This window comes from Juglans microcarpa x Juglans regia, chromosome 7D (assembly GCF_004785595.1).
Source record: "Juglans microcarpa x Juglans regia isolate MS1-56 chromosome 7D, Jm3101_v1.0, whole genome shotgun sequence".
Classification (NCBI taxonomy): Eukaryota; Viridiplantae; Streptophyta; class Magnoliopsida; order Fagales; family Juglandaceae; genus Juglans; species Juglans microcarpa x Juglans regia.
In genome coordinates this window covers 11,535,041-11,607,129 of record NC_054606.1, presented here as the reverse complement: position 1 = coordinate 11,607,129, position 72,089 = coordinate 11,535,041, and the positions used below count along the sequence as shown (strand labels likewise).

Sequence of the window (72,089 nt, the reverse complement as noted above, 5' to 3'; positions counted from 1 at the left end):
TAACTGAAAATGCAATACCTGGTCATGTACAATTTGCAAGATACATCAAAGCACTAATTGCACTTAGATATGGTACTTTATGATTAATAATTTATTCTTCTTGTTGATTGATGGACAAGAACTCCATTTGAAAAATATTCAATTTTCAAACCAATAAAAAATTCTATTTTTCTAAAGTCTTTCATTTCAAGCTCATTTTTTAAATAATTTACAACTTTCATGAGCTCTTCTAGCGTTACAACAAGATTTAAATCATCTGCATATATCACAATAATAAAAAATCTAAAATCTGACTTTATGAAAATACATGGGCAAATTAGATTATTTTCAAATCTTTCATTTATTAAATATTCACTAAGATGATTGTACCATATGTGTGCGGATTGTTTTAATCCATTTAATGATTTTTGTAACTTGTTAGAAAAAATATTTCGAGATTTTGAGTTACATGTTTCATGCGTTTTATATCCTTCAGGGATTTATATATATAATTATCTAGTGATCCATATAAATATATTGTAACAATATCCATTAAATGCATATCCACACTTTCTATAACTACTAAGATAATAAAAAATCTGAATGTAATTTCTTCCACTACAGGGGAATATACTTCTTTATAATCAATATCAAGTTTCTGCGAGAAATCTTGTGCAAGTAGGTCTTTGTATCGCACTATTTCATTTTTCTCGTTACATTCACGTATAAATACCCACTTATATTCAATAGGCATCACACTTTTCAGGTGTTTAGACCAATGTTTTGAATACCATACCGAAAGTCGTACCGCTCAAGGTACTGAAACGAAATATTTCGGTACTGGTACCATTTCGTGTACCGTTTCGGGATAGTCGATATATGAATAAATTATATATATAAATTATATTCCAAAATAATAGTCTATATATGAATAAATTATATATAAATACATATATATAAATTATAAATAGACTAGTCTGAATTGGGGGTCAAAAAATAAACTTGTAGTTTGAAAAAATGAAAAAAAACAAAAATTGAAGGCCGAAATATAGGCCGGTACAGGCTGAAATTGAGACCGGTACAACTGGTATTTGGGCCGGTACAAAACGTATGGGGTACCTGTACCGGCCCAGCGCCCGATACGAAAAATTTTGACCGTACCAGCCGGTACGGTACGAAATTGAAAACAGTGGTTTAGACTGCAAGTCCAAGCACTTCACATTTTGCTAATAATATCAATTTTGTAGGAATTGCTTCTTCCTATTTTAGCCAATTATTTCTACATCGACATTCATCAACAGTTTTTTACTCATTTTCATCATATCATCACTTCTAGTGATATCTATAGTAACTTTAAATAAAAATATGATGTCGACATTGAGTTTATTTCAATCAAATAATTCTCCAATACTTATACAATGTATCGAGATCTTTTTATTTTATAAATATTTTTCTCTTCAAGAGATTACTTTTCAGTAGATTCTATTATGGAAGAATTTTGTACAGAAAGTTTGAATGGATCTATAATTCTTATTGTATGTTTTGTGGGTATGGCCTCTTCAAGAACACCCATTTATTTTATTTGTACTTATCTCTTTCATGGAGTCTTATCCTTTACATCATTAGGTCTTTCTCGCTTCAGGCATATCTTAAATTCATTTATTGTTAGATTTCTTGATTGTCCTAGAGGTACTTCAATCCTCGCAGGGATATTAGTAGCTAAAATATGATATTTCACTATTTTCTTATTGCCAATAAAGACATCCAGTAGTTGGTTTGCAATAGCTTATAAATAAATGATCTTTTGAACTTTCAATTCACATTGATTTGTACGAGAATCAAGCTAAAATAGCGTCAAAGTGTTCAATGCTATTTGCTTTTGTGCTTTTCTCAACTTTTCTCCCCCTAATGGTGGGAAGAAATTTTCATCAAAATGACAATATTCAAAATGAATCTTAAAAATATCTCCAGTTAAAGGTTCGATATATCTAATGATGAAGGAAGAATCAAAACCAGCATAAATCTCAAGTTTATGTTGAGGACTCATTTTAGTGCATTGGGGAGGTGCAATTGGAACATACACCATACAACCAAAAGTATGAAAATGAAAAATATTTAGTGGTTGGCTAAATGAAAGTTTCAATGGATAATATTTATTATAGGGAGTGGGTGTTATTCGAGTCAATGATGCAGCATGCAATATTGTATGTCAAAGAAGAGAGGGGAAGTTATGTTTTCAAAAGTAATCGTCGAGCAATTAGTTGCAGACATTTAATAAATGACTAAGCTAAACAATTATGAGTATGTATATGGGCAACCAGATGTTCGGCATTAATCCCAATTGACATGCAATAATCATCAAAAGTTGTAGATATAACTTCACCTGCATTAACCAATCTAATAGATTGAATTGGATAATCAGGAAATTGAGATTGTAATCTAATAATTTGTGGAAGAAGTCTAGCAAATACAATATTTTGAGTAGAGAGTAAACAAACATCTGATTATCTAGTTGATGTATCTATTAAAACTATCATAAAATATCTAAATAGCCCACATGATAGATGTATAGGTCCACATATATCTCCATGGATTCTTTGTAAAAATGATGGAGATTCAATAATTACCTTAAAAGGTGATGGTTTGACAATTAATTTTCCTTTGAAACATGCTACACATGGATAATCATTTGGTAAAAGAATCTTCTGGTTTTTTAAGGGATGTCTATATGAATTCTCAATTATTCGATGCATCATGATTGACCCCGGATGACCAAGACGATCATGCCAAAGTATAAAGATCTTTGAAACAGAGCACTTTTGATGCATTACAACATGTGATTCAATTATTTTCAATGTTGTATAATATAAAGTAGAAGAGAAAGCTGACAATGTTTCTAATATGAGTTTCTAGCCCAAATTTATTGTTGTAATGTAAATATATCCATCGCTGTCTTCATTAATGGTTTCAACATGATAACCATTATGAAAAATATTTTTAAAATTGAGTAAAATTCTTCTAGACTTTAAAGAATACAAAGTATCGTCTATACAAGATTTTGTTCCTTTTGGTAACATGATATCGGCTCTTCTGGAGCCTTCAATTAGGTTCGATGACTCAGAAATTGTATTGATGTTAGCTCTATATAATGTTAAACATTGAAAATATTTATTATCCTTAAGATTTGTGTGTGCTATATAACTGTTTGCCAGACATTTATCTTCACCAATCATCTTGGAATTGGTCAATACATCAATAAAATTCATGTCTCCTTATAAACAAAAATATATATAGAACTTTATTAATGCAAAATAAAATTTAACAGGATGTATTAAAAAAAATGATTCAAACATAATGTAATTATAATAAAAAAATAAAATTAATTGTATAGTCATATGCATCACTTATCAAAATATCATTGTCTTTGTTTGGACCCATAAAGAAACTAGAAATATCGAGAGATGAGTTAGGACCATCATATTTGGATTATCAAAATAAGTTAGATAATCTTCTAGATCATTGTAGTTGATAAAATTCATTTCGACCTATTTTTCTTTTTCTTTGATAAATGCTTGATATAAGTCCACCAAATGTTTGCATGTACGATAGCTACGTGACCAATGTCCTTTCATATCACACTTGTGACATTTATATTCATATTTCTTTATAGGCTTATTCTGCTAGCCTTTGTTTTTATCTTACTTTATCTAAGTGTGGTTTCACTTCTGGTGGTATATGGCATTTCTCTTTAAAAACCTTTGAGTACACTTTCCTTGATTTCAATAGTTTTTTTTATACCACGTCTACATCTATGACCACAGTTTCCTTTATTACGATGAAATAAGATTTCATTAGCTTCAGGGAATGGAGTAGAACCGGTTGTACGAGACATGTAATTTTTCACTAATAACTCGTTGTTTTGTTCAGCCACTAGTAAACAAGATATTAGTTCAGAATACTTAGTCAACTTTCACACTCGATATTGCTGCTGCAGGAACATATTCGAGACATAAATATTTTATATATTTTATTTTAAAAATATCCTAGTGGTTTTTCTTTTCTCTCCACACAACTTTAATTGTGCAACTTCAGATGCATCCAATCATAACGAGTTTTTGAGAGGATTACGGTCTTCTGATACAAGTATCACTCCCTTAAACTAGAAGTGTGCATCTAGATTAGATTTTTTTTCAATCTGGTCCGGAACCCAAAAATCTGGGCGAATTCAAGCAATTATCCGTCCAGATTTAGTTATGGATCCGGTTATTTGTAACCGAGTCTTTTTATAATAAAATCATTTCAGTTACAAAAAAACATAAAGGAAGCGATACTGTTTTGTAATACTGATTACTTCTTACCCTACCGATACACTCATTCTGCAGTCACGCACATGCATAGCCGCTTCAGTTTCTCTCTCTCTCTCTCTCAAGTTGTCCCCGAAACTATAGCTAGTAGATCCCTATCAATCCATGGCTGCCGGTGAGGTCGCCGTCCATTAATATAAGAGAATCCATATCCACATCAGTCTCTCTCTCTCTCTCTCTCTCAAGTCCCCGAGCAAGTAGATACCTATCGATCCATCGTTATCAGTGAGAGGTTGTTGTTCATTAACATTAGAGAATCCCTAGTTTTTCTCGCTACTATCGATATGTTTCTTTCTCTCTCTTTCTCACTACCCTATCTTCGTTTTGAATGCGAATGTTAGTTTGTATAGTCTTTGTGTTTCTGTGTTTAAAACTTGATTATGAGTTCTGGTTTTTGTATACAAATGATAGGTGTATAGGGGATTTTTGTGTTTCAAGGTTTAGTTGTGATTCTGTGCTGGGTTCTACTATCGGTATGCCTATGGGTTTATTATCCAGAAATGGGCTATTGAGCTGCGAGGATGAGTGGAAGATGCATTGTTGTTGGAAATATATAGTCAGATGAACAGATCTTTGAATGAGTTTCGTGCCATGTTCCTTTTGTTTTCTAATAGTAGAGTAGCATTAATAGGCACACATGCGTCTGTGGTGGAAGCTAAAAAAGTGGAAAAGAAAAAAGAATTCAATACCAAGCATATGCCCACATGATACATAAATGCATTACATAAATAAAGAGATATTAATTAAGTACAAGTAAGCGTTTAGTCCAATTTTGAAAACACCCCCTTATGGCCCCTCACATCTCAGTTACTGTGTGTTGGATATATTTCAATAATTTTTCAGTTTTGAAATGGAAAGACTAGAGGAGAAAAAAAAAAAAAAAAGGGTAAACCAATCCAGTGGATTTGGTCCAGTACCTAGTATGGTTCGGTTCGGTTCGGTATCAATTTTATTTTTCTCAAAATCGGTCCATTTTCAATTTTCATTTTTCTAACACCGGACTGGTTCATATATATATTTTTAATTTTTTATATTGTATAAAATATTTTTTATATGATTTTTTAAATAATAAATGATTTTGTATTATATGATAAATTACTAATTAATATAATATTAAATTTTAAAATCTTATATAAATAAACTATATATTATCACTATAGTATATTGTATTAATAGTTATATTAATATTATATCACTATATATAGTCTATAATACAATTATAATATATATTATAATATACTACAATATATTATCACTATATTATCTATACTATATAATATATTGGAAAAACCGAACTGGAACCTGTAAAATCGGAAGTACTGGTTTAGGAGTGTAACTGGTGCGATATTAATTTTTCAAATCTCAAAACCGATATATACCAGTTCGGTTTTAAAATATGTCTAAAATCGGACCCGTTAGATCCCTCGGAAAGACATCCATTGGAATTCCTGCAGGGAGATAAAGAAATTAGAATATTGTCACCAAGGTTTTCTTCAGTGACCCTTGTTTTGTTTGTACCCTGGATGCTTCTTTTCCAGTCAAGGTGCATGTCGTTGTCATTTGTAATCAACACCATTGGCTCTTTGGATTTTGAACGAGTCTGAATTTTGTTCTGAAACTGCCAACCATATGCTAATTGGCTAGCTGTCTGTATAACTTACGAGTCTTTGACTAATTCTCTTAACATAGGATTTATGTAAATTATAATCATGGATAAAAGGTATTGGAAAAGAGTGATTTAAGTAAAAATTCTATCACCCAAGCATGATTGAAGTCCAGTTTCTGAACTTCACAAAAAGATAAAAATAAAAAATAAAAAGGAGCAAAAATTACAGTCCATGATCAAGAAATTAGAATGTAAAAGAACTGAAGTTACTGTGAGTCTGTTTGGGAAGGAGAAAAAATGCACTAAACTCAGCTTTAAAAGCCCCAAAAGTGAATAGAGAATTTAGATTTGATGTAGGATTTGTTTAATATACCTATGAATTGTGACATTTTTTTGCAATGTGATGCCTAAAATACCACTTATAAAACATTATACTCTCAAATTAATGAACAGTTGGAATGTGATATTTGATAACTTGATTATATGATTTCTAAAGTGTGGCAGTTTGGATATTAAATCAAATGAGTCACAATTTACGAGCCAAAAAAAATGGTCTTCCTTATAATATTCTCAAAAAATTAAAACTAGATATTATGTTATACTTTTTCTTTACTCTTCTGTTGTGTTTTCTTGATTTCAAGATTATGCCAGCACATGTTCGTGCTGCTGGAAATGGGTTTGTTTATTTTGTTGTTTCAAATATATCACTTGTCATGTATGTTAACTTGGTGTTTTATGGTTAATTCATCTCCTTTTGTGTAAAATTAAGATCGTTGCCTATTACGTTGTTCTTTTGTGTATTGGATGTGTGTGTGTGTGTATATATATATATATATATATATATATATATTTGTTTTATTGTTGATTTGATTTTTATTATATTTCTCTTTCTATTTTTAATGTTTAAAATAGATGAAAGATAGTTTCAGTGGTAGTGTTAGTGGTTCGGCTCATATTTCATTGGACATGGAGAAAAACACTAGTCCTTTTGTGTCTTGCTTCATGAATACCATAAACCCCACACTCTCTCTCCCCCCAAAGGCAAAAAGAGCCAAGAAAGCTACCAACCAATCTATGGTATGAGATCATTTTACAATAGATGAACCTGTTGATCTCATTAAACCTAAAGACTGATGCAGTTATTGCTCGAGACTATATGGATGCCTTTATAAAAATGGAACTTAATCAATGTCGCACCACTTAAGATTTTCTTGTCAAACCTCTCCCATTAGAGAGAAAAAAAAAAAAACTTGAGAATGATAAATTATCATCACAATCAGGAGTTAGAGTGGATGGTAAATGATCTAGTCATTAAAGGTTAGGAAAATATGATCCTTAAAAAACAAGGGTGGTGATTGCCAACTATTTTATCCAGTGTGAATTTCCATTCAAGATTATAGAGCATTTGAAATTTGTTGAACTACTGGGTACTTTAGAGTCTAGATACACCTTGCTATCCCGAACCACCTTGCAAAAAGAGTGTATTAGTTTATACAATGAGGAGAAGCAAAAGTTGAAGGTTTTGTTGTAGTCAAAACATTTGTTTGACCACCGATATATAAACATCGATGCAAAACAAGAATTATGTATGAGTTATGTATCATTTTATTGATTGAATTTAGGTCTTGAACAAGAAAATCATAATGTTTTGCCATATAACTAATCATATGGGTGAGACTGTTATTTGTAGATGTTAGAGTCTAACATGATGGATTGGGAGATTGACCACCTTTGTACATCTGTAGATAGTGCCTCATCTAATGATATCGCTATTGATCATGTAAGGAGGAACATAAGAGATAAGGAGTTTACAATTTGGGAGAGGGGGGGAGGGGGGGAGTTTATACACATTCGATGTGCTACACATATTTTTAATCTCATTGTATGTGATAGTTTAAAAAATATACATGATGTAGTAAATAATATTAGAGAGATAATAAGATTTGTGAAGTCTTCATCGTCAAGGCTTGATATATTTAAAATATGTGCAAACTAACTGAACATTGAGTGTGGAAAAATAGTGTATTCAGATGTTCCTACTAGATGGAACTTAATATACCTAATGCTCAGTGTTGCTGAAAAATATGAAAAAGGTTTTGTACTTATGGGAGTGAGGGATTTAACAACTTTTGGCGCCTACATATGAGGATTGGTAAAGTTCTCGGATTTTTATAAAATTTCTAAAAGTTTTTTTATGATGCCACCTGGAAAATTTTTGGCTCATTGTACGTGATCTAAAATATGTTATTTTAGCAACTTTGTACAATTAAGCACACTTTGAACAAAATGCGTTAGAGTGAGAATGGTGTGTTGATGAGCATGCCGTCTAGTATGAAACTTAAGTTTGATAAATATTGTGGAAACACGAATAGGACGAACATGATTGTTTATGTAACTTTTGTCCTTGACCCTTGATATAAGATTACGTCATGGCATATTGGTTGAAAAAGTGCAAAGGGAATGCATATATAGATAGAATTGAGGCTAAAGTGAGATTGCTCATACTGAATATATGAAGTTATAAGAGAATTGAAGAACCAGAATATATATGAAACTAGTTCTCCAGAAACTCAATATTATTGTTCTCCATTTTCTTGTTGTGCGCCCACCACAAATGCTTTTCAAAACTCCCTTTTTATAGGCATGAAAGGATACATGATATTAAATGGATAGATAAACTTAGAGAATGACAATACATGAATCAGGGGATACATGAACTTAAGAATCACAATACATGAACCAATGAGATACATGAATGAGTAAGAATTCTAATGGTCATCCATCAAATACATGAAATGTATTTTACTATATTTATGTATTTACAATAAAATATTTTTAATCTCTTTTGTTGTGATCGAAATGCAAATGTGAAGTAAAAATTGATATAGTTCTATATGATAGTTTATATTTATTTTAAAATAGAATTAATTTTACAATCTAACGTATTGTGTCAAGTCATATCAATTTGTAAATTTATTTTAAGAAATATATTTGTTACTAAAATATTTCTATTTGTATTGTTAAACATATGAAATAACGGGTCGTGCATGAGAATTTCAAGAAATTAAGATCTACCAAGTTGGAGTAAATAAAAATAAAAAGTTTTGGAAATATACAAGAGAGTTCGCTTTAACAATCTTTTGGGCCAAATTAGAAAAAGGATGACACATGTATAATCATTTTTCATACAATTTTATTTTAAATTATGGGTATATTTATAAAATAATTTATTAAATTAATATCGTTTTAAAGAAATACTCTCCATTTAAAACATATTTATAAAGCTCTCTCAATAATTTATGTATATCTTTATGTATAATATCTCATGAAAATCCTTTTCTTTTTTTTTTTATATTAACTAATGACTTTTACAATAGATCATATATTAGGCAATTTACTTTTTTACATAATATTTAAATAATCTTATTTTATTAATTTTAAATATTTTATCTAACTATTAATGAGTTTGCAATATTCTTGTATCTTGTAAGAGAAGTATTATAACTACAAAGAAATTTTAGAAAAATCAATTAACAAACTGACGTAATTTTATATGATATGTTATATCTATTTTATAATAAAAATAATTTTATAATCTATATGATACATTAGATCTAAATTTAAAATATGTTAATTTATAAATTTATTTTTATAAATTTTTTATGGTTAAAGTATTTATCATCTTTTAATATTTACAATATCTTAAATTTCGACGTAGTCATGCAAAAATACTAAAAGAATTTTCCCGTTTTGACCAGGTAGGTGATTTCTATGGCAGGCTCAGCCCATTGTATGTACGGTATAGTCCAATGCCAGCCCAATTGCCGCTAGAAAACAGAAGTCAGATTGAAATGGGGCTCGTAACTCCCCTAATGAACGAAAACCATGAGTATTCTCGAATCACAACGCCGACTACAACTCTTATCTGCTAGAAAAGGATACCCCATTGGACCAGATATGTACGAGGCACATCAAGGCCAACCCACATGGTAATAATTAGTTCTGGCTCATATTCTTTACTTGAACGAAGAAGCTGGGACCATCAAAATAATCGATTTTCTTGGTCCGACTGATGATGGAGTACGGAGTTATGATTTGAAGCCGATTACTGCCATGGGTTCCGAATTCGAAATTTAAAAAGTGTCTCGAATAATATATATTTTTTTTATTTTTTTATATATTTTTTTAATTATTATAAATATTTAAAAAAAATAAAAAATTCATAACATCATTAAAAAATATTTTTTTAATCATTCAGTTAAAAAAAAAAAAAAAAAAAAAAAGTCCCATTCGGGACATTTTTTGAGTCCCGAATTGGGGACCAAAGCATTTCTCTTTAAAGCCACGTTTGTGAATTGGGCATTGTAGTAAGCTGTTTGGTAATGTTTAATGGAGAGATAGGCAGCCGTCCCTCGTGCCCAATGCATTAAGGAGGGAAACGTCGATCAGGATCCTATTCTTTGCAGGATCGGTTGTATTAAATGTGATGTCGGATGGTCGGCATCGAAGTCGGGTCCTAGTTGCTGACAGGAACGACCACGTTAAATGTGATACCATGCGATTGATTGAGGTGAATTATTACATATTTTATATATTTAGAACCAATATATTTTATTTATTTCATTACATTATTATTAATTTTAGATGAAAAAATAGTTAAGAGAAATAAATCTGAGTTGTGATTTAAATTGGTTAATAGCATGATTTATGTTTAATTTTATAACTTATGATTTAATTGGACAATGTTCATTCACATGCATAACATATTTTTGATATTCTATTATTTATTTTATTTTATTTCTAATTTCTATTATTTTATTTCTAATTTCAAATTCAAAAGACTTTCAAGTGGGCAAGACGTTGGAATAACCTAAGAACTTTCAATGAGTATAGGACTCTTCAAATAAGGATAATGATGGGGTTTGAGAGTAATTCAGATCAGAGTCCAAAATGTGTTAGGAGACAGAATTGACACACTTTAGTATTTTAATCATAACTTTCCGCGCAAATATCGGATTGATACAATTCTTGATGTGTTGGAAAGCTATCTTAAGGGCTACAAAGTTGTATCTAATAAGAATTTCTGAATTCGAATTCCTGAAGTGCATACGTGGCTGCCAAGTTGAGTTCTAAAATTTAAGCGATTTTGTGTGCGGGAATATGAAGACATTAAAGGTTTTTTTTTTAACCCTATTTAAGCATATCATTTGCACGAAATTGTAAAATTTTTGCAGAGCAGCACCTCACATTTGATGAACTCTTCCAGAGTCCAATTGCTGCTCTAGCCGCCTCCTCCATTGCCTACCACCTTCATCTCCATTCATTTGGCTTGCTCTTTTCACTCTCTACTATTTATTTAATTTTAGTTTAAATTTTATGGAGTAATTTTGAGATTTTTGGCTTAGAAATTTGGGAAATTTATTTGCTATTTATTTTACTTAATGTCGCTATTTTTCTTGCTCTTTTAAGATTTCATTGAACAATGATTACAATTGCTATGGATTAATTTTGAGAATTTATGATTTGAATACAAGAATGACTCTAGAATCTTAATTTTTGGGCTTTTCAATTTTCAGTTCGTATTTTGTCAATTACTTTCTAATCTAGTTTAATTCTTAGCTTAGTTTTATTAATCTCTTAGTTCCATTGCATATTAGATTGATTAAAGTTTAATTACGACTTAAATAATTTCAGTTTTATTATTTAATTTTTAGATTAATTAAGATTGTTCAGTTTAGTTGATTCTTTGATTGTTAATTTCAATTTGTTAGTCTTTTACATTTTATTTCGACACTTAAAAAGCCAAAAATATGAATCTAGTCCATGACTAGTTCCTTTTTCATTCTTGTTGCACTCTTCCATCTATTGCACATACCATCATTTTTATTTTCTCTTTGTGAATACTTTCACCATTTTAAACGAGTTTAATTTTAAGTAACTTTTCCTGAGGAGACGATTTATGAATTTATTCCTAATTATTACGCGACATCCTTCTGCACTTGGGATAGCCTTTGTGCTACTCATTTTTGAGTGAGTCAAGTTTTTAGCGCCGTTGCCGGGGACTAGTTGCTTGACGTAAATTTAGACTCGTTATTTTTTATTTTTATTTTTATCTCAAATGATTACACATTTCACTTGTCATCTACTACTCAGTCACTTGAACCTTACTTTTGCTATTTGGACTGATGTTTTATGTTATGGCTGAGAGACAATTCAAATAGGTTGGTTAGAGTTACATCGAGCACTGAGAGTAGTATACACAGTCCATAGATAGATAGCTCTTATGTTTTTTCTACAGACGAGGACATTGAAATTGAACAAACTATGGCTGCACCTGCACCACACACTCTTAGGGATTATTTGCAGTCCACTCGCACCACTACACCATCATGGCTTATTTTACCTGATGATGCACCTAATTTTTCTATTAAGCATGGCATGATGTCAGTAATACCTCAGTTCCACGGGATGGATTCTAAGAGTCCTTATCAGCACTTGACAGATTTTGAGTTGGCATGTACTACTTTTATCAATAGAACCGCTATCGATGAATTTATTAGATTTCATTTATTTCCTTTTTCTTTAAAGGATAAAGCGAAGATTTGGTTTAATTCTTTGAGGCCTAATTCTATCTCTAGTTGGTCTGATATGCAACGTGAGTTCTTACAAAAAAATTTTCCTTTTTAGAGAACTCAGTATTTACAAGAGCAGATCAGTTAGTTCAATTAGAAATCTGAAGAGACTTTCCAGGACAGTTGGGAAAGGTTTAAGGATTTGGTGAACATCTGTCCACATCACGGTTTTAAATCTTGGAGGTTGGTGAATTATTTTTACACTAGTCTCACTCCACAATGCAAGCAGTTTGTTTAGACTATGTGCAATGGAGAATTCTTTAGCAAGGAACCTGATGAAGCATTGCCATTTTTTGACTATCTGGCTGAGAGCGCACAACAATGGAACACTCACACTGATCGAGTTTCATTGACAGCACAGCCACTGAGGGCTATTGCTGTTGAGGGTAGATATGAGCTTAAGGAGGACACTGACGTTCAAGCCCGAATAGCTACATTGACTAGAAGATTAGAGGTCATGGAGATGGAAAAGATGAAGGCCATGAAAACAGTAGAGACATGCTCTATATGCGCTGATTCAAACCACAAGACCCAAGATTGCTCGATTATGCCAGTATTTCAGGAGAGTGGCTCTGAGCATATGCAATTAGCGAACTGGGTAAACAGAGCACAAAATCAGCATTTCTCCAATACATAAAATCCGGGGTGGAGGAATCACCCAAATTTCTCATGGAGGAATGATCAGCCTAGCCGGTCTCCACCACCTTCTTAGCAACCACTTCATCAGGCTGCTCCTCAGCACCAGTATCAGCCATATCAGAGTTCTCATAGCTATCCTTTTGTAGCACCTCCAGGATTTCAGCCTCATGTAGCTGCACATAGTTCTCAGCCTCAATCATCTGCGAAGAAGTTTCTAGATGACAGTATGGTACAAATGGCCAATACACTTCAGCAATTCATTCAGATTCAGGGCACCACAACACAATCAGAACACTCTGACCATAAATGACTTGCGGGACACCATCAATAAAATAAACACAACATTGAGCACTCAAGCGAAAGGGAAATTTTCAGCACAACCTCAGTCTAATCCTCAAGTATATCGACAACAACAACAACAATAAGTGCATAATGTCTCAGGGGAGGTTTTTGAAACAGCGAAGACCGTTCTTACTTTGAGAAGTGGAAAGGAAGTTTCCCAACCAAAGATGACTATGGACACACAGGTAGTTGCTCCTACACCTGAAGATGCAACAGAGACTGGTGAAGCTGAAAAAGAACCAGAGGTAGTGAGACCAGAGCTGAAGAAGCCTATGAGTGCAGATGTTAAAACTAGTAGGGGGTACCAACCTGTGGTTCATTATCCTTAGAGATTGGTAGCTGGCCAAAAGAATAAATACCACACTGAGATTTAGGAGATCTTCAAGTAAGTAAAGATTAATATTCAACTCTTGGATGCCATACAACAAGTTCCTTCATATGCAAAATTTATAAAGAACTTGTGCACAGTGAAGAGGAAGCTGAATGTAAAGAAGAAATATTTCCTAACGGAGCAAGTCAGTGCATTGATATTGAGTGAGACTCCTCAGAAGTTCGGAGATCCCGGCTCTCCCAACATTTCTGTTATGATCGGTGAGTCACGCATTGGGAGAGCTTTACTTGATTTGGAGAGTAGTGTGAACTTGCTACCATTCTCAGTGTATGAGCAGTTGGGATTGGGTGAGCTGAAAAAGACCTCCATCATGCTACAGTTGGTTGATAGATCAGTTAAGGTGCCGAGGGGTATTGTTGAGAATGTGCTGGTCCAGGTGGACAAATTTTACTATCCAGTGGATTTTGTAGTTCTTGATATGCAGTAGCCAGCCACTACTATTTACCAGGCGCCTGTCATCCTTGGTTTACCATTCCTTGCTACCTCTAATGCACTGATAAATTGTCGAAATGGAGTACTGAAACTCACATTCGGGAATATGACATTGGAAATGAATGTGTTCAATACTTGCAAGATGCCTGGTGATTGCAATGAGTCAGAGGTGCATGCTGTTGATGTGATTTCAGAGCTTGATGAAATAAAGAGAGAGGCCTACGACAATTTTCGCTTGGCGAAGGAGCGAATGAAGGCCTTGCATGACAAGAAGATCCATGACAAACATCTTGTCCATGATTATAAAGTGCTCCTCTACAATTCAAAATTGCATCTTTTTCCTAGGAAGCAGAAATCTCGATGGAAGGGGTTGTACATTGTAAAAGAGGTTCATCCTCACAGCGCGGTAGACATTAGGTAGACATTATCAATCCGAAGAATGGCAATTGTTTCACTATCAACGGACAACGTCTAAAGCCGTTTCCGAAGGTCTTTGATCCACACGAAGAGATCTTGTTTGTGCAAGATTCCAGGGAAGTGTTTTGATCTTTTCACCCTTTACACCTTTCTTTACTTGCATTTTGTTTTTTTTTTTATTTGTTGTTTTGCTTTGATTTTATATTTCATATTGATTTTTTTTGTTTTGCTTGCTTATTCCTGTGCACTTTGTTTTCTTTCATTCGATTCATTGAGGACCATGTTTCTCACTACTTGGGGGTAGCGTGTGTGCACAGAATTAATTAAAAAAAAGGGGCAAAAATTTGCATTAATGTGATGTGCATTGATACACATATGATTGACACATACTCTATTTCTAGTATTTTGTGAAATCTGAGTATCTTGGTGGAGTAGTTGAGTGGAATCATTTTGTGAAGATTTATTTTCAAGCTTAAGCATAGAGCATGATTTTTGATGTATCATATTTTGTTGATGTGTAGCTTGAAATACCGGGATGCCATACTTATTGAGATGAGACTTGATAAGATTTTTGTAGAATGAAGGGTAAATTTTGAAGGACATTTTGCACATGCTTACGCTTGTAGTGTTCCTTATTTACTGTTCATTGATTTAACACAGGAGAAGTAAACTGCAGGACTACCGAGCCATGCTTCAAAAAGGAAAAAAAAAAGGAAAAAAAAAAGAAAGAAAAAAAAGAAAAGGAAAAGAATGAAAAAAAAAAGGAGATTTGAAAAGAATAGAAAAAAAAATAGATAAAGGCAGCTTAGTGAGATTTCTTAAGTAAAGGGCTAGAAACAGTTACCCAAGACTTTGGGGATTGGGTGTTCGACCTTTAAAAACAGAGATGGCGTGAAAACTGCTAGTCCCTTAGGTTTTGAGGTAGTTAGAATCAGCAATGATTAATAGTAAGGTTGAAAAAGCCTATGACAAATCATGGCTAGTAATGAGAAACACACAACCAGCTCCACATACACATTTGAGTTCTAGGACATTTGCCTCAATTCTATATGAAAGATTGTTGAGATAGTCTTGGTGGGTATAGCTCTTGGGGTTGAGTAGTAACGTCACTTTTGTGAGAATTCAGAATTGTGTTTGATTGTTTTTGTTTGGATTTCGATCTTGATGCAATATTCATCTCAATTAATTTTCACTATTTTGCTCAAGGATTAGCAAAATGCTAGTTATGGGTGTGATTGAGCTGAATTATTGCATATTTTATACATTTAGAACCAATATATTTTATTTATTTCATTACATTATTATTGGTTTTAGATGAAAAAATGGTTAAGATGAATAAATCCGAGTTGTGATTTAAATTGGTTAATAGCATGATTATGCTTAATTTTATAACTTGTGATTTAATTGGACAATGTTCATTCACATGCACAACATATTTTTGATATTCTATTATTCTTATTTTATTTTATTTCTAATTTCTATTATTTTATTTCTAATTTCAAATTCAAAAGACTTTCAAGTGGGCAAGACGTTGGAATAACTTAAGAATTTTCAACGAGTATAGGACTCTTCAAATAAGGATAATGATGGGGTTTAAGAGTAATTCGGATCAGAGTCCAAAATGCGTTGGAGACAGAATGGACACACTTTAGTATTGTAATCATAACTTTCTGCACAAATATTGAATTGATACAATTCTTGATTTGTTGGAAAGCTATCTTAATGGGCTACAAAGTTGTATCTAATAAAAATTTCGGAATTCGAACTCCTGAAGTGCATACGTGGCTGCCAAGTTGAGTCCTAAAATTTAAGCGATTTTTGTGTGTGGGAAAATGAAGACATTAGGGTTTCTTTCCTACTTTATTTAAGCATATCATTAGCACAAAATTGGAGATTTTTTACAGAGCAGCACTGTACATTTGAAGAACTCTTCGAGGGTCCAATTGCTACTCCAGCCTCCTCCTCCATTACCTACCACCTCCATCTTCATTCATTTGACTTGCTATTTTCACTCTCTACTATTTATTTAATTTTAGTTTAAAGGTTATGAAGTAATTTTGAGATTTTTGGCTTAGAAATTTGGACAATTTATTTTCTATTTATTTTACTTAATGTCGCTATTTTTCTTGCTCTTTTAAGATTTCATTAAACAATGATTACAATTGCTATGGATTAATTTTGAGAATTTGTGATTTGAATACAAGGATGAACCCTAGAATCTTGATTTTGGGGCTTTTCAATTTGCAGTTCATATTTTGTCAATTACTTTCTAATCTAGTTTAATTCTTAACTTAGTTTTATTAATCTCTTACTTCCATTGCATATTATATTGATTAAAGTTTAATTAGGACTTAAACAATTTCAATTTTATTGTTTAATTTTTAGATTAATTAAGATTGTTCCGTTTAGTTGATTCTTTGATTGTTAATTTCAATTTGTTAGTCTTTTACATTTTATTTCGACACTTAAAAAGCCAAAAATATGAATCTAGTTCATGACTAGTGCCCTTTTAATTCTTGTTGCACTCTTCCATCCATTGCACATACCATCATTTTTATTTTTTCTTTGTGAATATTTTCACAATTTTAAACGAGTTTGAATTTAAGGAACTTTCCATGAGGAGACGATCTAGGAATTTATTCCTAATTATTACGCGACATCCTCCTGCACTTGGGATAGCCTTTGTGCTACTCATTTTTTAGTGAGTCAGCGATCCAAAACAGAGGATGATCATTACAATGACGATGATGTCTGGGATTCCTCAAGGGACTTGGTATAAATAGGAAAAAGTTGGCAAGAGAATGAGGTTGATCACATGCCGGACATTCCCCCTAATGTTGAAAGGCTCCGCCTGAGCATGGTTCGGAGCCCTCCAGCTGGGTACCATTCACAACTTTGAGGACTTAGGACGGTAGTTCCTAACGCAGTTCATGGCTAGCCGAAAGAGGAGACAATCGACTACTTACCTCACTATAAAGCAGAGGGAAGGGAAAAGTTTACAGGCGTACTTATACCGCTTCAATAAAGAGCGGATGACCACAAACGAACAGGGTGAAAAGATCACCTTGGCAGCACTCATGGGTGGCATCTGGCTCTTAAGCCTCTTCATGGTGGAGATAGCACGAAAGACACCGGCAACCCTACGAGATTTCATGGATCGGGCTCTTCGTCAACGCAGAAGATACCCTTTGACTGTCTCGAGATACGCAGGTGCCAAGTAGGCACTGAACGAGTCCAAGCGTGGCATCATCACAAAGACCCACGAGAAGGAAACCAAGACAAGGAAGGGACAAAATGAGAAAAGGAGAGACGGCGGCACCTCTTTGAGAAAAGCGCACATGAGCATACACGTATAGATTCGAGGAGAATGACACCTGGGAGAGGGCAACGATGGAACTAGAGAGCTCGTAGGTACTGTGCCTACCATGAGGAGGAGGGCCATAGGACCAAAGATTGCCAACTCCTGAGGATGAAGATCATGTCGGAGATTTGAAAAGATGTCCGAGAAAAGGTTCGAGGAGAGATGTTTGGGTGCTTGCCTCCTGTGGCCTGTGGCCCCCCAAGTGAGCAGACACTGCAGCAAGAGCCAAGACAGAGAGGTTGCAGAAGCGAAAGCCCGAGGAGGGGAAATGTGAGGAGAAGAAAGGGAAGTCTGCCAGGATGGATCCAAAACAATGTCCTGCTGGGGGAAATTCACACTATAGCTGGGGGGGCTCACTAGAGGAGGTGCATCTGCACTCGGCAAAAATACTTATGCCCAAAGGGTGAAATACAAGGAAATCGCCAGTGTCGAGAGATCGCCCAAGCAAGCCCAAACCCAAAAGACCCTGGCAATTTCCTTTGATGAAGCGAACTGTGAGGGACTGATCTACCCACACGATGAGGCATTAGTGGTAACGATGCTAGTGGCCAATTGCACAACTAGAAGGATACTAGTAGACAATGGCAGTTCAGTCGACATCTTCTTCTAGAAGGCATTTGTCAAGATGGGGGATTAGTCAAGAAGGGTTGCGACCATCTCCAACGTCGATGAGTGGAGTTTCTGGCAAAACTGTACAACCTCTAGGATCCATAACGATGCCTGTTAGTGTAGGAGCGGAAGGCACATGAAAACCACCATGGTGGACTTCCTCATGTCAAGGCCCACTCCTTATACAACACCATCATTGGGCAGCCAACGCTGAAAGTTTAAAACTTGTGATCTCAACATACCACTTGAAGATGAAGTTCCTAATAGAGGAAGGCATATGAGTGGTATGCGGTGAGCAGGTGGTGGAGCGAGAATGGTAATTGTAGGAATTACGAGGAAAAGAACGCAATGAGCCGAAGCCTGAGTAATTGATAAACGAAAAGGCAGCCCCTTCCCACCCAAACCGCCCAAAAGATTAGCCAAGCCAAAGCTAGAGGAACCAGCAGACCAAAAAGCTTTAGAACAATGAAATTTTCCCTTCCCTTTTGTACTCAATGTCTCACTAGGTAAAGAATCTGTGATGAGATTAATAAGAAATGAGTTTTGCGTGTACGAGTATATGTATGTGATTGGGCAATATGGTGACCTCCTTGCCACCCAGTGCAAATGATTTTAGGTCCTACTTAGTTCCTTAGGTCGATGCATCACGCTCGAACCTCGGCAATTGAAGGAGAGAACACCTTTCGTAAGTGCCCCAGTCCCTCATCACCACCATTCCAAATCCTGCCTGGTTCCTTAGGGATATGCTCCATGCTAGCATCTCGGTGACCAATCGCCACCAAGTGAGGTCGATTTTAGATCCCTCCTGGCTCCTTAAGACTATGCTCCACTCTAGTACCACTCGACCAATCGCCACCCAACGCGGTCAATTTTAGATTCGACCTAATTCCTTAGCTCGATGATCCACACTTGAACCTCAAGCCTTAACGATCAAAGGAGGGAACACCTTTCCTAAGTGTGCCAATCCTTCCTTGCCACCCAGCGCAGTCGATTTTCGATCCTGCCTGGTTTCTTAGGGCTATGCTCCATGCTACTACCTTGGCGATCAATCGCCACCCAGTGCAGTCAATTTCAGATCCTGCTGAGTTCCTTAGGGCTATACTCTGCGCTAGTGCCTCGATGACCAAATGCCACCTAGCACGGTCGATTTTAGATCCCACTTGGTTATCTAGGTTGATGCTCCGTGCTTGGACCTCAAAGGTCAGGCAATACTCAATGCAATCGAGTTTAGCTCCTACCTGGCTCGCTAGGTCGGTATCCTGTAGAGACACTCACACATTGTGAGCATACTGTGATGAAGAAGACTCAATTGAGCCTTAAGACGGAGTAGGATGAGGGATACATGCAAAGAAAAAGGGAGAGGAAAATATTGACCCATAATCACACATAGGAATAGTGCCAAAATCACATTTATTATTTGTTTGGACGTTACAAAATACAAAGTCCCCCGATCTCAGGTGGGGTGAAAACTAATATTTATACAGTCAAGGGTGGGAAATCTGGTCTGGAAAGGCATTAGGCATCAAGTCACCACCCAAAAAGTGAAGGGAGTTGTGATCCTCTCGAGTAGGTTCGAACTGGGCTAGATCCAGAGAGCTAGGGTTGTCACGAGGATTTGCTTCCAAGTGTCCCCTCACCCTCTCTAACCCTCGGGAGTACCCGTGGTCCCAAGCTTGGTTACGGAGCCTCTTGGCTGCAGCTAGCTCAGTGGTGATCCTGGTGAGTTTGCCGCTAGCTGCGGCGAGCTCAACCTCTAACTTCTTCACCCGCTTCTCACAGGACCTCATCTCATCCTTGAGCCATAGATGAGACTCCCCTAGCTCTACGTACACGTTCTCCACAGCCATCACGTCCTTTCCAGACTAGAACTCCTTGACGCGCGCTACCAATCCACAACAAACCTTTTAAACTTCGGCCAACGAGGAGACATGGGCCTCCCTCATCTCCTCCTCCAAGAGGAGTGCCCTTGCCCACTCAAAAGCTCGCTCTTTCATGGCTACCATGGTGGCGAACTCATTGCGAGATGCCTCATTCCTTAGTGCCTCCTTGTCTGCTCAGAGGCTGGACTTCTCTTTATAATGGTCCTTGATGATTTACTACAAATATCCATTCTCAGCCTTGAACTTGTCGAAAGCCCTCTCTGCATGTTCTAGCAAGGAGAGGATGTTGCCAAGGTGGTCAACCATCTCCCAAATCACCTTGGCCCTAGCCCTGTCGGCACTGGTTCCAGGGGTGAATGAAGAAGTGCCATCCCTACTCCGAGGCACCAAGCCATTAGGAGGCTCGAGAGCGAATGCCCGAAGAGCGTTCCACACGTGCATTGTTGGAGGCTCCTCTGCCCTTGCATCATTGGCTGGCCCTTCTTTCGATCGCGAGAAAGGAACACCACTTGCAAAACTAGCTAGCTGGGAAGCCTCATCGGAAGTGGCGGACGAGGAGACTTCCTACTTGACGGACTGGCCGATCGAGGTTGAGGATGCCAAAGACCCATCCTTACATAGCATCACACGATTCTTACACAAAATGTCCTTAAGAATGGTAGGGCTGAGAGACATCCCGACAATGAAAGTTAAAGCAGAGCCGGTTGATAAGTGTTATTTTTATGTGATTTTTATCACTTTTTTATTTATGAAAAATATCACTTTCCTTTCAATACTATTGATTTTATTTTATATCTACATATATTTATTTATTTTTTTAGATTTGAAGGAATGAGAAGATTTAGTGCGAAATGAGAGCGTTTTGGTACAAAAGAAGAGATTGCGGATCTAGACCGATGAGATGCATCAAGATCTGAAGTAGACGAGAAGAGGGTCATGTGGTCTTTGTGACCTCCATGCCCGTTCATTTGTGACCTTCACGCCCACCAGTTTTATTCAGCGCACACAACATCTACCCGATGGGATTTTTTCGAGTTTCGTAATCAATTTACTGACTACCAAATCCTCCTGATCTCTGCAAATCAAACCGCATATCACCGAATCTTCCATTTTAGATAATTCTGATATCTTGCGATAATTTCCTTTTATGTTAACATCTATCTTTAGAAACTATTTTCAAGATTTTTAGGCTAGATTGTACATGCATTTATTTTATTTTCGGGTTTGAGTCTTGACATCTATTTAATCCCGTCTTATGGGATGAATAGGGAGTTTTGGTTCGTGATCTTAGTTTTAGTTTTGAGTTTTAGAGAGTCTGAGTTTAGGTTTCAATAGTTCAGAGTTTATTATTTGAGTTTCTTTCAAGGAGGCAGAATTAGGGGAGCAGAGGCGAGAGCTGCATGTTTTATGAACTGACTTCAACGAAGAATATCAGTTTTATTCTTTTTCTTTTTAATTTCAATGTGAACTAATTTTATTTTCTAGAGCTTTGATGTAGCCTAGCGTTGAACACACAGTTTATATTCCAAGTTATTTTATTTTCAATATTTCCATGATTGAGTGTTTATTTCTTGTTCTTAATGCTTACAATTTTCTAGCTAACTATTGTTCGATCTTTTGGATTGTAATGACACCGAGAGGTGATTTGTAATTAAAGGTCTAAGATTAAACACCATTAGTTGAGCGAAAGTAGAAAAGCTTTACAACGACTACTGTGATTTTCAAGAAAAATCCAAAGAACTTAATGAGTCTCTAATTAGTTAAATTCACATATTGATATAGAGTAATTAGTTGGAGATATTTTTGATATTGTTCGAGAGAAAATATTGAATAGTTAAGGAATTTTTATCATTAACTTGGGATAATTGAGATTCTATAAGAAGGAAGAATAAATTATGTGAGATTTACTAGGTGAAGTCAAATGCTCTAGATTTATTTCTTATTATTTTTAAAATCTTAATTTTAATATTCTTTTCTTTAGTTTAATTTAGATAAACCCTTATTCAACTTTCGGTTTTCCAAATAGTAATTGATTTAGTCAATTTCAATATTTAATATCATGATTATTACCTGTGGATTCGATAACTGTTTCCTTTAAAATACTTTACTACTTGTTACGATTCTGTGCACTTACAGGTTATATTTTTATGCGAACACCAGTGAGTGACGTGCCTCAAGGCGAGTGGGATAGAAATTGGGGACTGATCAGAAACTGCAAATATTCCCTTTTACCACCAGGTCAAGGTACTGCTCCCTAATAGGCGTTGGGATATAACTGGGTTGGGGCCAAGCCCAGGAAGTCTAGAACATCACGGACCTGGCGGCAAAAGGGAGGCATCAAATCGTGCAAAAACATGCTCATGTACTAAGCAACCTTCTTGACGTTGCCCCTAGAATTGACGACCCCCCAACTGGCCTCTGGAACCTCCAAGACAACAGAATTTGGAATTCCATGCGAACTATGTAGAGCGCCAAGGGCCGCTGGGTCAACAATGGTGGACCATTTATGAGCAGGTCTAACCAACGACGAAACAAGGAGGGTTAAAGTTAAGGAAAAAGGCATCAAGTAAGTGAATCAAAAGGTAGAATAGAAACAAGGGCCGCCCCAGGAACAATGAATAATATAAATAGGGGAAAGCAAGCGGTTCCAGAGCCCGGACCAAGAGCTAACGGGAGTGGGGAAGTGACGGTTGGGCTCGATTCCCGAGGCGTGGGAAGGTGCAGCGACAAAATAATTTACGAGGGGAGTTGAAACATGCGGAAAACTGAAATTTCTGCCACTCTCGTGTGGGGGAAATTTGCGGAGTCGTTGGAAGGGGGTCTTTGTACCCATTTGAGCTGGGCTCAAGACACTACCCCAAAGTCCTTGATCCATGACTTAGCAGGCTAGGGAATGACAGGAATAAAGCCCAAGCCAGCCCATGGAGAAAGAGATCGGTAGCCCTTCCTCAAGCCCAATGCATTAATGAGGGAAAGACTGATCAATATCCTGTCCCTTACAAGATCGGCTACATTAAATGCGACGTTGGATGGCCGACATCAAACTCAGGTCCCAGTTACTAACAGGAACGACAACATTAAATGCAACACCATTCTATCTACAATGGAGGATGATCATTGCATCAACAGTAAGGTCTGGGATCCCTCAAAGGACTTATTATAAATAGGAAAAGGCTGGCAAGAGAAGGAGGTTGATCACTCTCTAAAATCCCTAATCTCTCGTCTTTGGGTTCATTGTAGAAAATATATTCTGACTTTGGCATCAAACGTGTCATGGACACAACCGACCACCGCATCTTGCTCATTTGTAAGCTCTCAGGACACTGTTGCAGTTAGAGGTTACAAAACACGCCTTAAGAGGTGTAGTCTAATAGATTTGAGGAAGGAGATCATTACAATGGTGCCATGCACGTGGCCATAGAACCAACAATATTGAGGTGGCATAATAAGAAAACTGTTTATTTGTGACAAGTTATTTCCTGCTAAAATGATTATTTCCTGTCAAAATGGCTCAAATTGGTATATTCTCATCAGAAATAGTCATTCTTGTCGTAAATAACTCATTATAAATGCTCATTAATTTTTTGTAATTTGGCAAGTGAAGCTTTCATGCAGATTAAACAAATCCCAAGACTCATGTGTTGGTATGCTTGTAGTGTTAGGGGTAAAAGTACTAAGCCCAAAATAACATTGCAGGCCTAGTCCATTAGATAGCCTTTATCAAAAGTAGGAGAGAAAAGAAAGGAAAAAGGGACAAGGCAGGGCAAAGCGTCAGGGCTCAAGAAATGAAGTCAGGCACGTAGAGGGAGATGGTGATGTGACGTAAAGCTGACATTCCACGCCAACCAATGCCTCAATAAGGCGGGCTTTCCTACCCAAAGAAAAGGGAGGGATGAGCTAGGATCTGAGAGCTAATCTGATGTGTGAGAGAGCGAGAGAGAGAGAGAGGCTCCTAGGGGACTCTGGCTGGATCACTAAGAGGGTTTCTTCAACCTCACCACGAGAGACCTCAAAGATATTATCTACTCTAGGCTAAAGGGGTCATCGACCCCCATTTTACAGAGAGATGTGAGAGACTGTAAAATACACTCATTATAGTAGATTTACCCTCCAAACGACCCATGTAAGTAGGCTCTATGCCTAACCATCTAAATCCGTGCGTCATTCTTTCTTTATATTTCCTGTATTCATTTATCATTTACTGTAATAAATGTACGTACGGGCACATTATTGACACCCAAACTACGATCATGGGCTTCAAACTACACCTTGAGGCCCAAATCACCACCGTGGGCCGGGGATGATTATTTCTCCCTTTCTAGTCTGTTGAGTGATTTTTGTCTCTAACATTTGGTGCTGTTCGTGGAATCAACTTATTCTCTACACCGAGAATGGGAGAAGGATGATTTTTGGGTTTATGAAATAATCTCTGAAGAAAAATATCCTCACAGATAAGTGTTCTCAACTTTTCACCTCTTACTTTTATTTCGTTAATATTGATGCGAAAAAAAAAATAGAGAGGCGAGAACCGAGTTCTCATCATGCACAGTACCGAGTTCTCGTCATCCACTGTGCATGATGAGAACCGAGTTCATGCATGACATTGTGCACAGGCATGCACTGTACACTTACGTGTACTGTGCGCGTAAGACATGCACCTATTGTCCATGACGTGAGAACCAAGTACATGGGCGTGCATTATGCACGTAAAGCATGCACCAACTGTGCATGGCATGCACAGTGGCATGATGGGTGCACATAACCGTGCACCCAAGAGGCTTGTTGTAGCAGATGCCACCAGTCATGAGCGGCACCGTCTGTGTCTGGCCACTCCTTTGTGCAGTCGAACATAGCCGATGGAGGTTGTTTCGCCTAGATCACACCGTACAACATCTTGAGGCCAACAGAGACCATCTCACCCATCAACCATGACCCATGTTAGGGCGCTCGCGGCCACCACACAGATAGTCGGCACTTTCTGTCGCCGGTAGTGATCCTCGACCAAGGAAGGTGTGCACACTACATGCAAAGGAGATGCACGTAGCCGGAGACCCACACACCCATCGTTCATGAGTAGGACACGACCACTGGCCACCGGCCACCGCTAGATACATTAGAGTTTTCTACCGCCGGTACGGCGACCCCCGTCGATGAAAGCTCCATGTTGGAAGAAGACCGATGCACTTGACATGCACTTAGCCGTTTCACACGAAAAAGAGCCACCATTGGAAGACTTCGTCTAAGCGTTCGTGAGAAAGTGTGGCCATCAACAGCTGCCTCTGACACACCAGCATTCTTTGTCGCTAACAAGAAAGCCATGAAGATCCCGACATCTCAGTCACGCTATGAGAGTCTCAACCGTGAGCTCGTGGAGCCACCAACGGCCACCACTGATTTTCTCAATGTTCTTGCCTCGCTGTGGGCAACAGATTTCTTGCCAACATTTATGGCAGGATCTCGCCCCAATGTGGCAGGCAAGAGGTCTCTTGCTGGCCAGCCTCACAGCAGGTCGCAGGCATCTCACCACCCTTGTGGCGGGTAACGAACACACAACACCCTTGGTGGGAAGTATCTTCAAGGCCTGAATCACCACCGTGAATTAGGGATGATTCTTTCCCTTATTCCTTATTCCGGCCTATTAGGCCATTTTTATCCCTAACAGGCAAAGTTGTTAATTAGTGGCAAACGATTTCAACAGCTTGTAACGCGCGTGAACTTTTGATGGCCGGAAAAGAGCCTATTCCAACTAAGATAATAAAAGAAAAACATGAAAATACCTTAGCAAAGCAAACCTTTTGAGTTGTTTTGATGTTGTGGGTAGGAGAAAGGGAAAGGAGCATAGAGAAGAGGACCAATGACTTGGTTTGGAGTGGTTAATTTGGTAGGTTTATGGAAAGAAATGATAAATGTTTTGTTATAATTTTTGCAAGGTGTTGTTATTCTATACAGTACCATATTTTACTATTAGACTCTCATAATTTTGATATTTAAAAAAATTATGAGAAGAATTTTAAACATTTAATAAGAGTATCGAGATAAACCGATATATACTATACTCGTATCTCACTACAACATTATGTGTCTTTTGCGGCCTTTTTTTTACTGGGGATAAAATTCTGTCGCAAACACATGGAATTTAAGATGGAAACTAGATTTGTAGCGGGGGCTAAATGATTCACAGTCAAAAACTTATATTTGCGGTGACTAAATTTCGCCGCAAATATCTACCGCAGCAACAAGCATCCATATGCGGCAGTTTCTTTAGCCGTAGAGATAAGATGCTAATTCAGAGAGGCTAACTCACCTCTATAAGTTATTAAGTGTGCTGCAATATGCGGCAACCTTTGAATCATGGTAAACCAAGCTTTTTGCGGCGATAATGTATCACCGCAAAAAGTATATCTCACATTTTATATGGATGTTTCATCTGTCGTTAAATGTTTGATATATATTTCTCAAATCTCCCCAAATTTGCATGAGCCCCCGTTGGAATTAGGAATCTCATTTCTGCGAACCCCTCACCACGCCGCAACTGCCTCTAAGAATCTGATCTCTTCTCGGTGAAATATAAGCTGTTGATCGCCACCGTGAGTCTGCTGTCTGCTGGCGTACTTCGAGCTCTCTCTCTCTCTCTCTCTCTCTCTCTCCTTCGAGCTCTCTCTTACTCCAGCCTCTCTCTCTCCGTCCGTTATTAGGCTGCCCCACTGCCTCGCTGTACCAGTCCATGGCAGTGCGCCACCAACTACGGTAAGCTCTCTCCTTCTACATTTTCCATACTTTCTTCTACGGTAGCTTCCCTGACTTGGGTAATTGACATCTAAGTTTTTTACCCACACTTTTAATCTATCCAAATTTGTGCTTGTACTTTGATATTTTCCCTAATTTAATCCTACCCACATGATGAATTGTATGTTATAACTTAGGACAACATGATTGAGATAAGGACAGATTTTGGTTCCCATTGTTCTTGAGGTTGAAGGCGTTAACCAACTAATGTGGGTAATTTGATTTTTTTTTTCTGTCTTCAAGATGGACTGAAAAGAAACAAATCTAATTATCTCAATTTGCCTTAGGGTGCACGAAGAACCTATATTTATGGCCAATTTTGAACTCAGTAGTGATGGTTATATAAAGGGTGAAATAAGTGGTAGTAATATTTATCTGTTCTCAATTTACATTACTCTGTTTCCCTATTTTATCAATAAATAAACTTAAGTATTCAGCATGCTTCTCTACTTAGTGGCCTATTATAGTATTTTATACTTTTCCATGAACATTCGAGAAATTCCATCTTTGACACTTTAACGTAAATATGCTGGTATAGCAAACTGTGCAAAACATTTCCCAAATACAATTATCCATTGAGAATTGACATGTCCAGTGAATGTACCTTACTAAGTCATTACTATCTTTTGTAACAGTACTAAATCATTTCCTCACAATGGTGGGGTTGTTTGATGCCATTTCCTTATTTTTATCTTTGTTAATTATTCATTTTAATCAAAGCCCAAAATGATATAATTTTAGATGTTAAGGTTCAAATATCCGAATATCGATTGAGGCTCAAATGGACAAGACTTGGATGCATGTGCCAAACAGATTCTTGTCACATGAATATGGTGAAGGGATTAATAAACTTCTCACAATGGAAAAAATCCATGCACCTGGAAGAACTACCTTCAGGTGTCCATGTCGGAGAGGCCATAATAACCTTTTCCTGCCAATAAATGAAGTCGAAGATATCTATTCACGATAGGTATTGATCCAACTAATACCCATTGGATATTTCTTGGGGAGGGCGAAAATTGGAGTGTGAATGCATCATACAGTGATGAAGATGGGATTAATGAAAGTGAGAATTATGTCGATGATATGGATGAGATGATAGATGACATTCGGGCTAGATCATTCATGGACAATGTAGGCAGGGAACATGTTACTACTTCTGAGCCTTTAATGAATGACGGACAAGCAAAATGTTTTGAACAATTGTTAGTGGATGCTCGACATCCACTTTATCCAAGTTGCCAAAAGTTCTCAAAGCTTTCATTTATAGTCAAGCAAAAGGTTTTGTGCTACTTTCCTCTTATACCGAGGTTACAAAGATTATTTATGTAAAAAAATATAGCAAAATCCATGAAATGACATAAAGAAGAACAAGTTGATGATCACAGTACTCTAAGGCATCCTGCTGATTCTAAGATGTGGAGGCAATTTGATAAAGACCACGGTTCATTTGTATCAGATGCTCGCAATGTTCGACTAGGCCTAGCCAGTGATGGCTTCAACCCGTTCAATAATATGAGCAAACCTTATAGCATATGGCCAGTGATACTTATGCCATACAACATGCCCCATTGGTTATGCATGAAAGATCCATATTTAATGTTGTCCTTGCTCATTCCTGGCCCCAAAGCACCAGGAAAGGACATCGATGCTTATTTGCAGCCTTTAGTGAGTGAATTAAAGAGTTATGGGATGTGGGTGTAGATACGTATGATACATCAAAATCTGAACACTTTCGCTTACATGTTGCACTTCTGTGGATCATAAATGATTTTTCCACATATGCCAATCTTTCAGGGTGGAGTACAAAGGGAAAGATGGCTTGCCCATTATGCAATGAGGATACAGATTCCATGTGGTTGAAACATGTGAGAAAACATTGTTATATGGGTCATCTTCATTTCTTGCCTGCCTCACACAATTGGAGAAAGAAAAAGGCTGCATTCAATGGAAAGGAGGACCATTGGTTGCCTCCTCTAGAGCTCATGGGACATGATGTACTCCAGCAACTTTTTGCAACTTGATGGTGTAGAATTTGGCAAAGGTTCTTGAAAGAGAAAACGCAGACCAGATGAATTGAATTGGACTAAACAAAGTATATTCTTCCAATTGCCTTACTGGTCAATGTTGTCTTTACGACATAATCTTGATGTTATGCACATTGAAAAAAATATTTGCAATAACGTTTTAGGAACTATGATGGACATTGAAGGAAAAACTAAAGATACTGCTATTGCACGTAAGGACTTGATGGGGCTTGGATTAAGGAAGGAATTACATCTCAAACCGTCACCTACTGGGTACTCCATGGTCCTTGGCTCCTACTCGTTGGATTTAGATCAGAGGAGTAGTTTCTGTGAATGGCTTGCAGCTGTTAAATTTCCAAATGGTTTTGTTTCGAACATTTCTAGATTTGTTTCAGTTGGTGATAGAGAAATATCAAGAATGAAAAGTCATGATTCTCATGTGTTCATGCAAAGATTACTTCCAGTTACAATTGGTGGGTTTTTGAAACCTAATATACGACTTGCATTGACATTGTTTAGTTCCTTCTTCAAGGCTTTGTGCGCACGAACATTGACATTAGAATTATTGAAGCAACTACAATCTGACATTGCAATCATCCTCTTCAAGCTTCAGATGATTTTCCCACCTACTTTTATATAATGGTGCACCTTGTCATTCATTTACCCCGTGAAGTTTTCCTTGCGGGACTAGTTCAATATAGGTGAATGTATCCTTTTGAACAATATTTGGGAAAATTCAAGCGTTATGTCAGAAATAAGGCTCGCCCGGAAGGGTCAATTGTTGAAACCTATGTTCATGTTGAATGCTTGACTTTTTGCTCCTTGTATATCCATGATGTTGAGACCATATATAATCGGGATGATCGAAACAAGGATATAGATAAGGATATTGAATCTGATTCTTTCTCTATTTTCTCACAAAAGGTACGACCTTTGGGCTCCACTACCTCCAATCGAATTGAGCGGGCTATACTTGCAAAGTCAACTTGGTACGTACTTAATAATTGTGCAGAGATCAGTCAATACCTAGAGTAAGTACTTTTTTCTTTCATTCACTTCTCACAGTGTAAATACATTGGGTTTGGGAACATTTGGGCTTAACTACTACTTTGTGTTGTTTATTCGATATGTAGGGAGCACTATGTGAAGATGACATAAATTTTCCCCAGATAATGTAGAGCGTAGACATCAAATCGAATTTCCAACTTCGTTTCGCACACGAGTAGGTTACCTATAAAATCAAGGTGCTCACGTGAATTCAGTATTTAATTGTTGTAGAGGATTTCTAACCTGTTGCACCCGATTATGGATAGATTCAAGAACTGTAAGCAATGAATCTGGATCATGTCTCTGATGACATATATGCACTCATTCTTGGACTTGTCACGACCCCGCCCTGGGAAGGGCGGGATCGCGATGTACATCCCTGTCATTTACTTTCCATTTTCTCTTTCTTTTTCTTTTTCTAGTAGGCATCTCAAGTAGGTTAAACAAGCTTAAGAAACATGCCCTTTAAATCAACTTGTAGTCCCTTAGTATAAAAATGTTAGCTTGTCAATATTTTAGACTCTTAGGTTAGGTAGAATTTAACCAAATGAGGGAACATAAATGAGTTATTTTTACATCAAGATATGACATGACATGGACTTAGGAAATACTTGGACAACTTTACATATCTTAATACATCATGCACAATTAATCTCTTATATCTAAGCTAACTAAGCTATAATCTATTCACATAAGCAATATTTTCTAGTTTAACTAGCATATCCCATTAAAATTAAACATAGCATAAAGTATAACAAAGTTACTCATTAAGTAAACTTTAAAATCTTTAAACACTCAAGCTTATGCTTTATCCACTTCATACCTATAAAAAGCAAGATGTAAAATTATAGAACCAAGCAAAACCTCTAAACCAAACCTCTAGCATCCTAAAAATAGATTACCAATCAAACCTTAACACAAGGCACATGATACGAACATATATAATTTAAAATACTATAATCATCACCTATGATTAAACCAAGTTTAATACCAACATAGCATTTTCGAAATATAGGAAAATACATAGCAAAACAGCTATTATACCATTTGGTTTGGGCCAAAAATAGGGCATACATATATATTTTCAACATAAGAAATTAAACACATTAAAACACAAGCTAAAACAACTTAGTGTGATTCCAAAATCACACTGAAATCAAATGAGTCAAATTAGGATTTTTTTACCTTAAGTTCTTAGCTTCTTTCAAGAGGCAAGATAGAGGACCAAATAATGGTAAACTCGTGTAGATGAAGAACAGATGATGACACTGTTTTAAACCCCAAAACCGAAAAGTCATAGGTAAGAAAAATGGTGAAACTCGAAACCCACATGTAAATCATACTACGAAATAAACCAAAAGTCTATTACCTTCAAGATTTCATTCTTTCGAAGATGAAATCAAGTTTTGGTTCCAAGCTTTGAATCAAAAATCGAAAATGGTATGGAGGGAGTTCTCGCACGGCTTGATGAGGATGAAGAAGATATTTTATTTTATTATTGTTTTCCCCTTGCCATGGAGTCACAAGACTTGAAGGAGATGAGAGGAGTTTGGTTTCTTGAAGATGAGAAGAGAGGAGAAGAAGAGAGGATCAGCTTTAGCTTGGAGAAGAAGATGTAAACTTTTTCTTTCTTTTCCTAAGTGTTGCCGACGGGTAAAGGGAACTAAGGGGGAAATTGGTTTTAATTCTTACATTTTTGTGTTGCTTTCACCGTAAGTTTGGAGGAGGGGCAAGGACTTTTTGGTCTTTGTTTCCTCCTTCCATCACAAGGGATCAAATGGATGGTGGAGATCCATCCACCTCAAAGTTATTTTTCACCTGCCAATCCAATGGTAGAGAATAATTGGGCCATTTCCTAAATGAATAAAATTAAAGGGCTTAAGGGAAAATATTTCAAGGTCTTAAAAATAATACCCTTGATTTATTTTTTAAAAAAATCATATTTTAAAATAAAACATACTCATCTTAAAATAAAATAATTGAAAAATAATAATAATAATATTTATCTCAAAACATCTAACTTAAAGAATTAATAAAATGACGTAAGGACCTAAAAGTAGGACTCGGGTATTACAGGACTAGACCCTTGAGTTGCATCATATGACGCTTGCATAATGAATGACACCAAATTCCACACAGTGTGTCGTGGACACTATTGCAGAACCTAGAATAGTGGGGTTGTTGTTAAAAGGGAACACCAAGCAAAGGCTACTGATTTCTACGGTGTATTGGTTGACGTCTTGCAATTACGCTACATGGGTTGGCGACATGTATATTTGTTTAAATGTGACTGGTTCAGTGTCAGTAATAGGAAGAGAGCAATACGTGTTGGGGACCACATTACTAGTGTCAACACTTCTCACAAGTGGTATAAGGATGACTCATTCATCCTTGCCTGTCAAGCAGCCCAAGTGTTTTACCTTAAAGACCCTAGTATGGGTGGTAATTGGTTTGTCGTTCAACGGGTGACTAATCGAAACATGTATGATGTGCCAACTAAGGTACTTTTGGTCAATGATGATGAAGATGAAGAGCATAATGAGGATTTTGCTGCTTTCCAAGAAAACGAACCGGCATACGTTGAAGTAGAACCCGTGGACAATGCTGGAGGCACCACGCTTCCCTTGCATAGATCTGACGCAGAACCAATCTATCTTGGTACTGATACAAGTTTTCATGACCCAATATCCCTTCCCGATGATGAAGACTTCATTGATGATGACCCAGACAACGACAATGATAACCAGACTGGTAGCAGTGAAGATATTCTAACAGACAGTGAGACTTCATCTGATGATGGTGTGCATTGGGATAATTAGTTAAACCGTATTCTTTTTTCCTCTAAATCCATGTATTTAACATGCTTTTGCTATTTTTTAGAGACTTTTATTTCATACAGTGGTTAACAAAGCAACTTTTGCATTGTCTAGGTGAATGAGACTAGTTGTGCTGTTCAAACATGCTACTGAGGCCAACTGGTATCTCTCGTCGCTCCTCCTTTTATTCTTGTTCTAGTCTTTTCCTGATTCTGTAATCTATTATAAGAACAAAATGAGATCATGCTAACTTATGTTTGATCAGGAACATTTATTTTTTCTGATCGAAGATCGCATTTGTGGGACATAAATTCATAATAGTAAGTGTGCATAGCACGTGAATATTGTGATGCCTTATCACTATCATGTGGCCATGGCAATTTACATCCTTGTATATAACTTGCTCTCTCGCTTATATGGAAGCTACTCATATGAGCTAATGACTACATCTATAGTATTTCCTACAAGTAAGTTGTGATTACACTGACATAAATAAAGGTTGAGATAAAAGTATAGCAATCTTGCTCATGATCTTAATTGCTTTCCTTAGGCAGACCCATAGTTAAAGGAATAATAAAATTATTTCTATTAAAAATTGATCTGTAATGTGCATACATTAGTACTTTTACCATTTAGTGGCTGATCTTCATCTCATGGGGAAACTTTCCTGAGATGGAGAGCCTCTTCTTCTCAGGAAAGTTGAGTGCTCAATTTTTTTTTATTGTAAAACATACCTTAAACAATAAAAACAATGCACTTGTAAAACATACCTTACATATAGATATATAGATTAATTTATAACCATACAATGTTTTAATTCAATTTTTAATGTAATTATGTAATTAATTAGATGGCTTTCTTACAATTGTACTAGTCTTTCCTGTATTTCTAATTCTTACATCTAGCTATGCAGATAGCAAAATATATAATAGAATGTAATAAGGTTCCATTTATTGTGAAGGTTGTTTAGAATATAAATACAAAGGACTCTAGTGAGGATGCACGGTTGACATCTGGCCATATTGGAGGAATTTCGCATCAATGAATTTAGCCCCAAAGGAAGCATGAAGAAGAAACAATAAAGAAGAACCAACTAGTTGAGCTTGTGAAGGCCTATAAACACAGACCAAGTGAGATTGCTGAAGGACAAGATTTGGTTGTGTACATTGGATATATGAGCACCTTGTGTTTCGGGAGTGTTGTTATGGTACCCTGAGTTTTGTGTTGAGGACCAATGGGTTTTGTATGGGTTGAGTGCTGAATTGGATTGTATGGTTGAGTGTAAAAATTGCTCCTGACAACAATACCATTGGAGACTTTATGGAGTGTATGTTAATTATATACGTGGCGATGAATACAATTGACATGTTTATATGTTTGTATGTGTAACCCCCAAATCCTCACCAGTGTAAGTTTCTTGCAGCGGATGATTTTACCCTTTTCACTCCCAGACTTAAGCGATTTGGGCGATTTCTCTGGGTTGCTATTTTGGGAGCGCCGGCCTCCCTATGGCCGCCGCTGATGGGCCAGCAGTGCCGAAAAGCCACCCCCGAACATTCGTAGACCTCGTTTCAGTGGCCCTGCAGCCACTTCCAGAATTTGAGGTTTCGTTTAGAGCTCCAAAAATCATTGAAGGGGAGCTCTGTTTTTTGTTTTCAAAGGATGAAATCAAAAGTCTGCAGAACCATTTCGATTCTCCAATGTTCTTAAGTTCCTCAAGTGCCGACCATCACTGGACGCGATTCATGCTTTCATCCACTCTCGTTGGGGCTTGGCTGGTATCCCGATAGTTTCGACGATGAGTAGACCATGCAATGTGTTCATTCAGTTTCAATCGAAGGATGATTTAAACAAGGCCATGGCTGGGGAAGCAACTGAGGTGGATGGAGTGCACTATAGAGTTTTCCATTGGTCACCTGAGTTCAAGGAGGATGAGGAACCATCTCTGGTTCCGGTTTGGGTTTCTCTTCTAGGTCTCACTCCTCACTTTTATCATTCCTCTTTTCTGAAAATTTTCACTGCCCCATTTGGAAAATACATTTGCTGTGTCAATACAACGCGATGCGCAACCAGAACAGATGGTGCGCATGTGTGCGTGGAGATGGATGCAGTGAAGACCCATCCGAGTTTCTTCTAGATTGGCTCTCCCGGGGCTCACGCGAGCTGGTATCAGGAAGTGGTTTTTGAAACTCTCCCTGCTTTCTGCACTAAGTGTAAGAAACAGGGGCATAATGAGAAGAACTGTAAATTAGGATGGAGAATACCATCTTGAATCAGAATACTGGTGGAAGGAAATGGGTGAGGAAGGCTCCTCAGGACAAACCAGAAGAAACGGGTGCGGAAGGCCCTCACGAACTGAAATGGATGTGGTTAATGTGGGAAGGGACGCAGATTTAGATAGAGACTTGGCTGGTCCCAGTTACTCTAAATTGCAGGACTCTAATGAAGGTGGCAATGCTAAGGAAGTACCTGTGATGGGTAGCCAAGACATGATGGAAGTGGGTCAAGCTCCCGTGTGTGTGAGTGATTTACAGGATGTTGAGTTGTACACAAAATTATCTGTTGTGAATGGTTTGGTGGCTGAAAATGTGGATATCACTATGGACGTTCCTAGTAATTCGGATGTGCAGATTTGTGGTGGAGGTAGTGAGGAATCGGAACCACGGGAATGATGATGCACGAGGTGTTAGTTGAGACGGTGGCAGAGGAGGGGGCGTTGCATGGCCATATAGATGAGATGGGGTTGTTGACTGTTGTGATCCCAGTAGATGAGTTACCACTGGATGGAGTGGTTGAAGATTATGTCTCGGAGCCAGATGAAGAAAGAGCAGAACATCTGGAAAAAAAAAAAAAAAGATTACCCTTCGAATGGAATGGTTGAGGATTACGTTTCAGAACCTGAGGAAGACAGGATAGAGCACCTATGTAAAATTAAGGAGTATCCGTCTGATGGGGATGATACAGCGGGAAAAAATGCAAGTAAGGGTGGATGAACTCTTAGAAGCTCATCTCGGGTTCCTAGCAAGCCCGCTTGGATGAATCTATGATCTGTACGCCTCTTTTTTGGAATATCCGTGGTATTCGAACATCGCGGAGACGTCTATGTAAGTTGGTAAGGAAGTTTAATGTTAATTTTATTATGTTAGCTGAGCCTTTTATTGATGAAAGTCAGTTGGAGGTTTTAAAAAATTGGTTGAAGTTTGATTATGGGTTTTCTAACCAAAGTGTTGGTGGAAAATTATGGCTGCTATGGAAAGATGAGTTAGAGGTTTTGGTTAGTCAATTCAGTGCTCAACATGTGTCTGTCTTGCTAAAGGATGCCGTTCACTCTGTTATGGTTTCTGTGGTTTAAGCAAAATGTAACCATATGGAGAGGCATGATCTCTGGAGGTTGTTACAGTTGGAGGCCGTGTAAGATATCCCCTGGTGTTGTCTTGGTGATTTTAATAGTATACGTGGGGATGAGGAACGTAGGGGTGGTGGACCCCGGTCGAGAATGGCAACGGATGATTTTAATGATTTCATTGAGTCATGTGGGTTAACGGAAATGAAGTCAATGGGGGCCAAGTTTTCTTGGTGTAATGGGCAGCGAGGTTTGGCTAGAAGTTGGTCGAAACTGGACAGATGTCTCCTAAATCCTCTGGCTGTGGAATTATTACTGGATGCTTTGTATAACTGTCTGCCTCATTCGACGTCGGATCATGCTCCTATGCTCCTTGTTTTAAAGTCTCAGGTATGTAGATATGGTCCATCGTCTTTTAAGTTCCAACAAATGTGGGTGTCTCATGCGAACTTTAGAGAGGTTGTGCAAGGCGCTTGGCAGGCTCTAGCTGCTAATGTGGGGCTGTCTCGTCTTGCTACAAAATTAAAAAGTTTGAAAATGGTTTTGAAAGATTGGAATCGTAGAGTGTTTGGGCATACAGAAAAAAATATCTGTGAGTTGGAGAAATAGATAGAAAGAATTGATGGTCAATTGCAGGCCAGCTTTTCTGAAGAGCTTGAGTCAGAATTACTAATTGCCAAGGAAGAGCTTGCAGTGTGGCTTCTCAGAGAGGAGACTCGGTTATCTCAACAGGCCAAAATTAGGTGGATGGAGAAAGGAAAGGCCTCTGCCCAATTTTTTAAAACTTTTGCTTCTGTTAATAAGCCGATGGTGAAGGAAATGCGTCTTCGTGATGGTTCTTGTTTATCAACCCCGAAGGCTATTCATGTTGGGGCTGTGGAATTCCTGAGTGATTTTTTGAAGGCAAGACCAAGGAGGGCTACCCCGGATTTATCTTTGTTTGTGCAGAATGTCGTTACAGAAGAGGAAAACAATACTCTTCTTCAACTCCCTTCAATCCAAGAGGTTAAAGAGGCTATGTTTTCTATTCTAGCGGATAGTAGTCCAGGCCTAGATGGGTTTTGGTCTGGATTCTATTGTTCGTGTTGGGATATTGTGGAGGCTGATGTGGTGGTCGCAGTTCGAAAGTTCTTAAGTGGTGCCACTCTACCCAGATTTTACTCGGCATCTTACATTGTGCTCCTTCCAAAGGTGCCAAACCTTACTGGGTTTGACAAATTTAGACCCATCAGCCTGTGTTCTGTGGTCTACAAGGTATGCTCCAAAATCCTAGTTCGTAGACTAACACCTATTTTAAATAAGATTATTTCTCCGGAGCAGGGGGCCTTCTTACCTGGATGAAGGATTTTTGAGAATATTACGTTGGCTCAAGAGATGATTCATTTATTGAATAAAAGGACCCGTGGTGGTAATGTCGTAATTAAAGTGGATATGGCTAAGGCGTATGACAGTGTTGACTGAGATTTCTTATTACAGGTCATGTCCTCTTTTGGTTTTGGCCCTCGGTTTTGCGAGTTGATCAAACAATGTATTTCTACTTCATGGTTCTTTGTGGTTATGAATGGCACAATGAAAGGATTCTTTCCCAGTGGGCGTGGTTTGAGGCAAGGGGATCATTTATCTCCTTATTTGTTTATCATGGTGGAAGAATTTTTATCCAGATTGTTAAAGCATAATTTTGGCAATGGGAGGATTAACCCATTTTCCCATCCTTAGGGTGCCCCTCTTATATCATATTTATTGTATGCTGATGACATTATTGTGTTTGCTAATGGTGGGAAGTCCTCGCTTCGTGCTATCTGGGATGCCTTTGCTCAGTATGAAGATTGGTCGGGTCAGGTGGTGAGTAAAGAGAAGTCTTCTATTTTCTTTCCTAAACTGTTTACGAGTGCTCAAAAAAGGAGTGCCTTGAGAATTTCATCCTTCTCAGAGGGCTCCTTTCCTGTGAAATATTTAGGCGCGCCACTGGTTTCAGGAAGGATGAAAGTAATACATTTTGATGGGCTAATACACCGGATCCGGAGCCAACTTAAAGGTTGGCAAACGAAGTTCCTATCGTCTGGTGCTCACCTCCTGCTGTTGAGGCATATTGTGGCAAGTGTACCGATACACCTCCTTTCTGTACTGTATGCGCCTAAGGCTGTGGTGGCAAGTCTTAATCGGCTCATGAGTAATTTTTTTCTAGGGCTCCTATAATGGTAAACCAAAAAAGAAATGGGTTTCCTGGGCTAGAGTGTGTACCCCGATTCTTGAAGGGGTATGGGTCTTTGGAATTTTGAAGATGTGGAGGTGTCGCTCTTCATGAAGTTTGCTTGGAAGCTTTTAACTCAAAATTCCATTTGGGTTAATTTCTTTAAGGCAAAATATGTCAAAGAGAGACATATCTCTTTGATTGAGGCTAGTAAGGGCTCTTTATTATGGAAGCGAATAATAGCGGTGTTACCTAAGGTTTTGAGTAACGCCAAGTGGAAGGTAAGGGATGGTCATGTCTCTATTTGGAGGGATAACTGGTTGTCATCAGGTGCTATTATAGACTCTTGTGAGATCTTAGAGCTTCCTCTTCTCACAATAAAGGAGTGTCGTATTCATAATGGGTGGGATGTGGACCTTCTCAAAAGACTGGTGGGGGAGTCCAAACTTGAGGAAATCTTGACATCTTTAGGTGAGCAGAAAGATGGAGCAGATATTCTGATTTGGAAGCCGAGTTTGGATGGAAATTTTTGCTCGAAGTTGGCCTGGGAATGTATTCGTTTTAGGGCCCCAAAATCAAAATGGGCTCGTTGGATTTGGCATTCTGCGCTACCAAAGAAGTATTCAGTTATAATGTGGAAGGCTTTGAATTTTTGCCTAAGTGTGGATGCGCGTATTGAAAAGCTTCGCATTCCAGTGGTTTCTAAATGTGAATGTTGTGTACGGGGTTGTCTGGAAGATCAGGATCATGTCCTGGCCACAGGTACCTTAGCAACGGAAATTTGGCACAGGGCGTTGTTGAGTTTGGGGATGCCTTTTGATCCATCCAGGCCTTGAAAGAATATTATGGAGCTTTGGTTTCGACGGGCCTCACATTCATCCCAAAAAGGTACGTTGCTTGGTTTGATTTCCATTATTTTAACGTGGTCTCTTTGGGTGTGGCGGTGTAAGGGTCGTATGGAAGGGAAACATGGTTCTGTGCAGTCATTGTGGAGTGCGATCAAAGCGGCAATTGCATGGGTAGGATTACGCCTGAGGGCAAGTAAAAAATTGGATAAGGGTGACAATAGCATATTGGAGGCCTTCTCAATTCCGATTAAAGCTCCTTTACGCAAGCCAGTTTGTTTGGTAAAGTGGTGTAAGCCAAATAGGGGTGGTTTAAGTTAAATGTTGATGGGAGCTCGTTAGGCAATCCAGGATGCATGGGGCCGGGGGGCCTTATTCGGGACGATCGGGGCTATTTGAGGTTGGCTTTTGCTAAGGAGTTGGCTCATGGTTCTAATAACGAAGCGGAACTATTAGCTCTTTATTATGGGCTGAAACACTGCAAGGAAGTGGGTTTGCAAAGAATTGAGATTGAACTTGACTCTTTACTTGTTGTTAACTGGTTGACAAAAGGGAGATGTGGCATATGGTACCTTGAAGACTATTGTGATGGAATCCAAGAGGTCTTGTTGGGTTTGCAAGTCAAGATCAACCATGTTTATAGAGAAGGAAATTCAGGAGCTGATTTTCTTGCTCGTATGGCCTCGAATCATCAGCTTGGTACGTGGATACATTTTGATGATGTTCCGTGAAAGCTCAAAGGTATTTTACAGGTGGATAGATTAGGTCTCTCTGCTTTGAGGTCTTAGGTCCTCAGAATCTGTGTGGCTTAGGCTTGTTAGAATCTGATTTGGTTTTGGCTTATTTTGACACTTGGTTTTGGGTTAGTTTTTACGTGCTATCCAGTAAGTCCCCAAGTGTAATGATGTTATCATGGTGTTCCTCCGTCATAAGTGAGGGCTTATTAATAAACTTGGGACGGGGCTGCTATGTGTGTGGCTACCGACTCTTTTTTAAAAAAAAAATGTTTGTATGTGTGTGTGTGTGTATATATATATATATACATTCTTATATATATAAGTATATATATATATATATATATATATATATATATATATATATATATATGAATGTATATAGATTGATTATACGTACTCAATGTTGATGAGAGCTAAATATTGCCCAGTACATACCAAGAAATACAGGAAGCCATACAATTGGAGGATTTATGAACTTCAATTGGATTGGTTTGCTAACTTTCGTGCCTCCATGTAACTAAATTTATGAACTTCTTATCCAAATTTTATTTCTAGGTTCATTTGTTGGATTTAAGATTATTAATAATTTACTAATGCATTTTTTCTGAGGCAAGATTGGATAATCTAATATTTGGAAATTAGATACAATTTATGCTATCATTGATCAAGTACATACAAAAATCTGAAAGAACTAATTAAGTTGAAATAAAAAATCTGCATGCTCTGCCAAGTGTTCTTAAGCCAATATATTAAGGAATTACATATGGAGTGGTGTTAATTATATGCCTTATACACGTGGTAGCAGAAAGTGGTTCCCCACAACAGCCCAAGTGTTCCTCACGCAAGGATAGAATTACATAAGATTAAATACAAATAGAAATACTGGTCATCATGGCTAGCTAGCTAGAGGCTTCAATTGTCGAATCATGTTCAGTATAGATACAGCAAGTCCTTCTGCAACAGTAGATCAGCCCATGCTTTGAGTTCCAGACGGCATGTACTTGCGCAGGAGAGGGAAAGAAATGAAGCGGGAGAATTGGTTTATAATACCAATGCATTGTTTTATCCAGTACTACTCATCTCTAGTAGTACTGCTTTAACGCAATACCCGAACAAGTATTAATCCAGTTCTGGAAATCTCCATTTCTGCAAGACCCAGGAATTTCTGCTTCAACTATAGCATCTGCTTCAGCCTTTGCTTCAATCCTTGGTAAGACTTCAGAAACCCACATTCATCATTTTCCACAATTATACATGTACGTAGCTTCAGCTATTTGTGTACACAATGAACTACAACGGCAGATTTGTATAATCTGCCATTGTAGTTCATTGTCCTTTACTTCTAATCTGTTGTACAAATATGCCATTGTAGTTGGTATAGCTGCAAATATGCCATGAACTAGAAATTTACTAAATGTTATAAAGGGAAAATCTTTTCTGTTCATTGGAGGATTTCTTCTCTTATCTGATGATGACAAGTAGTAGTTCATTGCAGGATTTCTTCTCTTATAAAACAGCTATAACTTGCTGTTTTATTTGGACCTCTGCAAGTTGGATGGTCCTCTCGTGCAGAAGAAACATGTATACATTAGCAAAAAATTACAAGTAGTAGTTCCTAGTTGTACCTTTAAGTTGTTGTTTTAAGGAAACTACAACTTGGATAGTCCTCTCGTGCAGAAGAAACATGTATCAGTCAAATAGAGGAAGAGGCCGAGGACGAGTGTTGCTTGCTACACTTCGATAGCCGCAGGCAGGACCAGCAGCTTGGACTTTGAGAGATGAAGTGCCTGAGGTTCACCTGATGACTCCACTCAACCTCCAGATGACCCATTTTCAGCTCATGATCATCAGTTGCCTCCTATTACTCTTGCAGAGGTGAATACAATAGCCGAGGGTAAGTTGGTAATGTACTTTTATACTTGTTAACCTTTTCATTAACAACTTACAGTCAGGTTTTGTATATTTATGGTAAGATATATGCCAAAGTTAATAAAATGTACATGTATGACTGCTTGAGCTACTGTGATATTGTAGAAAATAGTGGTAGTAAACGTGTTAGGGGAGTAGCGAAGGGGACGGAGTTTGAGAGGTTGCGCAAGTATGGGAAGATACCGTTGGAGATCAAAGATGGGAAGACAGGCCCATCATGCAACAATAGAACAGTCTACACAACATGAGTTTCGTGGGTTGTGCAGCACTATGCAGAAATGAAGCATGTTAGCTGGAGTGTCGTTGACGGAAACGAGAAAGAGGAACTTATTGAGCGTGTTCAAGTATAGGAATATATAACTACAATTTTATTGAGCATGCTAGATGATACAATTTTACTGCATGTTAGTGTAATATAACTTGAATGGTTGGTATATTACACTAACATGCAGTACGTGCTACACGTTAGAGTAATAGAAACATGGTCAATTATATTTGGTTATGTTATAAATTAGCATGTTGTACAGAGGTAGAGGACTGAATATATTGAGTAGAGTTAGAGGAGACTAAATCAGCATGCTATGTTTATGAATGTCAATAAGTTAGAGAAAAAGTTCATTGATGGTGTACGTGTGAATCATAGCAAAGGTAGAGTTTTGGATATTTAGTAATGTGAACTTCAGGAAAATCTGCATGTTATATGTTGGTTTGTAATTTTTTTTGTTCATAAGTTAGATTGTGAATTTTTAACACAATCTATAAATATACTGTGGTCTGTAAAAGGTGCATGCAGCAATATTAACACATATGTTCCTATTTTATGAAAATGTAAAGTGGCTCAAAATCAGTGTTATCCATATTCGTTATAACTGCATGGTATATGAGTTAATAAGATAGCAATGATGGTACATGGGTGTTTAACAAGCTTGACATTTATAGGCTAACTTTGTCTTGGATTGGATAAAAAAAAATCATCGTCGGACAGTTACAAGTTAGCTATCTCGTGCTTATAATGCATTTCATTACAAGCTACACCGCAAATACTTGACTTATGCAACACATGAGAAAACACTCGCTAATGGAGGCATGTTGGTAGAGTGGCCAGTTTGGGAATGGCTATGCCATCAGTGGGCGAGGGATGAATTTAAGGTAAGCATGTAAAGGCCTTGCTCGGATAACTGATGTTAAAAGTTATAACATTTTACGGGTATTTAAACAAGGAAACTATTGTCTTAGATAGGCAGCTAATGAGTATTACAACATGCTGTAAAGAGTGCTAATGAGATATCTTTATAATTTCATTGAATGTTAAAATGCACGATGAGGCAACTGTTAAAGATGGTCTGCACTAGTTTAGACAACATATTGTTTTAGAGTTGCAAGGAATGTTGTCCGAAATTTTTGTGCCTACATTTTGTGGTTTATTATTGCTTTAATGTATATATCATGGTTTTAAGTGGTGACTGTTTTATTGTAGAAAATGTCTGACCAAAATAAAGAAAATAGGCGTAAACAAAAGGTCAACCACACAAGCGGAAGGACGTTGTTTGTTGTACTAATGGAAAGAAGGGTATTGCCATTGTTTAACAATCAGTTAATGTCATTAACAGAGATAATTTATAGATATCATTTGAAATGCAATGGAACATGATAATGTGACATGTTTGCCAATGATTATGTAGAAGGACAAGAATCTGATAGATTTCTACAAAGATGTGCATTAGTCGAATAAAAAGGGGAGATTTATTACACGAAGTACAGAAGAGAACTATGTGAGCTTCCCTTGTTTTGATATAAATACTATAAGGCACTACTATTATTGTGAACTATTTATAATATGTCAAAATAATATTATCCACATGGTAAGGGACATTTATTCATGCATCAAACAACAAGTGATGAAGCCCAAAAACCCTGACCACTTTTTTCACATTTTGTTAAGTAAAATGTAGGAGTGAATAGCCCAAAAAAACCTGGTAACTAAAGAACCATCAGTTACATTTTTTTAGGTCAGACCAGAAAATCTTAATTGACTTGTCAAAGCTTCTAAGAACCATTGGTGATATTTATATACATAGTTCCTGCATTGTAATTTAATATATCCTGAATAAGTGTAGTAGATGTAGATAAATAATATTGCATGAAAATGTTGATTTATAAGTTGTATAATGGTAATGGGGTGGTTTTGTCATTCCATAGAATGAGATGGTTCAAAAGATGAATGCCAAAGAGCCAGAGGATCGGACAGATGAAGCAGTAGCAACAATTTTTAGGGAGGTTTTGGGACATAGGTCAGGGTATTCCAGAGGCATGGGACACTCTGTTATGCCTGAATCTCCTAAACTGCCTGGAGTACCGAATGAGGAGTTTGAACATCTTGCCGAGGAAAATGCAGAAAATAGGAAAAATGCAGAGTATTACCAAAATCGGCTTAAAGAGATTGAATGTGGTTTCATGGCTATGAGGGACCATATGCGGGAGTATGAGGAATGTGTAAACATACGAATGTCTGAAGTGGAGACAGGATTAGAGTCTCAGAGAGAGACTCGAACCATTCCTTAGCCAGCAACATGCCAGTAGCAACTACTTGACTGAATTTATAGATCCAGCTTTTGCTACACTTTTGATGAACCTGTGATGGGGATATCTATTTACTACTAGTACTTTTGGTCAGTCCTATATGGGAAAGCTACTCTTGATGGAGAGGGTGAAGGAGATCATGCAGGTAAGATGGTTTATTGCATTCGAATAAATTTCAGCCATATTAACTCAGTATCTATGGTAGGGAGATGTTCAAAGACTTGGAAAACTCATAACAAGGGACTGCATACTTTGTTTAAATTGCCCCCTTTGTTTGCAATTTGATAGTTGGTAAACCAACTGCACATTAGTTGGTATAGAAAACATAAAGTATACGATTTAGTACAATTGAAATCAATCTTGTCTCAGGAACTCAATTTTGTAACAGTTATGGTCGTTTTATATACCCTGTAGTACACAGTTTTGGGTTGGCCTATTTTTTGTGATTATTCCATGATTCATATCTTGACATCTAGATATTTTGGGATGTAGGGTGGTACGAAATCAGCAGACATGCAGAGAATTTCAGTTGCACTTAGGGGAATGTTGGTTTTTTTTTCCTTAAATGCTTTAACTTGCAAACAAGTGTTAGATCAAACTAGAATCAGCATAATAGTGATGAAGACCGTTAAGATACCTAATTACATAATATCAACAGTTAAATTTCTCATAGAGTTACAGATTTACATCATTCTAAATCTATAATTTGGTTGACATCTAAATGATTTATATTGAATATGATAAAATAGTGAATATGATAAAATAACATGTGTTCACTTAGTATTCTGAACAATTTAATTTGAAATATGTCATGGGCATTAATTTGCTGGGAAGAAGAAAACTACATGAATATCCAAATAGCTTGGAAAAAATGGAAATCTTTAGACGTTTTAAAAAAGAAGGGAAAGGGAAAAAAACAGAGATTAATGAGAGGAAGGCAAAATATGATAGTACTGTCATAAATAATTATACAAGAAACCGTAACCCTCAAAGATCATCAGTGAATTAGTCCAAGGCCATAATTGACATCTAAGTTATTTCCATTCATATCTATACTGTTTATGCACAGAATATGTAGGGACAAACTTGCTTTTAGCCAAGATGGGAGTGTCTCTCATACCTCTCTCTCTCTCTCTATATATATATATATCACAATATATATATATATATCTATATATAGAGAGAGAGGCGGCTTGTGAAATGCCAGCTTTGATTTGACTATTTGATAAATGGAAAGAACCAGTACACATGCATGTGTGAAAACAGTGAGACAATATTTTCAGTCTTCTCAATAACTATATAAGTTTCAGGATTTATAGACTTTAGAAAGCCGCATGCAGTCCCTGCAAATATGCTATGACTCATATGATACCTTACTTGAATTACTTCATTCATAATCACCATACATATAGTACACTGGCATACTGCTTGCATGCATGCACGCACCTTTATATTTTATATGTCAAGAACATGATTGGATTTAGGAGACACCATATACAAGTAGTTATATATATTATACGCAGGATGTGCTATCTATATATATATATATATATATATATATACACGTCTATATATAAACCCAGAAATCTATATATATATATATATATATATTGCTTTTATATATGTCTATTGATCCACACAGCGCACATCTATGTGTGTGTGTAGGCATATGTGTATATGATCTCTGTCATTATATTTTGATAAGGGAATTTCCTAAGTTAATCTGAACCTTTACCTTGCAAAAACTGGATGCTGAGAAGTCTCAGATTAACTACGTGCACAGTTGGTTTTTTTCCTTGAATGGGCTAATTTTGAAATGCTTATTAAGACTTGTTTGAGATAACACTTGTTTAAACTACGATGATAGCTAACATAATGTGGATTAAGGTACAAACTGTGCATCAGCTTCAAGACCCATCATAATATGGATTAGGAATCTAGTAGTAGTTTTCAGCTGTACATACTACGCCAATGCAGTAGTATATAAATTGGTGGTTATTAATCTGTTCGTGCCATGGTCTGAATTTATGTTGTTGTTGTATTGCAACAGGTCAATTCATCATATTTTAAGGGCAGTGCTAATTTGGTTGTGGTAGCCAAGACCCTAAAGAACTGCTGGATCATTCAGATTTTTTTATTGCTTGTATGTACATGTACATGTTTTTGCAATTAGATAGTAGTATTGTTGGCATGTTGAAACTGCAAGTATGGATTAAATGCGAGACTGCTAAACCAAGTTATAAACTCATATATTTGAGGGATTAATTTCTATCTGAGGATTCTTATGGCATACTACTTTCAGTTGACATATAGTGTGCAAAGTCTTCCAAGTTAAATTAGGTTTTTTTTTCTATCATTGATATATTAATGGACTTCATGCAATTTTCCCAGAATGATGATATATATATAGGAAAAATACTGACAACAACATCAAGATAATTATAATTGAAAATAGATTACTCACAAATGTCCCTATAATTATCGGGAATTTGAGAGTAAAGTACCATTGAAAACAGATTGAGGAAATTCAGTGGTCAATCCCAATACATTTCCTCAATCTGTTTTCCAATGGTCCTCCCAATCTAGAAAACTAATTTCCCTAGATAATCATATTGATAACAAACAAATCGACGGTAAATACATCCTTATTGGGTCAAAATACAGAAATAAAAAAAACCAAAAAAAGATTCCCTGCGATTTCACAAACTGTCGAAAATGGGTTATTGCATTACGTACCCAGGGTTTTCTCCAACGGCTTGGAAATTGCAGCTAACTTCACTGGCGAATCCAACTCGGTGAGATGGATAATTCCCTTTGCGACGAACATACTGGTGCAGGAGGATTGGTTGTTTGAACACACGCTCGCGGCTAGGTATCAGGATTCTGCGACGATTTCGTCGATTGTGTGGATAGGCAACTGTGACAGTAACCTCGGGGTTGATATCGGCGTCTAAATTTGTCGTAATTTGGGGGAAATCTTCGGCGGTTAGGCTTGCGGCGAGAAACGGATCAGGTGTCACGCTAAATCTGTGGTGTTTGTTATGCGATTGTAAAACTGCGGCTTAAAACCTTTACTCGCAATTTCGGGATTTATTGGGGCGAGAAAATGTCGCCGCAAAATCCACATAATGTTGTAGTGGATCTTCTATAAAGTTTCCTCGTTTTTTCAGTGTTAATTCCGTCTCTCTTTAGAAATTGCACCAATATTAAAAAGCGTGTCACGTTCACTTTGTGGGAAACTAATCTATTATAGTTCTAAATTTATCGATCCTTCTTCTTGTTTTTCTTCTTCTTCTTTCTATTTGTCCCTCATGACTCATGAGCGATTGGTTAAGTTCTGCTTGTTCACTAACACTGCTTTTCTTGTTGCAAGTCGATACACCTTTGTCATCCCATGAGATAACAAATAGATTTGGATAACCTAGCTTGTTAAAAAAGAAAAAAAGATAGGAATTTGAATCCAAAAAACAACTAGTTGGAGAGTCAATCTTCCTTGCATAACAGAAATAAGAGAAAGAACAAAGAGAGAAAAAAGAAAAAAGTAATAGAAAATGAGCTTGATGTAGGCCTAGAGTCGAGACCTTGGTCTTCCAGTTACATGAGCTTGATATGATTAGAACGGTGGCGTTGGCCGCGACGAAGAGGATGAGCATGAAAATTAAGAACGAAGACGCCGTGTAGTGCGGTCCCGACGGTCGAGGATTGGCTGATCGACGGCAGCAGCAGCACAGACGCAGTGAGCAATGGATACAGACACAAGTAGCACTCCCAAACAAAGCACCGCGTAGCAGTGCCGACCCAGCTTCCCCAACAACGCTTCCATTCTCTCTCTCTCTCTCTCTCTCTCTCTCTCTCTGAGGCTGAGGCTGTATGCTTTTGGTATACTGTTGTTCTACTGGGAATCCGATGATATATGTGTGGAAGATCAATGGTATTGGGTTTTGAGAAACGGGGGGGCAGAGGTAGAAAGCACATGGGAAGGGATGGATGAAATGCAAAACTGGGGACTCTGTGCTGCGGGGTTGTCGTTTAGCTGCAGGGCAGGATTCACCGAGGGACTGAAAAATGAAAGGTCCTGTTACCGAAGTTGTGACACGCCAGCAACCTGCTGGGTGTGTGACGCTTGGATCCATGGAAGAGCCACACGCAGGCGATTTGGGCAGGCTATCTCTTTACAGAGCGTTGTTTGGTGTAGTTTTTGTATTGGTTGTGGGTACACTTCGTGTGTGTGTGTGTAGCAAAGGGCCGACTAGAGGCATACGGGCAACAGCTTTGCTGAGTACAAGCGGGACGTGCAAGCGGCATCTGATGTAGAATAAAAAAATAAAATAAAAAGTCAAAAACAACAGCTTTTATGGACTACAAATCAATAATATTATATAGAACGGTCTAGCTCCGCTGCCCCCCTTCTTCTTTTCTTTTTTTTTTTTCTTCTTTTTTTTTTTTTCCTGTTTCTTTCTCCTCTACACGTAACCCCTCCCTGCTTCATTTTTTTCTCTTCTGCGTCTGCCGTCCAGCATCAGGTTTCCCTCTACGTCCATCAAGCTTCCCTCTCGCCCAGCACCGGCTTCACCAATCATGCTGAAGCTCTGTCCACCACTAGGCGGCCCACCCTTCCAACAACACAAGCATCAGCTTTACCGTCCCTCTCGCCCAGCACCGAACCCACCGCACGAGCATCGACCCACTGAAGCTTTGTTGTCCACCACCAGGTGACCCATCCATCTAGTCGCACGAGCATCGGTCATAGTCTAGACTGGCGTGCGTGCCCCCTGGACCACTGCTCATCGAGGGTCAAAGAGAGGATTTGTGGGTTGGGTCCAGGGACAAGGAACAACAAATGTTCCTTAGAAATGTAGAAGAAGAAACAGAGACGAATGTAATGTTGAGAATGTGATCACCGGAGAAACACCACTGACTGGTAGGGATCCACGGGGAGAGACTAGAGAGGGATTTTTTCCTTAATCCAGTCTTTTAGTTACTCTGTGCACAGATCCTCTCTAGTCTCTCCCCGTGGATCCATACCAGTCAGCAGTGTTTCTTCGGTGATCACATTCTCAACATTACATTCGTCTCTGTTTCTTCTTTTACATTTCTAAGGAACATTTGTCGTTCCTTGTCCCTAGACCCAACCTACAAACCCACAGATCCTCTCTTTGACCCTTGATGAGCAGTGGTCTAAGGAGCACGCATGCCGTTCTAGACTATGACCGATGTTCGTGCGACTGGATGGATGGGCCACCTGGTGGTGGACGACAGAGCTTCAGTGGGCCGATGCTCGTGCGGTGGGTTCGGTGCTGGGCGAGAGGGACGGTAAAGCCGATGCTTGTGCTGTTGGAAGGGTGGGTCGCCTAGTGGTGGACAGAGCTTCAGTGTGGTGTGTGAAGTCGGTGCTGGGCGAGAGGGAAACTTGATGGACGCAGAGGGAAACCTGATGCTAGGCGGCGGACGCAGAAGAGAAAAAAATGAAGAAGGGAGGGGTTACGGGCAGAGGAGAAAGAAGCAGGAAAAAAAGGGGCGGGGGGGCGGAGCTAGATACCGTTCTATATAATATTATTGATTTGTAGTCTATAAAAACAGTTCTTTTTGACTTTTTATTTTATTTTTTTATTCTACATCGGATGCCGATTACCTGCCGCATGCATGGCCCGCTTGTACCCAGCAAAGCTTATTCATGTTTCTCACTATTATAGAATTTGAGTAATGTGGGGGATAAAATTAACCAATAGTCCCACTCACAAAACACATAAATAGAATATAACTATTCAAATCTCAATCTTTTAGAGCTTAATCTCTAAAATAAATTTAATGGCTCCAAATTCGATAGGTGATGAGTGTCTATGTGCCACATTCAAATGAATCTCATTAAAAAGACACTCTCTTTGTAAAATGTTTTCTTATTTTGCGGGAAGATTTGGTTTGGACATTTTAAATATCTCATAATATAAGTAAATAATTGTGAAATTGTTTGTTAATAATAGTGAAATAGGTTGAGTTAAAATGTTTTATTAGATTTTAAAAAATGAGAAAAAAAAAATATTATAAAGTTCAAAAATTATTTGACTATAATTTTTTCATATAATTTTTGTTTAAAAATTTTAAAAAGTTGTATAGGGTTTTGTATTTTATTAGGATGTTTGGAGAAGTTTTAGTAATTAGATAATGATTAGATGAAAATGTTAAAAATTTAAAATTAAAAAATATTTAGTATTTGAGTAATGTTTAGAAAAGAAACATACGAGAATAGTTGTATTGAAAATGGTCCTAAGTTTCTTCCGAAGGCCAAATTTGGAATCCTTCCAATTTTGAAGTGTATTCATCTTGAACAGATTTGGATTCCCCGTTTACAAACTGCCTGAAGAAACAGTGTCGTTGTAGTCCGAAATTCCCTTCATCTTTTCCACCTTTTCCTTTCTGCGCTACGCACGTCCCCCACATCACACCTTCAGTGCACCTCACCCTCCATAACTGCTCTCTCTCTCTCTCTCTCTCTCTCTCTCTCTCTCTCCTCCCCTCTTTTCAATTCAGGCTCTGTTAGCCTTTTCTGTTGAGCCATCATCGTCCAACTCCATCGCCGCCAGCCTTCACGCCGTCCGACCTCGAGGCCAAACCAGCAAGCCCTCCCTCTCGTGATTCAGTTCCTTTGTTTGTCCGTCTTGCTTTTCTCTCTCTCTCTCTCTCCCCTTTGTGAGTTTTCTGTTGATGTTCCCTGCGTCGCCGGTTGCAATTTCCTCACGTCTGTAAGTTTCCGTTCTCTCTTGGTGTCCGTATCTCCTAGCTCTTCTCTCCCTCGCTCACTCTCTATCTCTGCCCCTGCTCTCGTGGCCGCACCTCCACACCGCTTCTCCCGAGCAGGAGCACGCTACCAAGCCACTCCATCTTGGCATTGTAGCAAATTGCCGATATCGTCTTACCTCACCGGTGAATCTCTCTCTCTCTCTCCAATTACACTCTCAATTTCTTTGTCCATCTCTGTTTGTTGCTCTCTTTGTCTCTCTCTTTCACGTTCTCTCTCTCTCTATCACTTCTCCGTTTTGCGACTCTGTCCACCGCTCTATATATCGAGCCATACCGCCAAGCCCGAGTGGCATTCTGCACACCCTTGCCTCCCCAAGTCCAAGATGGATCGTCACTAACAGCATGTTGATTTATGTTGTTGGGAGGGATCTCAGATGATTGAATTCTGGGTGGTAGATGTGGATTTGTACGGTTTGGCATTGTTGTGTATATTGGGCGTGGTCTTGGGGTCTATTAGTTATGAAAGGGTAAAGTTTTAAGTTCAAGATAAGATTGAGCCTTGCGTAGATATAATAGCTTGAGTATTTTGAAAATGTGAGGAATTGGTTTGTACAATGGTTGTGTTACATTCGGACTAAGAGAAGGTACTTGGAACCAATGGATTTGTATATATGAGTCTTGCTAAATTCAGGTTTAGGTCTGATATGCTTTATTTCTTAAAAACAGTGTTCAACTTTGTTAAATCAGGATCGTGGTAATTATGTTTAGGTGACGATCGATATTTGCTTGGTATTGTTGCGAGGGAAGTCAGTCATGTTAAAAAGTTATGGTAAGTGGTGTTCTTATACTAGATTTTGTATAAAAATTAATTGAAATTGGTTTTATGAATACTTGCATATTTTGTTATGAAAACAACATCGGTCACCTATTCTGAACTACTCGTTATATGAATATGAAACTAAAATATTTTTTTGTCATGACTGGAGTGAGCATTTTTGGCATTCTATTCCCAAATGCATAAAAAGAGCGAATATAAAATCTAAAATTTTGTATATGATTATATGAATATATTCTATATCTGTTTAGTACTCTATTATGATATGAAGTTGCATCTAAAAATGCTCTAGCATGACATCGAATCTACTCTTTTATGATACGAGTGCTCTTTCCTATGTGCCCACACGGGCTCTGAGAATGATAAGGGGAAGACTTCACTTCTGTTTCTGTCCGATATGGCCACCAGATATAGCACAACCCTACCACGAGGGTTAGAAATAGAATCTACTCTGTTATGATGCCACTCAGTTATGCTTATGTCAAAAGACTTTTGTATATTATATAAATACTTCTGAACTGTCGCTCTTATATTTTGATCATCTGTTTTGTTATGTATTTCGTAACTGGCTCATGTTTACAGTCTAGTAAATGTTCACTGCTTACTGAGTTGTTAATAACTCACCCAATTATCTTCAATATTTTTCAGATACTTATGATGGACCAGTTGGGATCGAGAATAGGAAGCTTGGGTGAGATTAGTTGAGCGTAGTGGAATAAGTTTCAAATGGTACAAGTGGTTATTTGAGAGTTTTATTTATGAGATTTGTTTCTTCCAGTTGATTGGGACTTTGGGATGTTGACACTTTTATTGAGACTTTTGTGGAGTACTTGATTAATTATGTGGGAATGTTTCTTGATGTCATTGTAGATGAGCATATATGTTTGGTTTGGAGTTTATATCTAGATAGTTAAGATATGACTTTCAGGTAACAGAAACTAACTCCCTGACCCACCGGGTACGAGGCGTTACATCTTTCTATTTATATTGTTTTGTGGATAGGTTAGTTCGTTCGAGAAATTTTTTTTAAGAACGTGGAAATTTTGCATAGCCCTTTTAACAGTGCGAGTTCATCTTTTTCTCATTTATTTATTATGGAGTCAGTGCTCTTTAGTGGAATAGCTTAAGATGTGTGTCAGTGTGTCTTACTATTAAAAAACCTGGATTTGCACGTGCATATCATCTTGTTCTAAATTTGAAACACTTTTGACAATTCAGAGAGAGGCAGGAGGGAACTAATATGTACGTGGTTCTTCAATGTGAGATTAAGATATTTGACTATTTTGTGTGCTTGGGAAGCATCAATTTACTTGATTCTTGGAAATTGGGTAATAGATAAAAGTAAGTGCAACAGGGTCATCTTCACCTACTGGGTTTTAATCACCCCTGAATATGGTTATCCTAAAGGCATAGGTTTCAGCCTTGTGAATCTGAATGCACACAACATCTCTCAGCAAGACGCCAAAGACTTTACTAGGGCCATTACCCTGACACTGATGCACCAAAGACCTTGAATGAGCTAGTTACTCGGCAAGGGACCCTAAACTTTGCTCGGGTTAACCCCAAACAAGGCACAAAAGACATAGCCCGGCCATGATGCTACAACTAAAGAGACAATTATAACTGTCTTCTTATGATCTAAGAGCACAAGAATCTCTACTTTGTCGACAAAGTCAACAAAGCTACTTGTTAGACACAAACTTCAGCAGAGCAAGCCTTGCCGAGAACTTGTTTTTGAGCACCTTTCTTGTTGGTTCTATGTGAGTGGACATGACTCAGAGCCCCAGAGGCCATATACGCTCATTTATGTGCTATGATAGGTTGGATAATATAGTCTTTATCTTGCGACCACAATGTCCAATTAAGGAGCAAAAGTTGTGACAATTCATAAATTATCATCTACTACAAGTTAGAAGGGAACACATGCTAAAGGATCATTACAGATCAAGAAAGTGAAAGAATTTTAAGGCTCTTGTTGATGCTTGTTGTGTAGCTGATGTGCAACAACTAGTCCCTCGTACTTGCAAATGAGGAAGAGAGGGTGGCGTGAGATGGCCACGTAGCCTCCGATGCCAAAGTCAGCATCCTTGGGAGAGTATGTCAAAGGTGATAAGTTGTGGGGAGAGCTTTGAAGAAGATGGAAGTTAGAAAAGGATACTAGGTGTGTAACCATGCACCCGTCGTTAGCCCTCCTTCCTTTATACCCATTTCCTCGTGGGGTTCCTTGCTGCCGTAATGATTGCCTCTGCCTCAGATGTCGTGGTTTTGCATTTAATGCGGCAGTTCTTGTCGGCTACAGGAGCCCGACCTTGGGGTTGGCTACTCTGAGTTGCATTCAATGAGGTCGATCTTGTGGGGGACATGATCCCTGTATGTCTGCTCCCCATTAATGCTTGGTGACAGGAGGAGCCATCGGCTCCTTCTCCCCTCATCTGGCCCCTAGGTTCTCCTGGGCCTTTCCCTGCTTGAGGTTGTAGGGCCCTATCTAGCGCAAAGGGCCTGGGCCTGGCTAGGTTGAGTACAAAAATCCCTTTCTTGTTACCTCGCAAATTTCCATCACGTGGGTGTGGCGGAAATTTAATCCTCCCACACGCTCCTTTTTAGCCTTGAATTCGCTGCTCGTTTGCACATCTTCTTTCCTCGGGAACTTGCGTAACTATCGCATTCTCACGTCCCATCACTCCTCTTGTTGGGGCCTCTGAACTGTCAAGTTTTCTATATTCATTTCGCCCTTCCTGCTCCTAAGCGTCCTTTGTTACTCTTCTCACTCTTGCTCCTTTGGCCCTTTGGTTCCCTCGCCACTCTCAAGTTCTTGTTCCCAATACTTTCCTTAATTAGTTTGCGATGGCTTCCACGAGCTCCTCCCGTAGCGATTCCTCTATCTATGACGGCCATGGGTTGTCCATGGTCATTGATCTCGTTGCCCTCAACGCGCTCCGGGGTACATATAGTATTCTGGTGTTGGTGGTTGATAAATATTATTTTTATGTGGTTTTTATCACAATTTTATTTATGAAAAGTGTCATTTTTCCTTCAAAACTATTGATTTTATTTTATTTCTACATATTTTTATTTATTTTCTTGGATTTGAAGGAATGAGAAAATTTAGTGTAAAAATGAGAGTATTTTGGTACAAAAGAAGAGCCTACGAATCCGGACCGATGAAATTTAGGCGAGGAGCCTTGTCCCGTGGGCAGCAAAGAGATTTCTCTCCCCCAAAGGCCAGAAGACTTACCTCTTGGTAGGCAATGAAACTCGTGACCAGAAGGCGCGAAGGTTTGGCGACAAGGTTTTAGGTGGTTAGATTGGGCGACTTTCTAAATGATCAACTTAAAAAATCAATCTAAACGACATCGTGGACAACAACTAGAAAATGCGAGATGAGTGTTTCATCCCGAGCAGGAGTCTTTCCACTCGGTAGGCGAGGAAAGGGCTGTGTGGTCTTTGTGACCTCCACGCCTGTTCATTTGTGACCTCTACGCTAGTTATATTCAGTGCACACGGCATTTACTCTCAGTGGCACCCTTCCAAGTAATCAATTTGCTAACCACCAAATCCTCCTGAACTCCGCAATTCAAGCCGCATATCAATGAATCTTCCATTTTAGATAATTCCGTTATTTTTGGGATAATTTCCTTTTATGTTAACATTTATCTTTAGAAACTAATTTCCAAATTTTTAGGCTAAATTGTAGCCGCATTTAGTTTGTTTCCGGATTTGATTTTTGACATCTATTTAATCCCGTTTTGTGGGATGAATAGGGAGTCTGGGTTCTTAATCTTAGTTTTAGTTTTAGTCTTGGTCTGAGTTAGGGAGTTCTGAATCGGAATCGAAATTTTTTATGTTTTAGAGTCTGTGTCTAAGTTTAAAGTTCCAGAATTTATTCTTGAAGTGTTCTTTCGAGAAGGTGGAACTGGAGGGCAGAGGCGAGAGCCGCATGCATCATCAACTGACTTCAACGAAGAACACCAATTTTATTTTTTATTTTTAATTTCATTATGAATTAATTCTATTTTCTAGAGTTTTGATGTAGCCTAGCATTGAACACACAATTTATATTTCGAGTTGTTTTATTTTCAATATTTCCATGATTAAGTGTTTATTCCTTATTCTTAATGTTTATAATTTTCTAGCTAACTATTGTTCGATATTTTGGATTGCAATGAGACCGATAGGTGATTTGTGATTAAAACTCTAGGATTAAACACCATTAGTTGAGCGAAAGCATAGATGTTTTACCGTAACTTGTGTGATTTTCAAGAAAAATCTAAAAAACTTAAAGAGTCTCCAATTAGTTAAATTCACATAGAGATGTGGAGTTATTAGTTAGAGATATTTTTGGTATTGTTCGATAGAAAATATTGAATAGTTAAGGGATTTTTATCATCAACTTGGGATAATTGAGATTCTATAACAAGCAAAAATAAACTATGTGAGATTTGCTAGGTGAAGTCAAACGCTCTAGATCTATTCTTATTATTTTTAAAATCTTAATTTTAATTCTTTTATCTTCGTTTAATTTAGATAATCCATTCTTCAAATTTTAGTTTTCCAAATAGTAATTAATTTAGTCAATTTCAATACTCAATAGCATAATTATTCACTGTGGGTTCGATATCCGTTTTCTTTAAAACTCTTTACTACTTGTTACGATTCTGTGCACTTGCAGATATATTTTTATGCGAACAATGGTCTTAGAGGTTCCTGCCCTAGGCATCGAGGCCGTCGACTCTAAAGTTAATGCCAAGAGCGTGGCGTTGTACTCTGGGATGTTCTTGCATGGGGTGAGGCTCCCTTTCTGCTGTCTTATTCATGACGTTTTAGACTTCTTGGGCGAGGCTTCGGCCAACGTTCTGGACTTCTTGTCACATAAGTACATAAAGTACCTATTCCATGTTCCAAGCCAATCCTTTTAACAGACCGAACATATTTGAGAGAGAGCAAAAACACTTCTTTTTTCAAATTTGAGAGAGAGAGGAAGAGGGAGCAAAACAAGAAAAGAAATCCATGGAATTCTACCCCAATAGCCCAACACCGTAGACATAAAAAGGTAAAGTATTTTATCTCTATCTCTCTTTATTTGCCTTTGGTGTGCAGTTTGTTTCGTTTCATATCATCTACAATTTCTATAGACTCTTATTCGTCAAGTTTTTTCTTGCGCTTCCTTTCTAAGCTTACATGATTTTTTATTTTATCTTTTTCTCAATTGGGTCATTCTCGACTTCCTTGAATTTCAATTTGCATTTGCATCTTCTGTATAGTCGATGATAAAGTTCATAGCTTTACTGAGTTGCGATCTGGGTTTTCTCTATTTTTTTATGCTTTCCTCAGCCAACTCTTGCTCCCATTTTTGTAGCCACCTCCCTATCCGATAATTCTTCTCCTTCACTTGGATTGCTTCCATTTCTCACTTCTTTTCTCAAATTTCTTCTTTTTTTTTTTTTTTTTTTTTTTTACAAAAAGAAGGGAAGGGAATCCCCTTTGATTTCCACTATTATGTTATGGTCTTATGTCCATTTGGTTTAACTTTATCTCACTACCTCTATTTTGTGTTTCTTTCCCAAACCTCCTAGTTTTTACTTGTTTTTTTTTTCCCAAAGCTTGTATGTTTTTTTCATCTATCTAACTTAAATCTTCATGCTTGGCGTCTAGAACAAATAATATGTATGTGTGTGTGTGGAAATACCCATCAAGAATTAAGCTTTGTTATCTAAAGTGGCTTCCAAAATAGTCTTTCTCTCTGTATGTCTCTGTTTGAGACATAACCGATTAGAGCATAGTTGGTTTTCTCTGTCTCGCTCGCATAAAATTACATATTACTTATGCTGACACATACCACACACTTTGCCAATCGCCCCCCACACACCAAATCCTAGTTCCATCCTTGTCCACAGGCCACGGCGTGGTTGTGGGTTTGCAAAGACCCACGACCATGACTAGTTGTGGTTCTTTGCTCCAAGCAATAGGCCACGGCATGGCCACACAATTGACTAGGTTTAGTTCCATTTTCGTTGGTTAATTGATATGAATTTCGGTTGGTTGGTTGAGTTTGCTTTTGTTGGATTTTGGTTTAGTCGAGTCTGGGAGCAGAAGAGTGGTCAAGCCACATATATGGTGGTTTCTACCTATGGAGAGCCACGACCATGACTCTCCACGTGTGGATCTGGTGTTTCCACACATAGAGAGGTTGTGGCTCTCCATGTGAGGATTTGGATTAATGGTGGCACGTAGGGACGGAGATACGACCGATGGACTAAGCCACCAGTCTGCCTGTTGAATGGATGGGGCTAGGAAGTATATGGAGGTGGGGACTAGGTGCAGGGGCAAAATGACTCCTCCCAAGCTAAGGGGGGGGGGTGCAGGAATAGTGGCTGCCCGCCCACGTAGGGTGGGTAGCACCCCCAATATAGGTTATGCTAGGGTTTTAGAGTCTGACATGTTTAATTAAAATGGTTGTATTTGGGTTGACCCGTATAGTTTAATACTCATGACTTGACATGACATGAGCACGACCCGCAAACACAAATTGACACCCCGAGACATATATGATTCCTTTACCCGAACAATTGGTTCATTTAACCATGAGTATTCGAGGCAACTGTAGGAATAAAATTAACCAATTGGTCCCACTCACAAAAGGAAGATAATAATTCGCCCCCACTTTTTTAAGGGATGATCTCCTAATCTAAAGTCTTCAAGCCCAACACATGTCAAATATCAATGAACCCTATTCATAGGAATCACATTAAAATCAGGATTCTCTCTATTCATTGAATTTTTCAATGTGTACGAAATGGTCTAACATAATCATTGGAGTATTCTCAATCCTTCGAGACCCAAGGGATTCTGATTATTGTTTTCTTATATTGTAGAAAGAGTCATTCCGACCAAGCATAAAATTGCATTAAAAGATCAAAACTCTAATGATTTGAATATGCTAAGATTCACTCATACACACAAGTTTTATTACACTGCAACACTCAAAAGTACGATCTTGGATGTTCAATTGACTCCAGGCTTGATCCTATGGAATATCCATTCTTTCGCTAGCTTTACCTCTAATAAAATTTTCATTGTCATTCAATTATGTATCATCTCAAATCCATACATTAGGAATATCTATATTAGCTGTGAATAGGGCTATACAGAAACCGATGGAACTGGCTACCAGAGTCCAGAACCGGGCTCTAAACTGGTAGAGAACCGGTTAGCCGACTGTAGAAAATTGATGAAACCGACATAAACCAGTTCAGTCCTGGTTTGAACTAGGTTCAAACTGACGAACTGGCCGATATAATATATACATATTATATATATATATAAATAATATATCTTAGGTAAAACGTCATTGTTTCACTTAAGTGAAGTGAAACGGCGTTGTTTTACACTTACCGTTTAGACAAAAAAAAATTAAAATGGAACGATATTGTTTGGTTTAATACACAAAATGACTTTGTTTGGATTTAGGGTTTAATACCCCCTCATTTTTTTTTTCTTTTCCTGATTCACATTTCTCACAGACTCTCTTTGTCCTCCCTCATGCAGCATCGTCTGCGACTCTGCTACGCATCTCTCTCTCTCTCTCTCTCCTCTCTTATAGAGTGACAGCGCCATCAATCTCTCTCTCATCGCACCTCCCATCTCTCTCTCTCTCATCACGTTGTGCCACCATTCTCTCTCTTTCTCTTTCATCGCGACATGAACTCTCTCAATACTATCTCTCATCATGGCACAGACGAGACACCGACAAATCGATCGACATCACGTCGAAACCGAACATGCCAGTTTTCTCCCCCTTAACCGGTTAGTTTCAGCTAGTCTTAACTATGTATGAAACTTGTCAGTTGCTCATCGGTTTTGGACTAAAACTGAACCGAAACTGTCGGTTTTACCCCTAGCTATGAGACATTTTTTATTTGGTTTGATCTGTTGTGAACATTGTTTGAAACCCCATATCTAATTTTGGTCTTTTGATTTTGGTTCTATAATTGACCAAGGCCATATATAGCTCATTGTTGGCCATAGCTGCAAATTTGATATTCCAGTTGACAGCCACTTCATCACCAACATCATCATCTCATCAGTGATCAATTAATGGATATGAATGCTACACTCATATTTTAAACTCAAAATTTCAAAGTTCTCAACCTTGAGTTTGAGGGGAGAGTTTGAAGATAATATCACATCAAGAATTTGATTTGAAATTATCTTGACTTGATTTTCATAATGATTAAGATATTTTTATCTTATATTATCCCAATGTAATTTTTCTATAAATAGAGATCTATGCTTTGTATTCAATAACAATTAAGAATAGTAAAGATGTAGCCATCAAAGTCTCTCTCCCTCCTTTTCTCTTCTCTATATTCTTTTTTATTTTATTTTACTTTCTATCATAGTATCAAAGACTTTAGCTAGTGTCAGGCTCGATCTTATGAAATATTTATTCTTCCGCTAGCTTTACACAAAATTTTCATCTTCATTCAATTATATATCATCTCAAGTCCATACATTTGGAATATCTTTATTAGTCATAAGACATTTTTTTATTGAATTTTGATCAATTCTGAGCATTGTTTAAAACCCTAGATCCAATTTTGGCATTTTCATTTTGGTCCTATAGTTGACCAAGGCCATATATAGTCCATTCTTTGTCACAACTACAGATTTAATGTTCCAGTTGCCAGCCACTTCATCACCAAGACCATAATCTCATCAGCGATCAATTAATGGATGTGAATGCTATGCTTAAATTTCAAACTCAAGATTCAAAAGTTCTCTACCTTGAGTTTGAGGGGGATTTTGAAGATAATATTAAATTATGAATTTGATTTAATATTATCTTGACTTGATTTACATAGTTATCTAATCACTTTGACTTAATATTATCTTGATTTGATTTTCATAATGATTAAGATATCTACCTTATCTTATCTCAATTTAATTTCTCGATAAATAGAAATCTGTCTTGTATTTAATAACAATAGAGAATAGTAAAAATCTTTCAAGTCTCATTTCCACCATTTTTCGATCTCCATTTACTTTTTTATTTTATTTTATTTTCTATCACTTTATACTTAGGATCTTTACGGGGGAAGAGATTAAAGTCAAACCAAAGGCATTATGCTTGGAATACCATAAATTGCACGCTAGCTAGGTACGCAATGGTCGTTGCATTGGAAGGGTCTGATCATCTCTGAAGAAGTTTGCCGTCAATACTGTTAAGATATAAAATAAATAATAAAATTCACCTCTTCCTATCAACTTAAACTTTTGGAACAAGTGGTGATTTCACATGACATCAGAGCAGAGGTCCTGAGTTCGAATCCTGACTCTGCACTCTATCTCATTTAATTAGATATTCCACGTGTTGGGCCACCCATTAAGAGAAAGTCTGGCCCACACGTGAGGGGTGAGTGTTAAGATATAAATTAAATAATAAAATCTATCTATTTCCATCAGCTTAAAGTTTTGGGACAAGTTGTAATATCACAAATACAACAATATCAGCTTCTGATCCTTATACATCTCTGTGTTTTTCCTCCAAAACTGTTCGATTCAGAACAAGATATACAAGTAGAATTGTTCATCCAGGTCGAGTTTTTTCCCGGCCCGAATTCCGGCACCCGGGCTTACAACCTGATACCCAATTTTTTTTTTTAAAACTATCAATTACATGGTGAATTCTGAGTGCCCCACACAGCTCAGTAATAAGGGACATTTGTAGATTACCTCAAATGCACTCATGAAAAGCCAAACATGGCACAATTTTTATTGATATTCAGCAGAAAGTTGGTTCTTACATTTGTTTTCTATAAATACCCATAGGAATTTCATGCACCGATTGGAGCACTTGGCAGACAAATGTTCTTAAGAAGCTGAAGTTAGGTATCATCAACTCTCACAACCGCCTCTATCATTCTTGGTGTTTGTTTGGAAATTGATGCCACCAATACCACTTCAATCTATGCTCTTTAGAACTGTACCTATGACCATCCTTCTACGTCCTTGTTAAAAATGAACATAACTTAATGTTTTGATGTTAAATGAATAAAAAAAATAAAAACCCAGATTGTAAACCTGAGTTTCGAGTTTGACCCAGGTCTGATCCGGTCCGGGTTCTAGCCCGGGTTCAGGTCCGGTATACCCAGATTTTCGGGTTGGAACTCGGATGAACAGTCTAATACAGGATATATGACGCAATTAACGAACCTCGATATCAATCTCTCTCTCTCTCTAAAGAAACAAGAAATGATGCAGAGCATCAGATGTTTGTAAGAAAGACCCATAGAAGATGACAGTAAATGAGAATACTCTGTATATTTCATATCTCCAAGAGTACTGTTGATTACAATATTTATAGGCATTTCAGCCTCAACAGCACACACTTTCTGTTACAACAATACAATTCTGGATGATTCTATTTTATTCTCTTGGAATATTCTCTAATTCTTCTTGAGTGTTTGTTGAGGTCTGTAAATGCACAGCAGGTATTGTTGTTGCCTTAACATCCCCTCGTGATGCAAGTAGCATTGTAGTGATAGTGAGATTGGATCGAAGAGTGGCAAACTGTGCTGCAGAGGCTTAGTCATGATATTAGGAATCTGTTCTTTGCTTGAGATGAGTGATACTAGTAGTGATTTTGCAGCAACCCTCTCTCTAACAAAATGATAATCGAGTTCGACATGATTAGTATGAGAATGAAGTATCGGTTTAAGTGACAAATAAGTTGCACTAATATTGTCACACTATAGTGTAGGAGGAGAATTAAGAGAAATACCCAGTTCACGTAATAAATACTGCAACCAAAGAAGCTCACAAGTGGTGTTAGCCACAAATGTATATTTAGCTTCCGTAGATGAAAGTGCAATAGTTGGTTGTTTCTTAAATCCTCATGAAATCAAATGAGCACCAAAATAGACACAATATCCACCTGTGTATTTACGATCATCAGGGCACCCATCCCAGTCAGCATAAGAAAAGACAAATAAATTGAAAGATGATTTAAGTGAAAAATATAAACTAAGATGCCGAGTATGATTAAGATAGCACAGAATCCACTTAACGGCCTACTGGAATACTGACATATACGATTAACAACAAAAGATATGTCGGGTCTAGTGAATGCTAAATATTGGAGACTCCCAACAACACTACAATACCACTGTGGGTCATCAAATGAACAACCATAAAATGTAGTAAGTTTCTCATAAATGGACACTGTCTTGGAATTTTGCATATTTGTAAGTTGCAATAATTCAAAAACATACTTTGACTGAGATATAAATAGACCATAACTTGTATGAGTAAGTTCAATGCCTAAGAAAAACTGTAAAGGCCCTAAGTCCTTGACTGGAAAGTGAGCACTAAGAGCCTTAATGAAGTTAGCAGTAAGAGTTGAATCTGAGCCAGTCACTATTATATTGTCTACATACACAAGGATAAAAAGACTAGATATGGCAGTACGTAGGATAAACAAAGAGGAATCCAAAACAGAGCATGTAAAACCTAATGAAAGCAACCTATCACTTACTTTTTCAAACCAGGCCCTGGGGGCCTGTTTTAATCCATAAATAGATTTTTTTAACTTATAGACATAGGTAGGCAAATCAGGATTCACGAACCCAGGAGGCTGTTTCATGTAAACTTCTTCCTTAAGGTCCCCATGCAGAAAATCGTTCTGTATGTCAAGCTGGTGCAAAGGCCAGTTAGATGAAACAACAAGAGAAAGTAAAGTGTGAATGGTTACTGGTTTCACCACTAGACTGAATGTCTCAGTGTAGTCCAGTCTAGGTTGCTGATGAAACCCTTGAGCAACAAGGGGAGCCTTGCGACGCTCAAGAGAACCATCTGCACACCTTTTTGTCTTGAGTATCCATTTGGATCCAAGATGATTATAAGTGGGAGAGGGAGGGACCAGGTCCCATGTGTGGTTTCAGAGAAGGGAATCAAGCTCGGAGTTCATGGCAACACGCCACTCTTGGTATTTTGATGCCTCAGAAAAAGGAACGTGGTTCTTTTGGCATGTAAGATAACGAAGATGTTTCTGTGAGGGAGTTGGAAATTTTGGACGAAGGCCAAGAAATGGTGCCATCATTGCAATGCTTGGGACACTGAATGTTAGACTTAGAACAGGTAACCATTGGATGATGCGGTTGCTAAGAACTTGGAGGCGATGGTGGTAAGGAAAGAGCTGAGGTAAGATTAGGGGGAGAATCAGTGTGTGCGGCGGGAGCAGAAAGAGAGGGACAAACCCTAGTGGATGATTTGGGTGGTGAGGATGAATGAAGGGTAGATGGGCCAAAGATTGTGGGAGGGTTCGTCAAGGGAGACCTAGGAGAGATGGGCTTTGGCTGATGGGCCCGAAAAGGTTGAGAACCGAAAAGGAGAAGGCCCAGTAGACACAAAGCTAGGAGAAGAAGTGATAGAGGGAGTAATGGACTCAAATTGGGATTTAAAAGGAAAAACAGTTTCGTCAAATGTAACATCTCTTGAAATATAAATTCAACCTGAAGGGATATGCAAAGACATATAGCCTTTATGATCAAGGCTATAGCCATAAACACACAGGGCAGGATCCGTAGTCCAGTTTATGTTTATTAAAGGGATGCAAGTTGGGCCAACATAAAGACCCAAAAACTCTAAGAAAATGGTAATTAGGGGTCTAGCCCATTAACGCTTCAAAAGGAGATTTATCTTGTAATAATGGTGTGGGCATTCGGTTTATGAGATATGTGGCAACAAGGAAGGCCTTGACCCAGTACTTTTGAAGAATGGATGCATGTGATAAAAGTGAGAGGCCAGTTTCAACGATATGACGATGACAACGTTCAATACTCCCATTTTGTTGATGGGAGTATGGACATGTAATATGATGAGAAATCCCATGTGTTTTAAAAATGGGTTGAAGTGGACGAAACTCCCCACCCCAATCAGACTGGATCGAAATGACATTGGTGGAAAAAGTATTTTGAACAAACTGAAGAAATGCAATGACAAGAGATGTAACATTTGATTTTGACTGTATAGGAAATAACCATTGAAATTTTGAGTAGTCATCGACAATAGAAAAATAAAAACATGAACTATTGGATGAAAGAAGGGGATGAGTTAGCTGGATGTGGAAGTGAGTGGGCTTTTGCTTGAGCATAGGCAGAGCAAGGAAGAAGTTCGGCAGAGGAGTTGAGAGGCAGCTGAAAACATTTGAGGATGAGCTTGGTGGTGCGAAATGATGGATGCTCCAACCATGAGTGCCAAAGCTGGGGAGAGGTACGGGTTCCAATGAAAGCTTGAGGTGTGGTGGTGGAAGGCGGCGTCAAGGATGCCGGCAAGGCATACAGTTCATCTTTAACGAGACCCTAAAGTAAAATCTCCCAGGAGCATAAATCCTTCACAAGAAAAAAATTAGAGTGAAATTCAAAAAAGACACAATTATCTTGATAGAATTTATGAACTGAAAGTAAAATTTTAGAAATTGCTGGAACATGAAGAAGATTATTCAAGGAGAAATTGCCAGAAGAGGTTGTCATTTGAGTTGAACCAATATTGTGAATGGGCAAGCCGATACTGCATGATCTAGTCCCTGATACTGTATTGATCCCAGGTTGAGATTGTGAATATCCGGTGTGAAGTGGTGGGTTACGGCTGTGTCTAGAAACCATGTATTGAGAGGGGCTGTGTTGGGAGGTAGGGATGAAAGATTTTTCTTGAGGGATGGAGGAGGGTGTGCTTGATAGGCTTGGTCAAAACGGTAGTAACAGTTTATGGCAGAGTGCCCAAGTTTATTACAAACCTGACAAATAGGGCGTGAAGAAAAGGATGAGAGAGGAGCATGGCCATGAGGTCCGGTAGAGTGACCTCACCAAACAGAGCGACCACAACGTCCTCCCCAAGGAGAGAAAGGGGCACGACCACGAGTGAAAAAATTGGGAATGGAAGGACGAGTGGTAATGGCGTTGCTAGAGAGGTTGGTGCCTGTGAGAAGGGATTGATTTTGATGATTGAGGCGAGACTCATGATTCAGCAAGAAACTGTAAAGCTGATGAGTGGAGATGGGATCTGGACATGTAGTCAGTGAAGTGACTAAAGACTCATATTCAATACCCAACCCTGCAAGGAGATATATACAAAACTCAGAATCAGAGAGTGTGACCAGCAGCTCCAAGTGAAGAAGCTAGAGATTTTGCTTTGTTGAAATACTCAGAAATTGATTCAGATCCTTTCTTATGAGTTACTAACTGGTACTGAGTATGAACAACGTGAGCATTGGATTTGGCTGAAAATAAATTTTGAAGAGTAGTCCAGACAGGACATGAGGTTGTACAGTCAAGAACTTTAGCCAAAACATTTTCTGAAAGAGAAGAATTGATAGTAGAAATAAGTAATTGATCTTGCGGAAGCCAACGTGTGTGAGCAGGATTGGGTTTATCTTCAAGCAAAGGAGGAGGAAGAGGAAGAAATCAGCTATCCACAAAACCAAGAAGGTGATGACCTTTTAAATATGGCACAATCTGTACCTCCCAAAATAAATAATTATCAATTGTTAGTTTGACTGTGATGAATTGAGGGGTAGAATGTATGATAGTGGAAGTGACTGTGGGAGGAGAATCGGAAGTTGCCATGGAAGAAGGGAAATGGAAAGAAAACTAAAAAAGAAAAAATATTAGACGCGAGTCCTTCTAGATTCTGATACCATAAAGAAATAAGAAATAATGTAGAACATCGTACTATAAAAAAGCCTCAGAGAAGACGGCAGTAAATGAGAACACTTTGTATATTTCATATCTCCAAGAGTACTGCTGATTAAAATATTTATAGGCGTTTCAGCCTCAACAGAATTCCACAATTACCCTGCCAGCACACACTTTCCGTTACAACAATACAATTCTGGATGATTCTATTTTATTCTCTTAGAATATTCTCTAATTCTTCTAGAGTGTTTGCTGAGGTCTGTAACTGCACGGCAGGTATTGTTGCTGCCTTAGCGCTCTCTCTCAATATATATATATATATATATATATATATATATATATATATGTTCATGATCATGATCAGTCGCATCAATCAGGGACGGACATCAAAGTTAGAAGCTAGTAGTGGCAGTACTAGATCTGCCTTAGCGTCATCATCTCTAATCAATAAAAATGTATGAAGATTTCGATACATGCATGATCATGATTAATTCATTCACAAACTCGTTCTTTTATCAAATGAGAAGTCTTTAGGCTGCGGCCCGATTTCAATTTCGTGTTGCATACGAGCTGTCGTCTGCGAGATGGTAGTAATTTCGTTTACATCCTTATCATACGCAACACTGCTTTGATCCAGGTGGTGGCCGTGGGTGGAGCCATCGCCTATCCGGAAGCCGCGGTGGGAAGGGGAATCGGTTTCGCAATAATATGAGAGATGATCAATGTCGAAATTGGATGATCTTCTGGGTGATATTATACCTTGGACGCTGTCGGTCATGTCGCTGCGGTGGTGGCGCAAGAGATAAACAGGGGACGTGTAGTGGGATGGAGTGGTGGGTCTGCTGGAGAAAGGGGTCACTGAGGCTGAGCCCTTTTGCTGCTTCAAGTGCTTCCTGGCCGTGTGGTGCCAGTTGCGTAGCGCCGCCGCTACTCTATCGTTGAATATCGTTGGCTTCATGCTTGAACCCATCTGCATGCATTCGCCTCCATCCATCACATATAAGAAATTAAAGAAATGTATATAATATCTGTAAAACTGTACATTTTACTTTGTGATGATCAGAAGAATTGTTACCTGCGTTACAAGGGCATAGAGTGGGAGAGTGACATAGCTGCACAGAATTTGTACCAGGACCCTGATCAAAGCGCCAGTCCCATTTTAATCCTACTGTTAGGAACTCTAAATCGATTGAAGTTCAGAACTCTGTGTGTGTGTGTGTAGAAGAAATTAAAACGTCGGACGTACCCCATTGCGATTTGGATAACGATATCCTCCACATCCTCGTGGAAACAAGATTTCAACCCGAATTCATACTGAAAAATCCATAGATCGAACAGGAGCCTCAATATAAAGGAAAGAGTTCGGAGTTTTGAACTGCTCTAGATACAGGGGATATACAGAGAGAGTACGTAGTAGCTTACCCAAGCCCATGCAAAGAATGCTAGCTGAAAGGCATTCTGCAAATGCAAAGACAAAAGATTACAAAGAGGTATATATATATATATATATATATATATATATATAAATATACATGTAAACGATGATGGAGGGAAGGGATGCATGAAAAAAAAAAGATTTAAAAGAATGGACATGTAGGGATATTGTATGTACGTACCTGAAAGAGAACAAAGTTAATGAGGAAAAGGAGAAGCCGTGGGCGGTTGAACCAGAAGAGTTCGTCACCTGGAATAACTACAGGTTCTCCCTTCACAACCTCTCCTCTCTCTTGAATTCTCAATGCCATTTTGGTTATGATCACTTGTAGCTTTGTCCCCACCAATAGGATGATCTGATTAATGCAGCAGGATTGCATATTTCATATTAGTCTTTAAATCCATCCCCTAGCTAGCTAGTCAGAATATTTATATATAGCTAGCAGACGTGATGATCAGAGCTAGGCAGATATTTTTAATTTGCTTACAATCAATGGAATAAATGGTAGCCATAGATAAGATTTCCAGCCTGCAAAAGGAAACAGGAGAACTCAGTCGATCTCAGTCATTTGGGCAAAGGACTAACACATCACCGATGTGAAAACTTGTCGAAACTCACCATGAGTGTTAAACAGCAAGAATATCACCGCGGAGAACCAGATCAAAGGGCTGAAAACCGATGATAAAAAAGAAAAGAAAAGATATAATATTTAAGAGAAAATCAAATGATTTATGTAAATGTTTAAGAGAATTGCCTGAAAGTGAATCTGTGATGAGAACATGATAAATAGATATATATGCATCAAATTATCACCTGATTCCCACAACCACCTTGAAATCCTCTTCCAATGATCTATTGATATATTTTTGAAAGTCGAATTTCTTATGACTTTGAGGTGCCAAATGTGCCTGATCAGTTATTGTATAAACAAGAAGAAAAAACTCATCACCTTAATAAATAATTTATTTTACAATGACAAGAATTTATAAATATATATTTATCCCTCTAAGTTGTGACAAGTTCTATCATTGAAAGCATGCATTCTGTTTGACCTAAAAGAGTAAAATTACCATTATAAATCCATGTCGCAAGGTCAAGTAATCAACTCTAGGAACAGACCTCACAAACTGTCTGAAAAAACAGAACTGCAAAACAAAAAATAAAATGTGTTTAGTCATGACTATATATAGAGATTGAAAATATTAATAATAATAATAATAAACAAATTAATACTAAAGATTTTGGATTTAAGCATAATATTATTACGCCACTTGACCCAAAAAAAAAAAATTCATTGACCCAAGATTTGAAAATATATATAAATAAATAAGAGGATCGAGTTAAAGTGTACTAAACATGCACTCTAATCATGCAGTCTAAGCATATGTATCATAAATATTTGAAAAGAGAAGAAAAACATTTAAACCTTTTGGGAAAAAAAAATTGTATCTTGCATTGAGCTGAAGAAAGTAAGTGGGCCAAAAAAACATATCTGAAATTTAAGAAAAAGAAATAATTGAGAAAGTGGTTGGTTTGGATTTAGATATGAGATGAGATAGTTTTAGATGAAAGATGAAAATTGAAAAAAATATCGTTAGAATATTATTTTTTTAATATTATTATTATTTGAGATTAAAAAAATTGAATTATTTATTATATTTTATATAAAAATTTTAAAAAATTATAATGATAAGATGAAATAAATTTTTTTTTAAATTTTAATAAATTCGAGTTGAAATAAGTACAAAATTCCATCCTAATTTAAAATAGAATATATACGATCGAGAGTAAAGTCATGTATTACTAATTGCTAATAACATTTTACGGAGACTTCGAGTATTTTAACTTTTAAGACGTCAATTGCTAATTAATATATTAATGGAAAAGTCAAACAAGTTGCGTGTATAACAAAGAAGTCAAAAAGTATACAGAAAATTAAAAGGTATAATCGTCTTCGGCCTCTGTTTCTTGGACGGCTAGTTTATCGATTTTCGTAACTGTGTGCTAAGACCAACACCGTGTTTCCCTAGATTTATGCTCTCTCTTTTTGTCTTTTAGTTAAGGTCCTGGATGACTGCCCTGTTCCAGGCCATATGCATCGGAAACCAATGCTCGCGAGATAAATTAAGGACCTTTTGATCTTCGTTGCAGACTCTTGACTGCATGGATCTTGACATGATCATGATCATTTAGGCTGTATTTAGTTATAAGATTCAGTTGAATTCAACTAAGTTCAGTTTAATTTTAAATTGAATCTAATATCTAAATATCAAATTCTCAAATTATTAAATTTATCTCAACTCAAAATCTCTTTATATGTGAGACTTATAATTTTTTTTAACTTAACACATTTTTATATTTGGGATCCACAACTCTTTTTAACTTTCTATAAAAAATATTAAACTTATCTTAACATTTAAACACACTTTAAACTCAGTTTAGATGAACTTCACATAACTTTTACCACTACTTAACTCACTATTATTTATAAAGAACTGAACTCAGCTCAACATCTAAACGCAGCCTAAATGATCATAACCCATCATGAATTGAATAAAGCATCATTAATACATCAAATTAGCATGTAAAATTTAACAAACAACATCGTGGATTTTCTTTTAACACAAATATATATATAGTATACTACGTTAACGGTTAATGTGGGTTTCAACTATGAAAAAAAAAAAAGACCACATTGATTCAATTTCATAATTGGTAATATTTGATCATCGTCGACCCGACCCCATTTCTGTGCAGGTTTTCATCTTTTTTTTTTTTTATAATGGGAGTGGACTTCAAATCTAAGTTAATAGCATTGAGAAAAAGAAGTAGGATAAGTGTACTAGTGTGATAGATTGCAGCTAGCTGCTGCTGCAAATCTCAACTTTGGATGCTTAACTCCCTTCAACTAATCTCAACTCATCATTATAATTTTTTTAAATTTTAATATAAAATATAATAAATAATTCAACTTTTTCAAATTTTAAAATAATAATAATATTAAAAAATAATATTTTAATAATATTTTATTATCTCAATTCAACTCAACTCAACTCAATTCAGTTCAATATCCAAACGTAACCTTAACGAGAAACAGAGAGATTATTTTAACATCATGGAAGCTGTCATGCATGTTGCTCAGTACGTAGGAGCTCAGTACTGAATGCATGCGTGGCTAATTAGTACGTACGTTAGATATATATATATATATATATATATATATATATATAGAGAGAGAGAGAGAGAGAGAGAGAGAGATATGAGGGAAAGCTGCTAACATGCAGGAAATTAATTAATTAGATGGAGATCATGGCTTACTATCCACATGAGCGCAGGTGTTTTGGTCCAGAAGCTCAAGTGCCTTCTCCCAAACGACGTATCCCTTGCAAATCTGAATCGCTCTGGGTCTGTACTTGCATGCATGCATGATCAGTACAT

At 37.6% G+C, this 72,089-nt stretch overlaps 3 protein-coding genes across 4 annotated transcripts in view; 2 read left to right on the top strand and 1 right to left on the bottom strand.

The window, feature by feature from the left end:
- Window positions 1-36,824: 36,824 nt before the first annotated feature.
- LOC121238132 lies at window positions 36,825-39,698 on the top strand. Its single transcript, XM_041134976.1, has 4 exons — window positions 36,825-37,061; window positions 37,308-37,925; window positions 38,388-38,841; window positions 38,953-39,698. Exons 1-4 carry the CDS (start codon window positions 36,825-36,827, stop codon window positions 39,696-39,698), a joined length of 2,055 nt encoding a protein of 684 aa, XP_040990910.1.
- Window positions 39,699-42,759: 3,061 nt separating this feature from the next.
- On the top strand, window positions 42,760-45,858 carry LOC121239789. The gene is made up of 3 exons (XM_041137113.1): window positions 42,760-43,522; window positions 43,851-43,943; window positions 44,573-45,858. The coding sequence occupies exons 1-3, from the start codon at window positions 43,460-43,462 to the stop codon at window positions 44,933-44,935; spliced, it is 519 nt and encodes a 172-aa protein (XP_040993047.1). The 5' UTR covers window positions 42,760-43,459; the 3' UTR covers window positions 44,936-45,858.
- Window positions 45,859-67,564: 21,706 nt separating this feature from the next.
- The window catches only part of LOC121239942 (MLO-like protein 6), a 6,441-nt gene continuing 1,916 nt past the window's right edge, over window positions 67,565-72,089 (bottom strand). Inside the window, exons 6-15 of one of the 2 annotated variants that reach the window (XM_041137349.1) lie at window positions 71,970-72,058; window positions 69,722-69,796; window positions 69,465-69,559; window positions 69,270-69,319; window positions 69,139-69,179; window positions 68,833-69,006; window positions 68,639-68,674; window positions 68,463-68,530; window positions 68,292-68,352; window positions 67,565-68,186 (exon numbers count right to left, since the gene is read on the bottom strand). In XM_041137349.1, the coding sequence (XP_040993283.1) occupies window positions 67,713-68,186; window positions 68,292-68,352; window positions 68,463-68,530; window positions 68,639-68,674; window positions 68,833-69,006; window positions 69,139-69,179; window positions 69,270-69,319; window positions 69,465-69,559; window positions 69,722-69,796; window positions 71,970-72,058 (1,163 nt within the window). In that variant the 3' untranslated portion in view covers window positions 67,565-67,712. The remainder of the gene's footprint in view (window positions 68,187-68,291; window positions 68,353-68,462; window positions 68,531-68,638; window positions 68,675-68,832; window positions 69,007-69,138; window positions 69,180-69,269; window positions 69,320-69,464; window positions 69,560-69,721; window positions 69,797-71,969; window positions 72,059-72,089) is intronic. The other variant, XM_041137350.1, reaches the window with a different exon arrangement.

Bases quoted from the DNA above. Each gene is read 5' to 3' on its own strand.
- LOC121238132 (XM_041134976.1), top strand. From the start codon at position 36,825: ATGGCAACGGATGATTTTAATGATTTCATTGAGTCATGTGGGTTAACG. The intron at 37,926-38,387 runs GTATGCTCCAAA...TCCCATCCTTAG, and splicing joins TGTGTTCTGTGGTCTACAAG to GGTGCCCCTCTTATATCATA. The intron at 38,842-38,952 runs GTAATTTTTTTC...GGAATTTTGAAG, and splicing joins AAGTCTTAATCGGCTCATGA to ATGTGGAGGTGTCGCTCTTC.
- LOC121239789 (XM_041137113.1), top strand. From the start codon at position 43,460: ATGTTGGTAGAGTGGCCAGTTTGGGAATGGCTATGCCATCAGTGGGCG. The intron at 43,523-43,850 runs GTAAGCATGTAA...GTTTTATTGTAG, and splicing joins GGGCGAGGGATGAATTTAAG to AAAATGTCTGACCAAAATAA. The intron at 43,944-44,572 runs GTATTGCCATTG...GTCATTCCATAG, and splicing joins TTGTACTAATGGAAAGAAGG to AATGAGATGGTTCAAAAGAT.